The sequence below is a fragment of the Trichosurus vulpecula genome, chromosome 5 (assembly GCF_011100635.1).
Source record: "Trichosurus vulpecula isolate mTriVul1 chromosome 5, mTriVul1.pri, whole genome shotgun sequence".
In the NCBI taxonomy this organism is placed as follows: Eukaryota; Metazoa; Chordata; class Mammalia; order Diprotodontia; family Phalangeridae; genus Trichosurus; species Trichosurus vulpecula.
In genome coordinates this window covers 228,606,161-228,678,249 of record NC_050577.1, presented here as the reverse complement: position 1 = coordinate 228,678,249, position 72,089 = coordinate 228,606,161, and the positions used below count along the sequence as shown (strand labels likewise).

General features: G+C 36.2%; 1 pseudogene; it reads right to left on the bottom strand.

Annotated features, from left to right (window-relative positions):
- Nucleotides 1-64,924: 64,924 nt before the first annotated feature.
- Nucleotides 64,925-65,368, bottom strand: LOC118851716 (annotated as a pseudogene).
- Nucleotides 65,369-72,089: the final 6,721 nt, after the last annotated feature.

Below are 72,089 nucleotides of genomic sequence, written 5' to 3'. Positions count from 1 at the left end.
GTGTTTTGTATATATCTATATAGGTACATATTGTCTCCTTTCTTTGATCACAAGGAATTGTACTTTTGTCTTTATGTTAGCAAGTCACATGATACATACACAGAGCTAGACCGTCTGCTTCTAGCCTATGCTAAAATAGAACAATACTTTTATTGACCACTGAGCTGGGAAGACTAAGGACTTGGTGTTTGGGGTTTTTTTTTGTTTGTTTTTGGGTTTTTTAAGGACTGATTCATCCTTGTTTGCTCTATTTTCATCCCAGAAGACTGTGTCAAAACTATTTGAGATCTTCTTAGAAGGGATGGGAAAAGTAGATGCTATACCACAGCAAAGGAAGCTGCACGATGACTGCTTCCATAGTATAGCTAGGACAGGTACTCAGTTAAGGGATCTGAACCCAGACTTTGGGCCTCTTAGTGTCCTCCCTCTCCTCTCCTCTCGCTCTAGCTCTCTCTTTCTCTCTCTCTCTCTCTCTCTCTCTCTCTCTCTCTCTCTCTCTCTCTCTCTCCTTTCCTTGGTATAAGTGACTAAATTGGTTTTCTTTCAGTATTAGAGCAAAATTTGTGAGTTCAAGCACTTAAAGAATCTGGGTCTTTTTCCCTCCACTGATTAATGGCAGTGAAGGTGCTCCATAAGAAAAAAATTCCACAGGTGGATGTGGTGGTCATGAAGATCAATCCCATGGCCTAGCTTGCTAGAAGACATGAACACAGAGGGATTTATTTGGACAGTACACAGTCAAGGAGAAATGTGAACTGCTTAGTCAGAAATCCCACAAACTCTTTTAGTATCTAATTGTCTCACCCTCACTGTAATAGCAGGGTATACAAGTTGCAATTTTTTTTTTTGTTAGTGCCCACTTAGCAGTCTTGTGTTTCTTTTTTTTTTCTTCCAAAGGAAATAGCTATCCTGTGATCTGCATTAGATATTGAGTGGCATTTCATCCTCCCCTACCTTTTCAATGAGATACTTTAAGTAGGTTGTCCTCAGATTGGTAAGGGAGGGCTGTAATGACCAAAAGAACACAAAAAAGAAGCCTGATACTTCTTTTATATGGTCAGGCAGCTCCCCTAAGACTGCTTCTTATGACTATATTCCTGCATATAGTGTAAAGCCAATGTAAATGAAAAGATTTTTCCTGCCCATTGAATAGGCTTCAGGTGGCGCCAACAAAGGGAGGTCTGACTAAAGACAGGCCCACACCCTTTCACTAATTAAGTGTGAGGCCCCAGGCTACTTAGCAAACTAGTTTGCTAGTTTGAGAGATGCGTGAAGCCCTCAGGGCTCTAAGGGGAGTTGCAAGACCAGAGCCAATGGTATGTGCCTGAGTTCTAGACAATCAGATGATGTCTAAGGACTATATAAAAAGAGAGAACAGAACTTGGAAACAGCAGAAACTGAGAAACTGGTGACTAGGGGGAGGAGAAACTGAGGACTGAGAACTGAGAGCACAGCTGGACACAATGAAGCTGGAAGAAGCGGAGTGGAGAGCAGCAGGATTCAGAAGCTGAGGGCCAGAGTGTACAGAGCTGAAAGTGATGAACAAAAGAGGGAATTACAGAACTTGGTGTCAATGGAGCTGCAGGAGAGAGAGTGCTGAGCAGGGAGTTAGGATTTGTGAATTATCTTCTTGTAGGAGGGCCCCAGCATTGAGGGGAAACACAAGTATGGTTTGGTTTGCTGCTATAATAATTTGTTATAATCTCCTTGTTACTATAGTGAGGTTGGCTTATTGGTTTGGGAATGTTATTGCTACAATATTGAATTGGGGGCATTGGTCCTTGAGTCTGATCCTTTTGAGTCTAAATAAATGTAATACTTCCTCTGCCTTCTACCTAGAGAATTCATTATATTTTGTGATTCCAAACCAGTCAGGCATCCTCACAGTCTTCTCAGAGGACTTATGAGTTTCCTTAATATACTATTTTTTCAGTCCATATTAAAAAAAATGAAGGTTCTCCAATAGTTGTATCCTACTAACATCATAAGCTACAACTTTTACCTATGTAATTTCATTTTCTCATTGACATCATTGTCTTCATGGTCTTTTATTCTGGTTCTTCTTCAATTCTTATACATTCATTAAACTCACTCACTCATTCATTCATTCATCATTCAAAATGCCTGAATCTATAAAACAAGAATAAGTATAATTGTACTACTTAGCTCCACAGTTGTTTGGGGGTTAAATCATTTAAATAAGTGATCATAGCCCTAGATGTGGAAAGTACAGCAGGGGTCACCTAATGCAGTCTTTTTATTCTACAAATGGGGAAACTAAGGAACAGAGGTTAAGTGACTTTGCCAAGGTCACATGGCTAGTAAATGGCAGAACTAGGGTTTGAACTTAGGTTCTCTTACTCCAAATCCAGCAATTGCCCCAATGCAAATTCTTTTGCAAACTTTAACAAGTGACAAAAGTATATTAGGGGTTATCAATCTTACAAAACTTCCCCAAAGCAATTAAATGAAATCACAGAAAAGCAATTGACTTTTTGTCTCTTTCCACTCTACCACCTATTATCAAAAAGGAAAGATAGGAACACTATTATTTTTTAAGTTTGGTACCCATATCAGAAATTACATTTTGATCTGAGTTCCATGGTGGTTCAGTGTTGTTCTCATTTTTATTTCCTATCTAGATTCAAATAGAAACTCTTCTAAGCAGATTTTTAAAAGATTTTTTTCTTTGGGTCTGGCAGAAAAATAGTAGATATTTAATAAATGCTTGTAGATTGATCAATGGTTACAATGGTTGGCTGATTATATGTTCAGTTATTCCTCAGTCACTGGTCCTATGGCTTGTTTCCTGCTTTTTATAATTACAGATAGCACGATTATGAATGTTTTTTCATAAATAAGTGTTTTCCCCCTAGAACCAAATAAATCCATTCTGCGTAAATATCTACATGCATATTTAATCACAGGGACCAGCCCTGGGTTCTCTCTTCTAAATATAGCCAATCATGAAGACTGGGAATAAGATCACTAAAAGAAAGAAGAAAGAGGTAAAGGAAGATGGTTTATATCTTTTGTATAGGTCATAATACAACATCTGCATGATGCTTTCAAATGCTATCTCTGTTATCCTCCTGGTTTTCTGCCAAGACACAGTTTCTTTTAATCCCACTATCTATCTATCTATCTATCTATCTATCTATCTATCTATCTATCTGCATGTATACATGTATATATGTATATATAACATATACAGAGAGAGAGAGAGAGAGAGAGAGAGAGAGAGAGAGAGAGAGAGAGAAAGCTGGTTGTTTAGTGGATAGTGCAATAGACTTGGAGTTAGGAGAACCTGATTTCTAATCCAGTCTCAGAAGTTTCCTAGCTGCGTGACTTTGCACAAGTCACTTAACCTCTATTTGCCACTGGAGAAGGAAATGGCAAATAACTCCACTATCTTTGCTGAGAAAATCCCATGGACAGTATGGTCCATGGGGTCATGAAGAATTAGACATGACTGAGATGATTAAACAAAAGAAAATACACACACACATACACACATATACATATATACACATACACATAAATATAGATAAATGTGTGTATATAGATGTGTGTTTATGTGTATATATGTATGTATATATGTATATACATACATGAATACATATAAATGTAAATATATGTATACATGCATGTACCTAAGTATGGATGGGAACTCTAACAAGTGGGGTGGTTTTCTCCAAAATCAACTCTTGATTTGAATTTACATTTTCTTTGGCAGTCAGAGTTTCTATTTATGCGTTTCTTAATTTATTTATGCCCTGGCTACTACCCAAAGGATGTACTAATACTTCACAAAATTAGGAAATTGTGTGAACTGGTCTAGTTAAGGATGAAAACAAAAGAGAAATCTTCCAAGAGGTGCATAGGGAGTAGAAATTGCCAAGCTCTTGAGGTGAGTTAATTACTCGTTGTAGGCATTCCACTTTCCTCTAAAGCAATACAGAGAGGAGAACATACATACACAACTACATACATAAACACGTACACATATGCATTTGCATACACATACACATGGTACTCTAAATGTAAGACCTTTAGTACAGTGACATATGGGCAGACATACTACTGTCAGGATTAAATTTTGATGTTGTTATGATAAAATTTGAAGAGAAAAATAATTTGTATCTAAATTAAGAGGTGATCTTAGCAGAAAGGTAATGAACTAAAGTTACAGAATTTATACACACACACAAAATTTAAAATGAAAAATAAATGGAAGGTGGCACACTAGTTCTCTTAGGAGAGACAAAGGAATCGGTAGAGTATGCATTCAAAGGCAACAAGAAACATCTGGAGAAATAGTTCATCTTTATTGCAGTGTTCATGAAAAGCTTTTGCAAAAAGACCACCACGAAAATAAGTATAGTTTCTTGGGCAATATGTTATGAAGGAGATGAAGAGGCATAAAAATGTGTAACAAATTTCATAAAATTTTAGAAATTAACATAAAATTTGATATGCTATGATTTCAATGCAAAATTTGCCTTAGGTGGGAAAGGTAAAAAAAAAATATTTCAGAAAAATTAAAAAAAATATTTAGAAAAATGAGTCATAAAAGAAGCCAAATACAAGTGAACTACATAGAAACTGAAAGCCTAAACAATGAATATTTTATTTGAAAGTGTTTTCAGAAGTTGCTAGATGTGGAAAATTTATGAAACCTGGAATTGGCTTTATTTAGTCTGGGAATGACTAATTACTAAAGTGAGAGTCCTTTATGGATCAGCTGTTTCATCATACCATCCATTATCAGCAGAAACAATTAAAATACTTTAAAGTTTGAAAAACAAAAATAAAAAGTGATGCCTACTGTGAAAATTATTCTAATTTATTAAATGAGTTTTATTAAATTAGCTGCAAAGTGCTCAGCATTGTTTCTGGCACATAGTAGGAACTTAATAAGTGCTTCCTCCATTATACCCAAACTAATGAATTATAATATAAATAAGTTATTTTTCCCACGAAAATATGATATCGAGGAAAGAAAGGACATTTCTATTAATTACAAAAATTGTCAAAAATGTAACCTATCTAAATCACTTGACAAAACACAGAGACAAAATGTCTAATGATTGCATTAATCAACAAACATTTGGCTTTACTTGCCAAGTGGCACATAGTGTTTAATAAATGTTTTATCTCTTGTATCTCATATGTCATCTAAGACACACGAAAGCAAAAAACAATATTAATTTAGCCTATAAATTAATTGTAATAATTTGATATTGTAAAATAATGAGCATTATTATCTAAAAAGAGTAGGCAATAGAATGGAGGAAAATAGTTTAAAGAATATTTGGTCAGAAGTTGAACAATGCTAAGTTATTGAGAAATCATGTAAGAAGGAAAGTGGAAGGTGGACAAGAGGCAAAGATAGAAAAAAATATCTATAGAGATTTTTATAACAAATCCTTTTTACCAATGAACAGTGGAGCCACCATATTTGGATTTTTATATCACAGTTTGAGATGGGCTCATTGTAGAACTGAAAATGTCACTGAAGAGTGTAAAGATGAGACAAGAAGCTAGACTTCAATGGGGATACAGAGAAAAGACCCATATAAGAAGCAGCAAAATTGAGGGAGAATGACAGGTTGAATTCTCAGGGTACCTGAAAGAGGAGCAAACATGAAAAGATTGGAAGAAAAATCTCTGCAATAGCCCAAAGAACATCAATTGCTTCCAACCTATGTGTCAATGAGGATATTAGGAAAAAAAAACCATTTCCCAAAGCAATATTCCACAATAGTTAATGCATTTATCACTATTCAATTGATTGAAAAGTAAAATACTAAGCTTTACTCATTATTTGTTGACTATATTCATAATAATGATTCCATAGAACTAAATACTATTTCCAGGTTTTTCAGCCAACATGCTGTTTCTGAGGCATGTGTTAGAATATCAAATTCCTTGAAGAATAACAAGAGAGATAAGTTTGTTTGATCACCTTTGGATCCTTAATTTCAAATGATGAATAAAAGAGAGAAAAGTACATTCACCAAAGATGTGCATAAGTATCTAAAAGGAAACCCAGCACATAGTCTGAATCAAGGGAACTTCTCTGGGTCTCCCTTTCCTTGTCTATAAAATGAAGTGTATGGACATGATGATCTCTAATGTTTCAGGTGTAAATCTGTGATACTACGATCCTATTTGGCAAATGTGGATAATTAAGGCTCAGAAAGATGAAATGACTTCTCTGAGATTACATAGATAGAAAGTAACAGAGTTGGAATGCAAACCCTCATCTTTTCATCTGATTTGATGGTACTTGCTCCACTTGGCTATTGAAGACACAATGCCCCCCTAAACTACTGTGTGTGTCTTGAACAAAGAGAAAGTAAATACAAGCAGAATAAAAAGACACTGAATAGGAGAATCTATGCTTGAGTGACACTTCAACATGTTTTACTTGTTATTTAGTGATGATTCTTTTTCCCCATCATTACTCACAAGAACTGGGAAGCTGAGGATGGCAGCAGGAGGTGGCACTCTACCAACTCTGCACAATATGAGGATAGCAGGGAGTGAACTGAAAACAGAGATAAGTCAAGTAATGACTGCAGGCAAAATTGGTCCCTATGTGGACAACTCTCCCTCTATTAAGGGGGAGGTTGACCTGAGCCTGAAAATATCTCATCAAGCAGGCATCCTCTGATAATAACAATTGCCTTCTGAAAACAATTAAATTTCTTGAGATATAAATTTTTTTAAATTGATATTTTGATAAAAATTCACAGCAAAAAAAGAATAATAGCTGTACAAAGGCATTTTCCTTGATGTATCTCATTTCCCCAAAATTTACACACACATACACACATATGTGTATATATGTGTGTGCATATATATGTGTATATATGTATGCATGTATATGTATGTATATATATATATATATTTGTGTGTGTGCATGTGTGTGACAGAGAGAGAATAAAAGATAATATTGAATGGAATGTACATAACCTCTGGATTCAATGGTCATAGCTGATTCCTCTTATCCTTACTCTGATCAGTCTGGCCTTTAGACAAGTAATACTTTCCCTAGATTTCAGTTTCCCGCTTTGTATAAAGAATCTATTTAAATAGATGTCCTCTGAGATCTCATCTACATTTAATTGCATATTCTTTTTAATGCATATGATTTTGTTTCCTTCTAAGTCAGGAAATTTAGGATCTAGGCACAATCCCTGAAAATCACCTAAAATTTGGATTTAAAGAGATCATTATCACCCCATTGCAAGGGGGAATAGCAGCATATCCTGGTTTCCAAATTGCCTCATTCCACCTGGTTTATAATGATACTAATACATCAAGGATTTTGGGGTATCTCTAATCTACATTTTCAGATCCTAAATTGATGAAACATGGCATGAGAGATAATATAGCTTATTGAATTGAATTCTGTATTGTGGGTCTAGTAATAGGTTGGAATTGCAATTCCAGTTTTGTGACCCTGAGAAAGTCATTTATCCTTTTTAAGTCTCAGTTTATTTATAAATCACATAATGTATATATAATATGTTGGACATTGCAAATCTCTGTGTAAAAGTAAGATCATAACATGTTGGGAGCATCAGAATAAAGTTAGAGTTGGCACTAAACTAAGATCATTCTTTTAAAAAAAATATTTGTTTACTTTTAGTTTACAACATTCAGTTCCACAAACTTTTGAGTTTTAAATTTTCTCCCCCTTCCTCCCCTCCCTTTCCCCAAGACAGTGTGCCGTCTGATATAGGGTCTACATATGCAGTCATATTAAACATATTTTCACACTGGTCATGTTGTAAAGAAGAATTATAACCAATGGAATGAACCACGAGAAAGAAGAAACAAAACAAAAGAGAGAGAGAGAGAGAGAAAATAGTATGCTTCGATCTGCATTCAGACTCCATAATTCTTTCTCTGGATGTGGACAGCATTTTCCAGCATCTGTGATCATTCTTAGAGTAGAGCTATACAACAGAGGAGCTTAGACAACTGGTGTAGGCATCTTCTTATCTGATAGCATCTTTAGTTCTGGACTTCTGCAGGGAGTTAATCAGTGATGTTTTACTTGCAGTCAGAATGCCAGGTAACCAATTATTTCTGGCATATGTTTTATACTGTTCATCAGAACTGTGGGATTAAATGGTTTTAGGGTCCTAGATCCTAAATATTTTAGCATCAACTGCGCATTTCCCCCATGTTTAAACATCTCCTCATGTGTTATTTCTCCTAAACCTATTTTTAATCTCAACAAGGTCTTCATTACCTCCACCCTTCACTATTCCAAGACCTATAGCTCTGGTGTGGCTATATCCATCTCCCTCCCCAATCTCTACCCTTTACTGAATAGTTTCAATTCTAATCTATCCTCTGCTGTCTTCAAACACATGGTATCATGTCTCATCAGCACTCTTGCTTTGCCATAATGTAACTCTGAATTGTTCCTACAATCTGCCTTCTGCTTGTATACATACATGCTGCTGTTAGTAGGTCATGCAACTGTGATGCCTGGGTGCATTACAAAATCGTATTCTCTGTTCTTAATTGGGCTCTCACTATAGCAAGGACATTTCATTACTACTCCTTAAATGAATCTTTACCACACTTACAATAGCAGCTCTTCTAAGCCTTCTTTTATTTCCTCAAGCCCTGCCCCTCCATTTCAACCTGGATAACCATAAACTTCTCATACTCAACATATACAAAACAGAATTTTTACCACCATTCCCCATTCAGATTCCTATAGAAGATACCACTATCCTTCCAGTCACCCAAGTTCACATACTCAGTGCTATACCAAAGTCCTCTCTCACTCCACATATCCAATCACTAACCAAACGTTTTCATGTGTAAAGCCATAATATCTTTCACACACATCTCTTTGTCTCAAATCACATAGCCACCACCCACATTCAGAAACTTATCATCTTAGTCCTGAACAATTATAATAGTCTTCTAATTGGTTTACTCGTCTCAAATCTACTACTACTCTATCCTGCTAATAGCTGATAATGTGATATTCCTATAGTGAATGTCACCCTCCCCTACTGATTAAAATTCCATGGTGCCCTATTATCTCTACAATGAAATATAAACACATTTTAGGGAAATTTAAAGATAGTCACATGTCAATGACTTGGAAATGAAGTGGATTCCCATTGACTGGGCAATGGCTAAGCAAATTATGGTAGGCAAATATTATATTACTGTGATATAAGAAACAAAGAATATTACAAGTACAGAAAATAAAGAAAATACTATATGAACTGATCTAGAATGAAGTAACAATAGCCAAGAAAACAACATACATGCACAATTACTGTAACAGTGTAAATGGAAAAGCAATCATGAAACAATTAAATGAGAATGGTGAAATATTATGAAGAATGAGCATGGTCACAAAGAAATATGGATACATAGATGGATATATAAAATGCATGTATATTTATTTATATTTCTTTATAGAATAGCTATAGAAATTAATGACACTCAAATCCACTTATTTTTTAAACATTTGCATATGAATAAATTCAAGTATATGTCCATATATACAAATACATATATAATTAATTATAGAAATACAAAAGAGGAATATAATCAGTGACTAGTGTGCTAGAGTTAATAATAGGAATTTGCTTCTCGCATATGCCACCTCTTATTTGATGGTTGTTGCAAATTCTATAGGTTTTACCTATGAAGTTTTCCTTAGGTTGTGACCTGTGTTCATAGAGAAATTGAATGAGCTATGTTTTATATGACATGTATATATTTTTTCATAATATTCAACAGGGCTCCTGTAGCTGGAATGAAGTTTCATTCATTTCCATGATGACTATAACAAGAAAGACATAATATGTATTTTGGCTCATCTGCTATTTTTTTTTCCTATTTAGATATACTTAGAATATGCTTTTGGCCACTGAAAACTTACAGATGAATAAAACATCATTTGACATATAGCACCAGAGATTAATGGATTAAAACTAATGACCTAGAAGCCAAATCATCCATAAGTCATTAGCAAACCTCAAGTCAGTACTAGCCAATCAAATGTGTTCAATTTAAATGCAGGGATTGCAGTTTTGAGAGCACATTTGAAGAACAAATTCTCATGGGTATTTTTGTTGTACTGATCTCCTTCACATCCCTATCCCCAATGAAACATAAGCAAAAAGCCATAGAAAACCTAGATTGTTAATATTACATAGACATTCCCCACATTGTTGGTCCTTTGAGCAAGAAGTAAGGTTATTCCTTTACTTGAAATCACAAATCTCTCACATCCACAACTCATAGTTGATAACTATAGGGGGATTACATTTGATATCAGAATGTAAGTGGTTGCCAAGACCCACTCTCCCATTTCTCATGGGTTTTTCTTGCAGTGATCACAGAAAACTTGGTCTTAGTACCCAACTGCAAGCTCGTTTACACAAATATTTTCAAAAATTAAAAATTTAAAAAGATTGTAGTCACAAAGGCAAAATAATTAATTTTAATTGTAAAAGCATACTAGATAATCTCCCTTTATTACAAGTAGATGCTTGAATCAAAAAATTTAAAGGGTTATATTTGAGAGCACTAGGATATTCCCAAAGTGAATCTTTACCCTGATTAAAATTCTATGACTCTATGTAATAGCCCACTTTCCTTAATACATATTTGAAAGAAAAAAATTGGTGAAAAACATTTTTTAAATGCCACTATGTCAGATATCAAGGATACTAATCCAAAGAAAAGATAGTTTCTGCCATCAAGGTGCATACATTTCAAAGAGAGAGAACACACAAAATATACAGGAGATTGGTGGATGTTTGATCAGGGAAGGGAGTTTTGTTTTTCAAAGCTGCAAAGATTCTCTCTCTCTCTCTCTCTCTCTCTCTCTCTCTCTCTCTCTCTCTCTCTCTCTCTCTCCATATATACATATATGTATATTTATTTATTTTATGCATACATATACATATATGCATATACATGCACACACACATATTCAGCTAATATCTCAACACATGAAAAGTTGACAAACTTCCGAAGTATGGTAGGACTTACCCATCGAAGATGAATGAAATAGCAGCTAAAAACCTATGGAGGGGGGAGAAGAGGGAGACAGAAGCATTAATAAATGAAGTTGTTACAAAATAACAAGCAAAAACACAGAGTCTGAATTTATGTAAAAACAAGTTTGAATCTCTGGCAGTCGAGCATGCAGATTTTCCTGAAAAGCAGGCATGATTTTAAATTTCTTTTTGGCTAGACACTGGTAAGTGACTGGCACATAATTTACTCTAATTCATTATGGATCCATTATTTCAACAGTATAAGGACATCCTCAATCTCTGCAATTCATAAAGTTAGAATACTATGGTGCTATAAGAAATGATAAGCTCAATGATGTAATGGCAAGCAGGGTGGGACTTTTTGCTGTTTTTTTTTCTTTTGGAGTGCTTCTCAGCACTAAGGTAATCATGTGCCTTTGATTGAGTCTTACCTTTGTTTCAATCAAAAGTCTTTGATTGAATCAAGAGTCTTTGATGACCTGCTTGAGTCACAAGAAAGCCTAAGTGACATGAGTTTGAGTCACATGGTTGTGACACTCTCTGACCCTGAAGAAGTGTATGCATACTCTGAGATTAGTGTTTTGATTCGGGGGCTCACTCATTGGAAGAGCATTCCTGAGATTTCACCAGATGAGACTCTGAGTAGCTGTTAAGGAAGCTCCCCGGCTTTGAAAACCCAGATGTTGGTGCGTCTCTCTCTCTGGCAATTGTGTATTTATTTTCTTGGTCACATAGCTAGGAACCTATCTGTTGATTTGTGTTATTTGCTCTGTTTGTATAATTTCTACTTATAATTTCTGTTTGTATTTTTTCTGAAGCTCAGGGTACTGACATTTTCCCCTGAACTAAGTGAATGATATATGTATGCTTAATAAAAGTAAGATTGTAAATTCCTTCAAGTTGCTTTCCCTAGAAAAGAAGATCAAAGAACCTGTGCTAGCAGCCCTACTATGTGCTGGTGTTATTGGCTTTATACCTCCACAGCACCTGCAAGCAGATTGTTGTTACAGATGATCTTAGAAAAACATGGGTAGAAACGTGGGGAATAATGAAAGGCAAAATGAAAAGAACCAAGAGAATGTTATATAGAGTAAAAGAAATATTGTTTTAAGAACAACTTTGAGCAACCGAGTCATTTTGACTATTTAAGTACCCAAAGGACCTATTAAGAAAGATTTTATGTGCATCCGGAGGAAGAAATGATGAACAGAAATATGTATAGAATGGTTTTACACACAAACACACACACGAGTGCAAACACACACACAGGGAGAGGGAGAGAAAAAAGAAACTTACATGAGAGCTTTATTATATATTTAAATATAATAGCAATTTGTACATAATAGATTTGCAATTTCTTGTGCAACCATCTTTTTTCCCCCTGTTCTACTATGTTATGGAAATATTTTATTTCTTAAGTTCAGAAAAAAATATACATATACACATACACATACATATATGTATATGTATGTACATGTATGTATATATACATATAAATTTGTGCTTGTCTGTGTATGTGTGTGTGTGTGTGTGTGTATCCTGTATGCTCTGGTTAAGGCCTCTTGACCTGCTGTGGATGAAAATGTTTACTTCTAGAGGCCAATGGTCTAGTGATGTTTTAGATATTTAAGCATTTTATAAATAAGAAACTGATTAACTAGGATTCAGGAAATGTCCTGCGTCTTACATTTTGATCTGTGAACTATTTGAATATGCTTAAAACAATTTAATATTCACAGAGAAGTACAAAGGTAGTAAATGAAATAAGGAAACAGGCATAGGAATTGAATGATTAGGAAATGACAGAAATATACATTCAAGAGGAAATTACAAAGTCCTTAGTAAACAAGACATTATTTCAGACTCTCATATCAAAGAACAAAAAGACTAAACTTTTGATCTCATTGATATAGAGAATTCCCAGGTGAGGAAAGCCCTTATACCAAAGCAAGTTAGCACCTTGTCTTCAGCTGATAGTCTTAGAAAGTTGCCTAAAGCATCGAGAGATTAAATGATTAACACTGATGTCCCTAGCTTCAAAGCTGATTTTCTTTCCACTATGCATACCTGCTTCTCCAGGAACAAAGGCAAAAATAAATTTTACCCACCATAAAGGAACTTACAGTCTGTTGGATAGAATGTCCTTTTTGAAGGACAGGGAGTGATTACTTCGTATCTTTATTTCTCGAGTTCCTAGTAGTACTTGGCATATAGTAGGTATTTAATAAATGCTTATTGATCAATTTTCTGATGAATTAACATGTGACTAGTGATACAATAATTTCATAACATAATGTAAAATCCAAATATTTGATTCTTTTTCATAGAACTATACATTCTTCAGGGAATTAACATGATTTAGAGGATAGAGAGTAAAATTCAGGATCAGGAAGACCTGGGTTCAAGTCCTGCCATGCTGACTGTGTGACCCTCGATAAGTCACTTGACCTTTTAATGTCACAATCAATTCTTTAAGACTATAAGTTGTTTTCTGGTCTGAAATGTTACAAAAGTATTCTCTTTTAGTGTTCTCTATAATTCAGAGATGTCAAATTCTCCATCTACAAGGCCCAAGAGGCATACAAATTTCCCTGGTAATTGAATAAAAATGTAACTGGAAAATATTTAACAAAACAAAGAACAATAGGAAATAAGTGATGTTAATCTGTGATAAGTCTTATCTGGTTCTATTTGATTTTGGCACCATTGCCTTACATCTAAGAATTGTGATGTCTAAACAAAAACAAAACAAAGCAAAGAGAAAAAAACCCTCTCCCTTGCACATAGATCATCCTATTTTTTTATTGAGTCTAAATCCCTGGGACTTTTTCTTTCTTTTCCCTTTATTTTATGGATGATGATCTAAACACTGAAAACTATATGTGCATTTTTAAAAAGATCATTTTGAGCTTTAATGCAATGAAATTTTAGACTAACAGGGTGGTCAAAATAATCTGATTATATTTCATACTATCCAGTGTTTCTGATCATTTGACATGACAACAGCATATACAAAAAAGAATGCATGTGACATGGAAGACAAAAAATAAATCAATAGAGGGATTGCCATATATGGGTATAAAGGGGCGTGGAGATCAGTGACAAGGTGTTACCTGGTCCACAGCACTCTACCCAGGTCAGAACACATCTGCACTATTTTGTTCATTTCTGAGAGTCACATTTTTGGGAGGGCATTAACAGGTCAGAGTACCCGCCTGAGGACGGCATATGTAATGATGAATAAGATTACAGATTTAAAGACAGAAGGGACCTTAATAGTCAGCAAATCTAAGATCTCAGACCATTGCCCCAACCACCCACTTGCTTTACTGTGCTCTGTGCTGTTGTGGAGACGGCATCATATGAAGATGGAATGTGTGAACAGAGGATGCTTGTCTTGAAGAAGACTTTGGTAGGAAAAGGTCCTTGAAATAACTGAAGAAAGTCATCAGGGAAAATTAAGTCAAATCAATAACATTTATTATTTGACAGGCACTAGGATAAGAACTAGGGATATAACGTACAGGTTATATGCATGTGGGGAAAATTATGTGCAAACAACTACATATAAACAAGAAGACATATACAGGGTAAACTGGAAATTATCCCATAGAGAAGGTATAAACTTTGAGAGGAATCATTAAAAGCTCCTTGAGGGAGGTAGGATTTCACATGCAACTTCAGGGAAGCCAAGGTCAGAGGTAAGGAATACTAGCATGGGGGAAGACCAGTGAAAAAGCACAGAGTCAAGATTGGGTTTGTAGGAATACTAAGGAGGCCATATCATGTGATTGTTTAGTAAGTAGAGGGTATTTGTTGTTGCTTAGTCATTTTTCTATCAGGTCCAACTCTTCATGACTTATTTTGGGGTTTTCTTGTCAAAGATGCTAGAATGGTTTGCCATTTCCTTCCCCAGATCATTTTACAAATGAGGAAAACATGGTTAAGTGACTTGCCCAGGGTGACATAACTAGTATCTGAGAACATATTTACATATTTAAACTCAATCTATCCACTGTGCCACCTAGTTGTCCAGGTACAGGGAGGGGGTGAGAGACAGAGAGAGAGAGAGAGAGAGAGAGAGAGAGAGAGAGAGAGAGAGAGAGAGAGAGAAAGGAAGGGAGGCAGGGAGGGAGGGAGAAAGGGAGGAAAGAAAGGGAGGAAGGAAGGAAGGAAGGAAGGAAGGAAGGAAGGAAGGAAGGAAGGAAGGAAGGAAGGAAAGAAGGAAAAACTGAAAATACAGGAAGGAACCAGTTAAGTTATAATGGATTTTAAATGCCAGATAGAGGATTTATATTTGATCCTATTCGGACTTATTCTGTTTGATCTCACAGATCACAACTTGGAGAAGCAGCTGGATACTGCGAAGAGGCAGATTTGGGCTTGGTATAGGGAAAAACATTCCTGACAGCATCAGAGTAGCATTTTTCAAGTGGACGTGGTTACCTCCTCACTGGCAGTGTCAAATGGAGGCTAAGCAAGCATTCACTGGGGATAATGTGGACAGCATTCTTGTCCATGGACCTGTTAAATTTGGCAGACTCTAATGTGTCTTCCAACTCTTAGATTGTCTGATACTCTGTTCAATGGGGAAGTCCACACATACAGTCACAAAAAAGAAAGGATCATAAAGCTTGAACTTTTTGAAGTGCCACTACTAAATGATATTTGCATTTGAAGGGTTTATATTTATTTTTAAAAATAAATAAAAAAAACATCCATTTACCCTAGGAGTAGTAAACTAACTCTAACCAATAGTAGCAGCAGCAACAACAACAAAAACAAACAAAAAAATAATAATAATTAAAAAAAAACCTTTGCTATCTAACTTACAGTAGGAAATTTGGGGATTTTGTTTGCGCATAAAAAAGTAAATGTTAAAAGGACACTGTGCCAGAGCATGTGGTCTTTTGAGAGAAGACATAATATACTTTAACATGTGATTTTTGCTTGAGTGCACTTGTCTTCATTTGTGCAGTTCATAATGAAAGCATTCAATTGATTCATTTTCAGCTCCACTCCCTACACAGGAATAATTCTCCCACCTAACGACAAGTACCAATTTTTAGGTTGCTTCCTGTAGTTTAAGCATCTCAGGGTTAAAATGAGTTTTACAAGGAAAACAAAGGACGGGACTTTAAGGAGAATTTATGTCAGCTGCAATTTACAATGATCGATGTTAGTATTAACCAAATAAAATGTGGGAGTAAAGAAGTCTAGCACTTACTCAGCAGAAGGCATATCTAAGATGTTTGGTCTTCAGAAAACTGTTTAGCTGAAAATATAATGCTGGATAATTCCTACTAAAATAACTTTTCCTCTGATGGTATTTTCTATATTAAAGAGTATGTGAAATTTTAAGGGAAAAAGAGTGATGGGTCAGTACATTTGAAAAATAGTAGTGAGTGGATAATTCCCACTTCCTGCTTATTTTCTCATCATATTGTTTGCTGAGCTCTACTAAACTTCTCTAGAATATTTGTCCTGAAGTCATACTGTGCAGCATTGAAATAGCAGAGCTTTGAAAGACAGACTTGTCATTTCCCAAACACACATAATTTAAATACATGTACCATGCTCTTTAGAATATTCATCAATTCAAATATTAACCTAAAATCCCAGAGAACAGAAAGGCCTTATTTTTACTATCTAGATGCAGTCAATTTTCTTTGTGTTTTTTAACATTTATTTAAAATGATATTTAAATGGTTTTTATGTTTGTTTTTTAATGAAATCTTTAGAGATTGTGTGCTTTACACTATTTATAAGATACTAGTTCTCAATTCATTTGGAGAATAATCATAATAAGGTTTCTTTGTCAGATCAGAGGCAATTGAAGAAGTAAATGGTATGGTAAATACCCTTTGAACGGTGAACATTGCAAATTGACATTACGGTGTTGATTTTTCATTTTGACAGTTTATGATTGGAGTCAAATCACCCAAGCTTTTCTACAAGGAGGAACAGGATAAATCTATGTACATATCAAGCATAAAACAAAATACTTATTTACTAGTATGGTAATGTAACAAGGCAAGGGACCAGACTGCAGATCAGATTTCACATGAGATTAATTCTTGTTGTCAAAGAAATCTTAAAAAGTGACCACAATAATTAGCAAAAATTTCAATTTTTTCTCACATTTAAAAACCAAGGAAGTTGCTCATAAATCATTGTTCCTTGGGAGAGTAGATGTATTAGGAAAAGGAGGAACAAAACTTTGGCAGTAAAGAATACAAAATAATACTGAGTATAAGAAAATCACATTCAAAACTCCTGAAATAACAAAGAAACTTGACACATATATGTTTGTTTCTGTAACAACAAATTTCTACATACTATGGTATTTTATTTGCAAATAATTTACTCTATTAAAGGAGTTTCACTAGATAAGTAACTGGGATTTAAAAAGACAGACGCCATTGGACGTAGGTCATATGATCTCTCTCACAAGCCAAAAGAAAAAAAAAATCAGTGATCACTTGTTAGGTTCCTATGTGCCAGGGAGGCAGTGAAGAGTCAGTCAAGTATCAATATGCAAAGAAACTAAGTTTCTAAACCCCAAACAGGTGTTTCTTGATCTACCACATAAATGCATTTTGTGAAGTTAGTTGCAAATCTCTACTCCATATACTGAAACCCACGCCCCCATCAATACTCATCTAACATAAATAAAAGGTTCAAAGAACAGCATTGAATGATGAATTCTCTTCCAGTTCTGAAATTCTGAGATGGCAGTGAAAAACACTTCTACTAAAATAGTAGTTAGGTCAGGAAATGAGAACATCAGGCTTAGGGAAGGTGTATGAGAAAGAGGAGGTAGACACTTAACCAGGCATTATTACTGATGTTATCAACATCGTGCCACTGTCACTGTTTTCATCAACATCAACAATGTATCACCAGTTACAAGAAAACAAGTTGAAGGAACTAAGGCTGTTTTATTTTAGAGAGGAGAAGGGTCATTGAGGATATGATAGCAGTCCTCAAATACTTGTAAGTTTTTTTTCTTGGGATGTAGATTTGTTCTTTCAGTCCCAGAATATATAACTAGGGAAAATCAGTGAAAGATCCAAAAAGGCAAATTTAGGCACAAAGTAAAGTTGGCAAAGAACAAAAATGTAAAAAAAAATAATAAGGGGGAGGAAAGAAAAAGAGAGAAAGAAGGAAGCAAGGAGATTGGGGTGGGGAGGGAGGGAGGGAGAGGGAGAGGGAGACAGAGAAACGAAGATAGAGAGACAGACAGAAGGAGAGGGAGAAAAGAGTTCTAGTCATGTTGTCTTTCACACTTAATTTCTTTGTATAATGATGCTTGACTGACTCTTCATATTCTTCCTGGCACATAGGAACTTAGCAAGTGATTATTTTGGCTTGAGAAAGAGATCATATAACCTATCACCAATACCCTCTATCTTTTTAAATCTTAGTTACTTATCTAGTGAAATATTAGAGTAAATTATTTGCAAATAAAATATTACAGTATATAGGCATTTGTTGTTACCAAAACATACATATATGTTTCAAGACATGTTGGCTTCTTCAGTCTCACAAAAAATTAAATTTTCAGTGTGAGCATTTACACCTCAGGAATTAGCAACCACTACCAGTTAGGACTTTATTTATTCTTTTGTTGATTGACTAGATTTAAGAGAGTAATGGAGAAAATGTTAATAATACAGATTAAATTCTAGATTGTGTCAGAGAATCAATTTTTCAATATTTACCAACACACCACTTGGAGATGTCCAAAAGGAGAATGTGCTACCTAAAGAAGTAAGGAGTATCTCCTCACTGGAAGTCTTCAAGTAAAAGTTGAATGAGGAGATATTGGGGCTGGTGATTCTTCACTATGAGTTAGAGGAGATGACTGCTGAATTCTCTTCCAGTTCTGAAATTCTAAGATGGTGCTGAAACAGACTTCTACTTAAATTAGTAATTTTTATACTTCTTTTTAACATTTTCTGGAAAGTTTTGCATCCATTATCTCGATTCACTATGACAATGATTCTTTTATAGCCCAAGGTCTGAAGAAACCACTTCAAGCTTACTTCAAGACTACATATGTTGTCATTCCTTTGGAGTAGATAAGAAAATATTATCATATCCATTTTATAGATCAGGAAACTGAGGCATAAAAAGTCATATTTTGCCAGGCAAATAGAATGATATGACAGTCCAAAAATATCTTGATTCAGTAACCAAATAGAACTTAGAGGTGAACAAGACTAAAGGGATCATTGGCAAAAAGTGTCCTTACCATGGACATGCTCCCTCTATCCCTCTCTTTTTCTGGAGCTCTCCTGTTTACATTCCCATATTGATTCATTGTTAACATCAGCATGTTCTTACCTGAGATGTCATGAATGGGAAATGAATCAGACACTTTGAGGGAAAATGTACCTCCTTTCTTATAAATCACATTCCCTTTGCTGCCTCAATGAAATTCCCTGGGGTGGAAGATGGACTTAAGAGCCGGAAAGGATATCAAGACAGAATCCAACTCTCTCAATTTAGAGTTGAGGAAACTAAAGCATAGAGAGATTGTGAATTGCTTGGAGTTACACACTTAATAATTATCTGAAATGATAACTGAACCCAGATCTTCCTAACTCCAAGTCCAACGCTTCATAAATCATAGTACAGCACTAGGTCAATCTGGGAAATAAATCACCCAAATATTTAATGTGAATGTATGTGTAGAGCCTATATTAGATTGGATGCCATCTTGGGGAGAGCAGAGGGGAGAGAGGGGGAGAAAATTTGGAACCAAAAAGCTCATGGAATGCTGTAAATTAAAAATAAAAATAAAAAAAAAATTAAAAAAAAATAAAAATAAAAATAAAAATAAAAAAATAAAAATAAAAAAAAATAAAATAAAAATAAAAAAAAATAAAAAAAATAAAAATTTAAAAAAATAAAGAAAATAAACAAATAACCCAAATGGTTTGTATAAAAAGTAGGAAGAAAGAAAAAATGGCTATGACATTTCCAAGGATAGCTTCCCTGAAGTATTCTTCACTGGCTGGATTCACTAACAACAAAATATAATACTGAAATACATATTCTTCAATAACACAGTATCACAGTTTCAAATGACAATTATTTTATAGTTAGGCTATTATTACTAATACCAACCTGCCCAACATTGTATTTGGCTGCGTAGTAAAGATAGATGGATCTACAACGAATCTAGTCTTACCCACAATTAGTGTTACTCGTTCTGATGTTCTTATACTCCGAGCTCCCTCCTTTGCATTCTCATACACAAATATCGTTTCCCCAGAAGTCTTACAACCACCATCTGAACTTGTCTGACTACTGTTTCTGCTGTTGTTCCCAACGCTGCTACTGGAACCATTGGGAGATGCTTTTTGAGGACGAGGACTGCTTGGGCGCAAAGAGCTATGATCTTTTTCTTGGTCAATGTGAAGCCGTCGAGTGGGAGAAGTAGCATTTCTAATGCATGGAGTGAGTTGTGACTCTGCTCTTTCATGGGATGAGACACGGGATCTGTCGCTTGACCTTCGTCTATCTCTGGATCTCTCATGTCCACCACTAGCACCATGTAAGCTCATTTTGTTGTGGTCTGCTCCTCCTTTAGCAATAGGAGACGGAGTACTTGAGTGTTTATATGGTTTACGAGGTCTATTATGCAATTTCCAATCCCAATTCTCTGGATCACTGGAGTTGCTGTCATAAGGATGAAGGCGTCCTGCCATGCCACTTTAAGCTTCCTCACACTACAGCTCTGAAAGCACACATGTAGCACTCACAACTAAGTATGTGTCAGATGTGGTGCTTGAATCCAGCTCTTAGTGAATCCAGATTCTGGCTGTCTCCAAGTCTGTAGCCTTCATTTTATTTTTCTGTCTCCTTATGCTCAAAGCTTAGATGTCTTATAGCTCAAGTCTTGTCAGTTGGACCAAATAACCTCCAAGATCTCTTCATTCAATTTTAAGCTTCTATTTCCAAAAATAATTTATCTGACCACCCAATCAATTGAATTCGTCTTAATAATCTGAGATTATTTTAATATTATTTATTGCAAAGTTGACTTGAGATCATCTTCTTTGTCATTTGGCTCATTCATTGCTGCTTGTCTTAGACAAAAGTTTCCCTAGGCATCAAAAAGATTAATTCCACCTCTAAGATCAGGAACTATATTCTGTTTTCATCTTCACATCCAATGTACCTCACACCATTCCTTTCACATAGCAGAGCTTAATGATTTTTTCTTGAATGTAGTTGAAGAAAATTGTAGATCTGCTATAAGCAAGTAAAACCTGATTGGAAAGGTCTTTTGTTTTCATTATTGCCGTCAGTTTTTAAAGTGCCATAAGAACTTTGTTCCCTTGAGTGAAAATCAAAATTTATAGAAGTCTGGGGTTATTTCTCAAATCCAAAGACAAGTGTCATTTGCCAACTTGTAACCATGGTGATAGAAAGCTATAGAAATATAGATATATCTAGATAGCTACAGCTATATCTATAGATTTACCCATCGATATATACAGATATACAAATAAATTTATTGAGAGGAAACAAATTTGCACTTGCCTCATATGTAAAGTGAAGTGAAAGGTTAACATAAATATTTTATGAATTCCTTTCCAGTTTTGGAATTCTATGAGAAGTAATGCTTTAAAAATAATTCATGATTTGTTAATTTCCTGAGTCAATTGCAAACTCAACCTTAAGTCTGTAGCTAGAACAGCAAGTTAGTGAGAATTAGGTAGTTCTACAACTATGGAGATACTTTATCTTACATATCTTATCCAGCATTTCTCAAGGCAAAAAAGGGGAAGGATTGATGTGTTGACATTTACTTAATCAGTTGCAATGATTAAAAAAAGTTTTACTGATATTTCTACATTCTACTATTTTCCTATTCTATATAGTAGTATGTAAGTTCCATGAGTGGGAATCTTTTCTTTTTGGTTCAGTCTTCATATAGCAATGTAGTACAATTAATCCATTTATTCATTCACTCGGCTATTCATCTAACAAAATAATCATTTATTTATTAATACATCAAACAAACATTTATAAAGTACATTCATTGTCTCAGGAACTTTGCTAGGTATTTGCTAGGATTTTTTCCCTGCCTTCAAGGTAACTACATTTTAATGGGAGAGACAAAATGTTGCATGTATATGAGTATTTTCTCCCACATTTATTTATGTAAGTACTATATGTATATGTGTGTATATCAACAGCATATAAATATTATAGAATATGCAGTATAAAAATAAATACCTAGAAACTTTGATAGACAAGTCATCCAATACCTGAGGGAATGAGTGAATTCTTCATGTAGAGGGTGACACATGAGCATAGTTTTGAAAGATATCAGTGATTCAAAGAGGTTTAAGTGTAGAAGGATAACATTTCAGGCAAGATGGGGGGCAACCAGTACAAAAACTCTGAAATGACAAATAGGATGTTGTTTGGGAGGAAAGAAGGACTGTATGGCTCAAACCTATGGTGAGTAAATGGAAATAATATTCAAGAAGAATGAAAAGGCAGGAATGGATAAATTATGAAGAGCATCAGTTGCAGAAAGAGGCATTTATGTGTGAATCTAGATGTAATAAGGAGTCACTGAAGTTTATTAAGGGCAGAAAGAGTAACATTCATGTTCAAATTCATGCTTCCTGAAATATCTGTCGGTCTGTCTATCAATCTATCATCCTCTCTCTCTCTCTCTTTCTCTCTCTCTCTCTCTCTCTCTCTCTCTCTCTCTCTCTCTCTCTCTCTCTCTCATCTATCTATCTGTTTGTCTGTATGTTTTAGCTCTGGATCTGTGCTTTTTCTTGTGAATATATTCCCCAGTACGGACACTCTTTCCATTGATTCAGATGATCAGTTTTTCCATGGCTGGGGCATTAAAAAGTCTGATGACTTCATAGCAAAATCAACTCTTGTCTTCTTTAACAAAAGGCTAGAGAATTTCTCCCATTATGCAACACTGGGGCCTAACACACTGCAGGCATTTAATACATTTTTTTTCCTGGAATTGAAATGAATTGTGTTGGGTGTACTAATTTTATATAATGTTCAGAACAAAGCATTCCTTAGGAAGGTCTGTGCATAAGTGGGTGATCTAAGCAAAATCTGACATCTAATTTTGTCTTGTTCTTTTGCTCATTCACTATTACTATTTAAAAAAAAATCTCTATAGTTTAATCCAAAGGTACATTTCCATTCATAGCATGTACCTATTATTATTTCAATACCTTTTCAAGTTCTTTGAGATTCTGGCTAAAGAGCTGTCCTATTTTATAGGGACAATAGGATTGATTTTTTTCCCCAGATTATTACCAGAAAGCACTCACTTTTCATTTCCCTTGCAACAAGGAAGAGATGACTTTTGTGCTACATCAGAAGTTGCAAAGTAATCATGACACTGAGAATAGGATTCATTATATAATTGTAATGCTTTGTGTCTCCTATTGTATTTTTCTTCCACTCTAAACTTTTGTAATAGGAGAATGGGAGAAGCTGATATTGTGCAAAGGGAGACCTCACATCAGAAGTTCTATGGAAAGAACTAAGAATTCACTCAAACCAAACAAGCTCAAGTTTATTAGCAGGACAGAATATTTTAAGATGTCATTCTCATTATAAGGACATTAACTTGAAATAATTAAAATATAGTAGTTCATATTTCATAATTAAAATTATTCCCATAGAACCTTTAGTGTCTCTATATGAAGTCAGGTTTAGACTTATAGCTCCCCTGTATCTGTTAATGCCTCCTTTGCAGCATTCTGCTCATATAAAACAATGCAAATATAGGGATCATTTTTCTCTGAGATTTACATATGATGTTTCCTGGCTTTTAAAAGATTTTGGAAAGACTAACAACATGATCTTCCGAAAACCAAATATATCTAAAAAAGCTATATGATAAGAATTATCCTGAGACATATATATGTATGTATGTGTGTATGTATATATAGGTACACAAATATATTCATGCATACATGCATGCATGCATGTATATATGTATGTGCCTTTCCCTGAAATTATGGTTTAAAAATGCTATTTGCATCCAGTTGATGATTATTAAATGACTATTGAGTTGAAATTCACTGTCAACAATTACTTGAAACTTCTATATGTAGACAGGCTCAAGTAACTAAATTAAAGTGAAATGGAATAATTGGCACTTTCATATTTACTATTCTTATTTCAAAAGCATCATGGTGCTGTGGATAGAGATACCCTACCAGAGAGTTGGATTCAAGTCCTGCTACTATTTGACTTTCTGATCCTGGGGAAGTCACTTAACCTTCAAATCTATAGGCAACTCTTTAAAACTCTAAACTGAAAAGCCAATAACTTAAAATGCTAGAGGGAACCTCCTCATGTGGAAGTAACTAATGTCAATTAAATTACGGATCCATCATCATTCTGATATCATAATAGCTATAATATATGATGTGTTAATAACTCAACATGACATGACATGATATAATATGATCTATACAACACAATAATATATGTAACATAATGCGATATATGACATAACATAACAAAAAATATAAACTTTTCAATTAATTTCCTTTATTTCTTATTTTAGGATTTCTGTAGCATGTTAATTATAATTTAGTAGAGAGATAATTGGTCATGTTTACTTTCTTTAGAAGTTATTTTGCTTAGAAACATTTTTCCCCACCATGATATATTTAAGCATACTAAAAAAAGCAACTTGGCTTGGTGGATTGATTGTTGAGTTTGAAATCAAGAAAACAGGGACTGGAATCCTATCTAAGGACTTAGTGGCCATGAGATCATCAGTCAGTCACTTAAATGCTATGTGGTTCTAACAGCTTCCCAGGAGCCCTACTGTGTTGCACTGAAAAGAAGACTGGCTCTGGAATTAGAGGACCTTGGTTTGAATCCTATCTCTGATGTTTTCTTCATAGGTAACTCTAGACAAATCACTTTACTTCCTTGGGGCTTTGTTTTCTCATCTGTAAAATGTGACAGCTGAACTTCCAGCTCTAACCCTATGACTGATTTCCTATATCATAGACTTTTTAGATAAAAAATTCTAAGCTCCTTCATATGTTCAAATAATACTATAAAATTTTCGCGGCTATAGTGACTAGTGAAAAAATAGGGAAATACCTAAATCTTTTGTAATTGGTTCACATTAATGGCAACTATCACTTCCCAATGTTCAGCAATATATTGAATGATGTAATAATGAATTATTTTAATTATTATCCACTAAATAATAATATTGTCAATATTATTCAGATAAAAAGTAATAGCATGTACAGTATTTTACAATTTACAAAACACATTGACAAATGTTACATTTGCAACTCCTAGCTTAGTGCTGAAAAAAATAGGAAATGTATAATAATTGCTTGTTGATTGGTTCCCTGTTATACCCCTGACAAGAGTAACCTTCCTTCCTCTTTCCTCTTTAGCCTGCATTTCTGACTCTGTAAGAGTCTAAGTCATTCTCCACTCTGCCACAAGAACCTCCTCAACCGGGCAGTTGACTCTGCTGCTTCAGACCCTTCCATTGAATGGTTGGTTCCTCTCAGAACCTCCATTTTAATATAAGTGCTTGAGCCAGTCACATATGTCTTCATTCCTCCATGGTCTTAACTATTTGCTTTCCAGGCTTTCTCCACCTTGGCCCCATTCAGCCCTCCCCTGTCTCATCCACCATATAGCTAAACTTTCAGTTTCATTTTATGTATCATTTCCCCTTTCTAAATGTAAGCTCCTTGAAGTTAGCGAATTTTTGTTTGCTTGCTTGCTTACTCATTGTTGTTGTTGTTTGTTTATTTGTTTTTTACTTTTTTCTGCTTGTATTTGTATTATTGGCACTTAGTATACTTCCTGACACCTATTAAGTGCTAAATAAATGACTATTGACTTGACTGGATCCAAAGTAAGATACTTAACTTTTCTAAGACTCACCTGTACATCAGAATTTGTACTTTCTAAGGTCCATTTTAGTTTTTATTATCTATGATTTGACAGATAGGACTATCTTGCCACTGGTTTTAATGATGCCTCTAATGAAAATGTTTAATTCCCTAATGTTAGATTGTAAAGTTCTTGAGAATAGGGAACATGACTCCTAATTTTTATATAAAGACATTTAGAATAATAGGAATAGCGATTGCAGCAGCAACTACAATAATTCCTTCACATGTGTGGGAGTCTGTATGGAGTCTTCATTTACATTTTAATGTTTAATTTTCCTAAAACTCAATATATAGGGAAAGTCTTACATCCATTTTTACAAAGGATAATATTAAATGCTAGATGTCAAGTGATTTTCCCAAGGTAAAACATCTCAAAAGAATTCAAGTTGAGCCTTGAACTCAAATTGGTCACTATTAGAAAAGATTCCGAATCATAAAGCTATGGGTTCAAATCTTATCTAAGGAATTTAATAACTCAACAAGTCACTTAAATTCTCTGAGCCTCAGTTTGATCATCTGCAAAATGGGGGAAATTATACCACCTATCTTAATGCTTTTAAGGTTCAAATGAAATTACACATACATACTATATGTCTATCGATAGATATAGATATACAGATATTGTGCGTATATAAAATTTTGAAAACCTCAAAAACTCTCTATAAATAACCAAAATTATTAGATGTCATTTTTTTACCTTATAAAGTTGAAAAACAATGTTTAAGCATAGAAAAGATTTTCCCAAATATACATTTAGATTCATTTTTTTTATGTATTTGGCAAGCTGCAACACACCTTTGTATCCAAATGATGGTGTGAAATCCTCCAAGAAATATTCATGAATATTCCTCCAGCAAATATCAGTGAAACTAACAAGGAGGTTGTGAATTCCATCTGTAGTTTGTCTGAATAAAAGACTACCTCTTATTTTCCTCCCTGTGACTCTTATTGCACAATTGAATAGATATCCCATGAGGTTTATACATCTAAATGAGGTCTAGTAACATGAGCATTCAGCTATAACAGTGACTTACCATCTTGCCTGGGCCTTTTGATAATTCAGATAAAAATGACTCTCAAAAAATGAAAATAACTATCCTCTTCATACATAATCCAGATTCTCTTCCCTTTAGCAGGTCTTTGTAAACCTTTATTTATTAGTTATGTGGTCTATGCCATCTATTTCCCAATTCCTTCTCTGCATTTATTTGTTTATGTGGAATCCAAATAGATCTTTTGTCATCATATCTACACTAAACCATCAATGCCTTGAGGCCTCAGAATGTCCTTCAACTATAAGTTCAATAGGTGAAAGATAGTAGAGTTATCATCTTTTTCCTCCTTTCCTTTCCCCCCACCCTGTTCTTTTTGTAAGGGATAGAATGAAAGAAGGGAAAGAAATAAGCATTTATACAATACTTACTATACATGGAGCACTGTGCTAAATATTTTTCCAAATGCTATTTCATTTGATCATTACAATAAGCCTACAAGGTAGGCACTGTTAATACCTTTGTTAGGTAATAATGTAATAATAATCCCAGGATTGTACAACTAGTAAATGTTTGTAGCTGGATTTAAACTCAGCTTCTCTTGTCTCTAGGCCCAGGACCAAAATGATATAACTATGTGGCTGTCAGGGTACAGTGTGTTTGACTGGCTGATCCGACCAATACAAGCTCAGAAGGCTTTACTACAGGTCAGGCACAGATAGTCCACATGGAGGGAGTTGTTTCTAATTCGTGCATCTCACATTTCTTTTGAGATACTATAATTCTGCTTTGCTTATAGAGTACATAGCCTTCTTTGACTTGGGCACACCAACCTGGGTGGTCCTATGCCAATGTTTCCCATGTCAATCAATTGAAACATTCTTCAGAGAGACCTTGAAAGTATCCTTGTATCACTTCTCCTGCCCTCATGTCAGTGCTTACCTTGTGTGAGTTCTCCATAAAAGAGGCTTTTAGGCAAATAAATATTTGGCATTTGAATGATGTGGCCAGCCCATCTGAGTTGCATGCTCTTCAGTAGAGTTTGAATGCTTGGCAGTTTAGCTTGAAAAAAGACCTTGGTGTCTGGTATCTTATCTTGCCACATAAACTTTAGAATCTTCGGTTTCCTAGCTGATACAATATTCACGTTTAATAAACATACAACAATGAGGTCAGCACAGTGGCTCTGTAGCTGTTCTAACTGGTATGCAGTCTAATATCTCTTTCTCTACTGTGATTTCCTTTGGAGCCTCTCAAACATTGAACTAGCTCTGGCAAGGTGTACATCAACTTCATCATCTATGTGTATATCCCTGGAAATTATACTGCCAAGTGAATTTATCCACAACATTCAATATTTCTCCATTTGCCATAACTGATGGTTCCATATATGTATACTATGGTGCTGGCTGGTGGAGAGGCACTGTCTTCTTGGTGCTGATTGATAGGCCAAAATTAGCACAAAAAGCTGAGAATCAATCCATACTTTGTTGTATCTCAGCTTCAGAGGCTTCATAGAGTGCACAAACATCTGTGGACAAAAAGTCACACACCAACTCTCCCTCCTCTTTAGTCTTGACTTGTACCCTTGTCAAGTTAAACAATTTACCATCATTGAGGCAGATGATCTAGATGCTGTTTTTGTCCTCGCTGAAGGCATCCAACAACATCACTGAAAACTTCCTGCTAAAAAGCATGGGAGCAAGCACATGGCTCTACTTCGTCACTTACTTGCCTAAGGAAGGAGGAATCAAGGAGAGGCAAAGGAAAGATCACAGACTCGGCAGTCAGAGGACGTGAGTTTAAAATCTACCTCTATCATTTAGTACCTTTATGACAGTAAGCAAGTCACTTCCTCTTTTAGGGATTCTGTTTTTAAACCTATGATCTAAATCTATCATCTTACGAATGTGCCATGGTAGATAGGACCCCAGTTGGAGAGATCACATTTCCCAGAATAATTGAACCATAGGCACGTGTACAAAAGGTATCAAGCAGGAGCCACTAAGGTTGAAGAAGGAATTGAATGAACAAAAATGGAATGGAATGAACAAAAAATGAAGAGAATAGCATCAACTGCCTTTACATGGTTGATAGGTGTTACTAAGCCAAGTTAGGGGACTGCCGAAGTCACCAAGCTCTATTGGTACTTCGAAAAAGCCTGGGAAAGATGTTATAGAGGTGGCAATTTGTAATAATTTTGATGTTTCAGATACTACTTACATCTTGTTTTCTCACCCAATAAAATGACTGAATTGAACTGAATCAGTTTCCTTATACAATTAGTCCCTGCCCAAGAACCACATAATGGTTATTTTGGGGCTCTCCTGACTCAGAGTGAATGCAAATAGTATTTTTTTCTCTTTTGGCCAGCAACCCTGAGTGTCTTCCCCTCCCAGTGTGATTTTATTATTATCATTATTAAAGGGGCCATCCCTTAACTCACTTCTTAAAGAGGCCTATTCACTGAATGGGTGTTGCCTCACTCAAAGTAAGAACTTGAAAAGATCTTAGCTTAAAAGAGACAAGGTCTCCCATTGCATCCTGGGCCATCTCCATTCATCCTGACTGATATCTGCCCACTGGACTCAGGTGGCTCTGGAGAAAAAAGTGAGGCTGCTGACTTTGCACAGCCTTTCCTCACTCAGATCAAAGTCAATTACAAGCCATGTCAACATATCCCTGATATCATGGTTCTCTTTGAGAAGGAAGGACACCCACACAACTCATATTCTTCACAGACAGTTCAGAAAGGGAAAAAGAAAAAGTCCACATCCATCAATAAACTCAGGACCAACTTCCGAAATTTCAGACTTGACCAAACTAGTGTTAAAAAGTGATGAATGATTCTGAAAATTAAGGCTATAAAAACTTAAAGATTTATCAATAATATCCAAAGAATTGAGGGGTATAATATTTCATCTGCTGATAGTTAAATACCTAAGGGACAAGCTATAATTGTATTGTGAAAAAAACTCATATCAAATGTATTTGTCATTCTAAAAATCATCCGGGAGCATTCACGTAGAAAATATGAGTTCATGGGAGATAATACACGCATTTCTTTGCAAAGAACTAGGGACAGTATTCATATTACTTAACATCTTTACACATTATAGATACTCTCTGACCAAAGATAAAAGATGATCAATTACATATTGACTAGAAAAAGTAACTCCATCACAATGATGTAATAACAAATGCTCATGTAAGAACAGTATCTGAAGGGATAATATTCCCCAGGGAAGGAGAGTCTTTGCATTAAAGATATTTCTTTTAATTCAGTGTGAATGGTGGGAAGAAGTACTGCAAATGAAAGGTGACATTTTAGCTTTCCATTTCAATTCCCAGGTAGTGATAAGTCTTTCTTAGACCTAGCTCTTCTGATTTTGGGATGTAAGCCTTTTGTACTATATTTAATTCCAAACCATCAACCAGTGAGTATTTTTAAAGTGTCTACCCCATTCCAAGTGTCATTGTAGATAAAACCAAATGCTTAATTGATCAGTGACTTAGAAGTTAACAGTAAATTAATACAAATTATTCAGAATGCTTAATAATCAATAACAAAATGCAACATAAAAAGAGAAGAGAGGCTGCTTGGTGTAGTAGAAAATAAAGAACTGGCTTTGAAGCCAGGAATATCTGGATTCAAGTCTTGCCTCATACACACTATCTCTGTACTTCTGGGCATGTCACTTATCTACTCAAAGCTTTAAGCAACTCTTTAAGACTCTACATCACAGAGTAAATGCTCCTCTGCATTGTTACAAGTGGTTTCCTTAACTAGGAGTTTCCTATATTAATGAAATTACAAGTGTGGATCCTATCACTGTAAAAAAGAAAAATATATGGAAATTTCCAACATTGTTCAATATATGTGAGTTTGTGTATTTGAGTGTGAGTGTGTGTGTGTGTGTGTGTGAAATCCTAAAATGCAATTTGCATTTTTTGTTTCTTTAGATCTTTATCGTTACTTAAAAAATCTCCCAAATATAGCTATCCAAAGATATTTTAGAAAATCATTTAGATGAATAAGACCAAATATCCCAATTACTTTTATGTTTCTCTGTTTACTTTTGCTTGCTTGGAAGAGAGTGGCAGCATAGTGAAAGTGAATAGAAAGCCTGATTTGAAGCCAGTAAGCCCTGGGTTCATGCCCAGGCACAAACTGGCTGTTTGACCCTGGCAAAAATCACTAACTCCCTCACTACTCTTGGCAATTTTCTAAGACTTTTGTTTTCAGAGAAGGTGCCAACATATTGGTAGATGAAGTTTTCACACTCAGAACTTGCATACACCAATTAAATCACAGGTCCAGTCTCAATGCTTTCTTTGCTTAAAATACTGGCATAAGTGAGAAATCTATTATTACAAACACAAAAAATGATTTTAAAACATAGGAAGTGCAAGTTCTTTTGATAACAATTTTTCAAGGGTATGTGTCTCTCTACTGGTATGAATAGTCCCTCTTCAGAACAGGTTATATCATATCAAAAAATGGAGCATTCTATTTCTGAGTGTTGTAGGTAAAGTGAAAATCACAGATTTAGAGTTGGAAGGGACTTCAGTGGCTATCTAACCCAACCTCCTTGTTTTTCTGGTAAAGAAACTGAGGCCCAAAGAGGTTATGTGACTAAACCAGGATCACATACCTGGTAAAGGACAAGCAAGCACTTGGTGCCAGGTAATCCTGACTCCAAGTCCAGTTCTCTCTTCACTAAAACATGGTGAGTACCACTACACCATGCTTCTTCTTACCTTGAGGGCCTCTTGATGATGGGTTCATTTAAACAGAATGTACTTAGGTTAATGAACCAAGAACAGGATAGGAATCCATTTTGAGTCCATATTGAAAATCTTTTCAGCTTATTTACACATGCCAGGCTTCGTAGTTTACTAGCAAATACAATCTCCATGACATGATTAAGCATGAGAAGATAATAATTTGATAGTATATTTGGATTTAGCTATGATGGATACAAATATCCTGTGCAAAACATAATTGTTAGATACAATAGGAAAAAAAATCCAAATATCCATAGTTCACATTTTTTGTAGTGTTATTAGTGTTTATAAAACACTTTGCTTAGTGAACTTGTGGGTGCGTGTAATGCAAGAGTCATAACCACAATTTTTCAGCTGAGGTTCAGACAAGTTAGGTGACTTGTCCATTTTCACTTATGTATAGTAAGTGTCAAAATCTGGATATGAATCCAAGTGTGCTGATGCTAAATCTAGTGTTTATTCAACTGTACTGCAAGTTTACATTTAGGTACATTAAAGTCACACCAGGAAACCACATGGTGGAGGGTAGGCAAATTTCTTGGAAGTTACAAAGATCTAGGGTTGGTTCAAATCTTACCTATGGCTCATACTGGGCAAATCTGACCCTGAGAAAGATATTTAAACTTTTAGTGGCCCAGGTAAGTTTCTAAGTTCCAGAGGAAGTGCTGATCTGCATTCTGCTCTAAGCATTCATCAATTATATTTCAAAAGGAATTACAAATAAGATGAAAGGAATTACTTAAAAGAGAAAGTGCAGCTTAAGAATAGCTGTGTGCTAACAAAGATTTACAGTAAGACATTTTCCCCCTCCTCAGAACAAATTTTGCCACAATTTTCTCTTAATTAATGTAATTGATAACAGTTATAAAGATATCTGGCATTTTAATCATGCAGCTATGTCTCTTGCTGTCAAAATGGGAAAATTAAAAACAGCCAGGAGTCTTTTATTTGCAGTTGTAGTTGGGGAGGAAATTAAAACAGAGATGGTAATAAATGGCTGATGTGTTGAATTTGAAAGATCACAGATATGGGGCATGGAAGTAAGGGAGGGAATATAGGGACTTATTATGACAAATGAAAAGTAAAGTCCATAATCTAGTTATGATGTGTTGACTATCATGGAAAACAACAACAACAAACCTCTGAATTAACCCATTAAAATTAAGGCCAAGATAATTAATATATTTATTGATAATTAATGATTGTATAATATATCATTAATATAATAATTAATGCTTCCAAAATCAACAGGAACTAAGCTCTAGTTGATACATAATGATTTTTGCATATCAATTTTACATTAAATATCTGAGTGGCAGATACTCAATGTAAAGAGGATGTTTTCATCCCCAGAAGTTGATGTTCATGGAAGCCCATTAAACATGAGTCTCTTTAAATATAGATCATCTTACACAGCAGCCACACTGACTTAATATCAATTGAATACATTTTACTGCATCAGGCTCCAGTACTGTAACTACAATTCAATTTATGGAAACACAAAAATTTCCAAATATCTCTCCCTCTTCCCACCTTGGACCTGACCTTTGATTTTATAGGGAACCCCCGAAGAGAAATCTCTCCTACTTACAGAGCTAAATAAATATTTTGCAACTTATATTGTCTTAGACAGTTGGCTTGGGAAACTGAGAGGTTAAATGAGTTGCCCATGGATACATACCTCTCAGAAGTAGGGGATGAAGTCTGTTGTTGCTATCTCCAAAATTGACTTTCTATATACTATGATTCTCTCTCTCTCTCTCTCTCTCTCTCTCTCTCTCTCTCTCTCTCTCTCTCTCTCTCCTGTTTATATAGGTGTGTGTGCACACATGTACATATGCAAATATGTACATATAAATTCTAATTATACCATTATCTGTAAATGGGAAGACCTGGATTTGAATCTTGCCTCATGTAATTATTAGCTTTGAGACTCTGGGCAACTTATCTAATTATATTCAGCCTCAATTTCCTCATTTATAAAAGTAGGATAACTGAAGTTTTCTACATCAATGATATCGAACTCAAATAAAAATGTGTCTTTTAAATTGTATATAAGGATCCTCATAGAACACATATTGACTTACAAAACATGTACATACATGCATAAATACATATGCATACATGACTATCTGGGTCTAATGGTAACCATCTCTAAGGCAGGGGGAGGGACGAAAAAAGGGAAAAATAAATTTACAACATAACTTTGTTGTACATTTGGAGGGAATAGCAAGTTGTACATAGTAGTTTTGCAGTTTTGTGTGCAATCACTGCTTTTATTGTACTGTATTATGGAAATACTTGTTTTGTTCCATGAATTGAAAATAAAATAAATTTTAAAAAAGAAAGCCACAAATTAACATTATCTATGTTCTATTGTATTTTTATTTATTTTGTTTTATATTCCCCAATCACATTTCAACCTGATCTTCAGTACATGACAGATTATTGAGGGCCTCATGTGGGTTGTGTGTTTTTGAGACCTCTGCTCTATAGTGATGAAATTAGAGATAGCGGATATATATATATCTATATCTATATCTACATATAGATATAGATATAGATATACACACACATATATGCACACACAAATATATATACACATATATTTATATACATATACACACATATATACATATGTACCTATACATATATACATACATATACGTATGTCCACAGTATCTAGCACAGAATCTTGCACTAAGAGAAAGCAGGGACTTGCTTAAGCTCTCCCCCAAACCCCTCCAAATACCTGTAAAAATGGCTCTGAACAAATTCTAGAGCTGTAGAACCCACGAAATACCAGAGGGAAACAGGTCTCCAGCCCAAGAGAGCCCAGATGGTCTCTGGGAAGGGTCTATCACAAGGTGCTGGGAGCAGAGCACAGCCCAGCATGGGCCTCCCAGGACAGACCAGACCTGGAGACAGACAGCTGGAACGGGCCTTAGGACCGTGAATCATTGAACTGTGGCAGTTGCCAGGCTTCTCAAGCCACAAACGCCAAAGAGCAGGTTAGTGGGAAACTGCCAGATTGAGTTTAGATCAGTCCAGCCCCATCCCTGGGGGTTGCGGAGATGGTGCATTGGTGGCAGTGGCAGCAGCAGGAAGGTCTTGAGGCTGCTTCCAGACCTCCAGCATCAGCTGCTTCCCATGTCCCTCATTCACATGGTGGGAGGAATCTAGCAGCAGATCAGAGTGGGAGTGCAAGGAGTGCTTTGTGGGAACAGAGGCAGTTTCTCTTGCTGTGCCCTGTTTGGATCTGGATTGTGGTCCTGGGTGGCGGTTCTTGGGAGTGGTGGAGCACTGCTGTGACAGATCCTGCAGTGATGGTGGAGTAGACGTAGCTCTGAAAACAGCAGTGCTTGGACCCTAAAGCTTGGGATAAAGTACTCTCTACTCTACAAGCAGTCATACCCTTACAAAAAGTTCAAGGGTCAAGCAGTTGGCTGGGAACATGACCAGGCTGCGAAAAAGGACTCAGACTCAAATTCAGACTCAAACTCAAACTCTAGATTCCTTTTTGGTGACAAAGAAGATCAAAACATACAGACAGAAGAAGTCAACAAAGTCAAAGGGTCTACATCAAAAGCCTCCAAGAAAAATATGAATTGGTCTCAGGCCATGGAAGAACTCAAAAAGGATTAGAAAAAGCAAGTAAAAGAAGTGGAGGAAAAATTGGGAGGAGAAATGAGAATGATAAAGGAAAATCATGAAAAACAAGTCAATGACTTGCTAAAGGAGACCCCCAAAATACTGAAGAAAATAACACCATAATGAATAGACTAACCCAAATGTCAAAAGAGCTCCAAAAAGTCAATGAGGAGAAGAATGCCTTGAAGGACAGAATTAGCCAAATGGAAAAGGAGGTCCAAAAGACCACTGAGGAAAATACCACCATAAAAGTTAGATGGGAGCAAGTGGAAGCTAGTGACTTCATGAGAAATCAAGATATAAAACAGAACCAAAGGAATGAAAAAATGGAATACAATGTGAAATATCTCATTGCAAAAACCACTGACCTGGAGAATATATCCAGGAGACATAATTTAAAAATTATTAGACTACCTGAAAGCCATGATCAAAAAAGAGCATCATCTTTCAAGAAATTATCAAGGAGAACTGCTCTGATATTCTAGAACCAGAGGGTAAAAAAGAAATTGAAAGAATCCGCCAATTGCCTCTTGAAAAAGATCCCCAAAAGAAAACTCCTGGGAATATTGTTGCCAAATTCCAGAGTTTCCAGGTCAAGGAGAAAATACTGCAAGTAGCCAGAAAGAAACAATTTGAATATTGTGGAAACACAATCAGGATAACACAAGTTCTAGCAGCTTATAAATTAAGGGATCAATGGGCTTGGAATATGATATTCTGCAGGTTAAAGGAACTAGAATTAAAATCAAGAATCACCCACCCAACAAAACTGAGTATAATGCTCCAAGGCAAAATATGGATTTTCTTTTTTTTGTGTTTTTTTTTTTGAGGGGAGAAAGCAGGGCAATTGGGGTTAAGTGACTTTCCCAAGGTCACACAGCTAGTAAGTGTGTCAAGTGTCTGAGGACAGATTTGAACTCAGGTACTCTTGACTCCAGGGCAAGGGCTCTATTCACTGTGCCACCTAGCTGCCCCCAAAATATGGATTTTCAACAAAATAAAGGACTTTCAACTTTCTCAATGAAAAGACCAGAGCTGAATAGAAAATTTGACTTTCAAATACAAGAATCAAGAGAAGCATGAAAAGGTAAACAAGAAAGAGAATTCATAACAGACTTACTAAATTTGAACTGTTTTGTTTACATTCCTACATGGAAAGATGATGTGTGTAATTCATGGGAGCTTTCTCAGTATTACGGTGGTTGAAGGGAATATACATATATATAGACAGAGGTCACAGGGTGAATTGAATATGAAGGAATGATATCTAAAAGACAAAATAAAATTAATGGGTGAGAGAGGAATATATTGAGAGAGGGATGAAGGGGAGGGATAGAATGGGGTAAATTATCTCACATAAAAGTGGCAAGAAAAAGTATTTCTGTTGTAAGGGAAAAGGGGGTAGGTGAGGGGGAATGAGTGAATCTTGCTCTCATTGGATTTGACTTGAGGAAGGAATAACATACACACTCAATTGGGTATCTTACTCCCCAGGAAATAAGGGGAAGGGGATAAAAAAGGGGATATGATAGAAAGGAAGGTAGATAGGCAGAGGAGGTAATCAAAAGCAAACACTTTTGAAAAGGGACAGTGTCAAGAGAGAAAACTGAATAAAGGGAGACAGAATAGGATGGAAGGAAATATTTGCATAATGATCCATGTGTGACCAATGTTGAATTGCTTGCCTTTCTAGGGAGGGTGGGTGGGAAGGGAAGAGGGAAGAGAATTTGGAACTCAATGTTTTAAAAGCAGATGCTCAAAAAAGTTGTTTTTGCATGCAGCTGGGAAACAAGATATACATGGAATTGGGCATAGAAATCTATGCTGCCCTACAAGAACATAAGGGGAAAGAGGATGGGGGGAGGGTGGGGTGATGGAAGGGAGGGCTGACTGGAGAATGAGGCAATCAGAATATATGCCATCTTGGAATGGGGGAGAGGGTAGAAATGGGGAGAAAATTTTTTACTCAAAATCTTGTGGAAATCAGTGTCGAAAACTAAAATACTAAATAAAAATTATAGAATTCAAAAAAAGAAGTAAAAAGAATATATATATATATATATATATATACATATATATATATATATATACATAAATTAAGGTGCCTGATAAGTGTTTGTTGAAATCCAATGTTGAATTTGATTATTATTACTATTATTGTTATTGTTGCTCATCAGTACAATTAAACTGTTATAATTATCTAATATTAATTTTCTGAAATCTTTTATCTTTAGGGTTTGCAGAATGTTTAGATATATTATTTTGTTGGAGCCTCATAATCATGCTATAAATTACATGCCACTCTTATCCAATTTTACAATGAGGGAAAAAGGGGACAAACCCCATGCTACTTGCCTGGGGACACTCAACTAGGAAATATTTGTGGCAGGATTAGTATTCAAGTCTTCCATGACTCCAAGAGCAGAATGCTGAAAGATATTCTGCCGTCAGTAGCCTGTAAGCCCTGATAATGCCTACCATGTTGAAAAGTGTTTGACAACAGGCTTGCTGTTGGACTGTTATCTGAAGGCCTGACTAAATAACTATAGAAAGCCTCATTACCAGAAAGTTGGCATCCCGTTAATGAATATTTTGGCCACAGTTACTATACTCAGGGGTGGAGAAGGGGTTGAAGTTTACATTAATAAAAACAATACCAAGAGTTTTAGGTCTCCAGATATTTTGAGACTTAGACATCCCAGCAGATACATTATTTTTTTTTAGCAATGGTTCAGCTGCTCTTTGTGATATTAAAATCTAAATTGAATCAAGTTTTTCCTTGGAAAATCCACCAAATAGCTTTGAGGATATTTTATTGAACATCCTATGAAGGATTTGCCGTCATTTCTTCACTCTTAAAAGGGAATAGAATAATTCATACTGAATAATACTCGGAAGACAAAAAATTAAGCTATTCGAAAGATGGCAGCTATTATTCCGCCTTCCCCAGCCCTTAGGATTTTCACTCTAACGTCTACCTTCTATGCCAGCCTCATTCAACAATCTGCCAGCAGACAATATTACTCACTTTTTGTCTTCTGAGAATCATACATTATATGGTTTTCTATCCAAATGTTTTAGTGAAGAGGTAATGGTATATACCCCTTAAGCCATAAGTCAAGCCTCTGGCCTGTCCCCCAAGTCCACGAATTTCTACAGTCAATAGAGAACCTGAGGCCCATTCAACAATGTTTCATGAGGATAACTGTTTTTGCAGGAATAATGAATAAAATGCTATAAACCAGGCTCCTGCAGGACATTTCCTAGAGAAAAGTGCTGCTATTGTTGTTCAGAAATGCACTAAATGGATGAATATAGATAACATGGAATTGCTAAATGTATTTTGAAACATAAATTGAATGGAATATTACTGTGTTATATGAAAAAATGATTGTGAAGAATCCAGAAAAGTATGCCAAGAGTTCTATGTTCTAATGAAAATACAGAACAAGGGAAACAATATAAATAGTAACTTCATTTATTTTTATTATTGTTGGGTTTTTTTGGTCATATCCAACTCTTTGTGACCCCATTTGGGTTTGTTTTGGCAGGGATACTGGAGTGGTTTCCGATTTCCTTCTCCAGCTCATTTTACAGATAAGGAAACTGAGGCAAAAAGGATTAAGTGACTTGCCCAGGTTCACATAGTTACTAAGTGTCTGAGGTCAGATTTGAACTCAGGCTCCAGGCTTGACACTCTAACCATTGCATCACCTAGCTGTCCTTCATTTAAATAATTTGGAAGGAAAATAAATAGAAACAAACAATTAAAATCCTGGAAATACTATGCAATTAATATATCCAAGCTTATCCCAGAAGAAATGAAAAAAAAAGTTATTTTACTTTGTCAGGGAAGTGGGACACTGTAAGTATGGGCCATAATAAACAGAGGTATATTTAGAAATGGCATTAATGTAAAATTAAAAATAATAATAATATTGATAGTAAAAATAAATAAAGAAAAATGGCACTAGAATTATGCCCTACCAAGAAGGGTAAAAACAGCTCTCTCTTCCACCAATCCTAGACAGGTTTAACATTATATATATCTATCTGACAACATGTTGACTGTTTTTTAATCCAGCCTATTTTCTATCTGTGTTATATGTTAGTTTCCTTTAGTGCTCAGCATGCTATATTGTCCCCCATTCTCACTATTTTTATATTTATATGTGTTATATGTTAGTTTCCTTTAGTGCTCAGCATGCTACATTGTCCCCCATTCTCACTATTTTTATAAATATCTATAATGGCGTTATCTTTATCCATTTTCAAACTTCACTATGATGGCTTTATTTAGCTACAACCTACGATCATGTGGTTTTTCCTCAAGGGGAAAAAAATAAATAAAATTACATTCTCTTGCCCATGTAAAATGAAATAGACCAAGTATTAAATGAAAACTATTTTCTTTAGAAAACATAACCCTGATTCCTTTTTGAGATTTTTCATTTTAAATCCATAACTTCATTTATCATATCAAGACATGTTTAATAACTGCATTGGGTGCAAAGCATGGGTTCCTTCTGCAAGAGGATTCTGTGCATTTTAAAAAATTCATTGCCCTTAAAACTCCTGACTTCAATTAGTAAAAAAGGAGAAAAGAGAAGAAAAACACAAGCTATGGTACTAGATTTTAACTCATTTATCACACTTAGGAAATGCAGTTTCACAGGATTCTCATTAGATTAATTAAGGAATCACAAATGAGACCTAACTTTTCCTGGCTATAAATCAGTTCCTGCATGGAGACCAGGTGTGGGGCAAGGAGAAAGTCTTCACTGAAAATTACACTTTAGTATAGTCTCCTGTAGGTAGATATATAATGTCATTATTCTGGTTTCTGAAGAAACAATCAAATAGCCTATAGTAAATGTTTAAAACAGAATTTAACCTGAAAAGTTGGTAACAGCTTATTGGGTGAGGCCTTGAATGGAAGAATTAAAAAGCATTTATAAGCACATACCTTTGTCAGATATAGAGACAAGGCCTGGGGATACAAATAAAAATAAACAGGGATAGTTCCTACCCTTAAAGAGCTCATATTGTAATGGAGAAAGAAAATAATTTGGCACTCGTATCTTGAACATGGCCAGGGTCTCTCAGTCTGGCTACAAAGTGTGAATAGTCAGAAGCCCAAGGTCCTGGGATCCTAATGTAGGAAGTCAGAGATGAGGAGTGTGGTGGCTTGAAGAGAAGTTTTCTCATATATTATCCCAAAATATTTTTGTATTCACTTATGAAGTTAGCCTATGTTTTCTTAGGTATCTGGGTGGGGACTTAAGCAAAGAGAATGTGATATTCCCATAAATAACTTGGGAAATCCTTTCCTTTGTGCAATAGATATCTCTGACACAAAGATTCTAAATGTGAAGGAGGCTTCAGATCATAGGATGAAAATAGACAGGAAGAAAAGGAAGCTAATAGTTGTAACATCACGGAATGGAGAGTTGGAATGATCCTTCCATAGAGCTTGTGCAATCTAACCTCTTCATTTTACATGAGGATACTGAGATTCCAAGAGATTAAGAGGTATTTTAAAAACAGGAAATGGGTATCTGATTCTGAATTTGAACTTGTCTTCCAACTCCAGATTCTATGCTTTTTCCAGTATTCTAAAAATTAGGTAATATTGATTTTTGCATTTTAGAATCCCCACCTTCCTTAAATGTCAAGCTCAAGTGAAATATCCAGCAAGAGGACCAGTCTCATTTCTCCACCTCTGATAACCTACCGCTTGTAATTACTTTGTATATATTTTGAGCGTTTGTGTGCATATGTATGTAGGCATGCATGTATGTACATGCACAAACATATGTAACAGGGAATTATTAAATGGTCATTGATAGTGAATGAAAACTTCTCAGCTACATGACCATAAGGGCCAACATACTTAGAGAGTAATTTTAGGTGTTGTTGCACCTTCATAGTACATGGTAGGATAAAGATTGACTCCAAAATCTAAATACCACCTTTCATGCTTTGATATATATTTTTAAATGTACATCCACTTATTCTTACAACAATGGTGTGAGATGGGTGCAGAGATTTTAATTTGAGGAAACCAAGGCACAAAGCAATTCCATTATTTGCTAACATTTACGGTGATAATTAGTGGCTTAGCTGAGGAAAGAACTTGTCTCTTGATTCTATTGTCTACAGTCTCACTGTTCCACTTAGACTTTAAATATTGGTGATACCCCACCAATCACTATAACTAACATTTGTTGAGACTCACCACTCACTATAACTCACATTTGTAGAAGAATGTCATCCTAGTGGTCAATATTGCTGGGGTTTTGGTATTGGTGAAGTTGCATTAACTCTACTGATTGAAATGCCTAGAATTTATGGCCAAACATTCAGAATGTTTTTGTTTTTCCTTCTGATGTGCATGTAGGCACAACCTAAAACTGGTCTCAACAGTGAGACTCTAGGTGGAGTGTCATGGTTGACTCATTTCAGAAAGTATAGCCTATTTATATAGGACAACGGGGGATGATAGAGCAAAGCATAACTCTTTTTTTTGTAAGAAACCAACATTTATTTTCCATCAGCATTTTTCCAATACTATTAGAGCATCTGGGGTAAAACTTACAACCACCCTGTGGTAGTTCCTACTCACTCAGTGGCCTGAGCAGTAGGAGCCCTAGACAAGTCCTCAATAGCTGGCTGAGAACTCCAATCTTTGGTGGGGAACTGCTGAATGGGCACAGGTGGCACCTGTACTCCCTTGGACCGATCAGCCACCTCTTTTTGAGGAGCAATGAATTCTGGGGTGGGTGCAATCCATTAACCCTGAAACTCCTCATTTGTCACTGCCTTATCAGCTGCATCCTTCTCTTCCTTTTCAACCTCCTCTGGATCCCTGTAGAAGTAAAGATGAGGCATAACCTCCCATGGGTGTTCACAAGAGAGGGTACCACACATACACAGGAATTCACAGGCCAGCATCCACCACATCAGACCCACTGAGTGAGCTCTCTTGTTGTTACATGAGATGGCAACATCCACATAGAGAAGTGGGGAGTCTATATTGCACAGTGCAATGGTTGGGAGGTTAACATATGATGCTTCAGTCAGAGACTGATGATCTGCCTGAGGATCAGTGACCACTAAAAGGCGAGGCTCCCTGAAAGCTGCCTGGATCTGGTTAGTGAAGGTGCCTGGTGTGAAACATCCAGCACCAGGTGTGGTGCCAGTGGCAGCAGAAAATTTCAGAACAGCTCACTGGCCAGTGTTCCTGGATGAGATGATACTAGCACAGGCTGGGTTTTCAATGGCAACGGTGGCACAAGCTGCCAGGAGCTTTTCCCAAATTCTCTTCATCATTCTCATCATTCAAGTCAATGATGTAGATGCCATCACTCTCTCTTTTGCAGACATACTGTTCCATTTGCAAGTCCAAATTGGTGCCATCCAAATGGGTTCCTGCAGTGAGAAATTTGAGGACATCCTGCTCCTTCATCTGTAAGACATCTAAGGCTCCAGACACTGTGAAGTTTCCCTTTAAAGTTATGATGGAAAAAGCCAAAGCATCACTCTTGATAGAGAACTCAGCCTTTTCCTTCCTCTTTCTCCTCCCTCTCTTTTATTTTCTTCGGGCACCCAGTAGTTCAGTAGTTAGAGTACTGGGCCTGGAGTCAGGAAGCCCTGAGTTCAAAATGAGACTCAGAAACCTACTAGCTCTGGGACCTTGACCAGAAAAGTTAACCTCTCCCAGACACAGTTTCCACAATTATAAAAACTGGATAATAATAGCATCCATTTTCCAGGGGTTTTGTGAGGATCAAATGTGATATTTCTAAAGGGCTTAGCACAGTGCACATAGTAGGTACTATATAAATGTTTCTTTCTTTCTTTCCCTCCTTCTCCTCCTTCTCAACATTTTCTGAGGCAACAAATTACTTTTCCAGGTAGGTCCTTTATTTTAAAAACCGTGAAGAATAAAAGGGGTTTTATCTGTCTCCTTAAAGATTAATTTTAAACAGTATTAAAAGCATCAGATATTGTCAGTAAAGTGAGGGATTCCTGGACATAATTTTTTTCTATTTCAGCAAATAATGTGACAATCCCATCATGTTTTGGCAAACTTTCTGCTACTTAGGACAAATGTCATTCCTTTAATTAAGCAGTCATTTTCAGTACTCCTATACCTGCTGAATTGATACAATTATCATACATTTCAATCTGGAAAGAACTTCACAGAGACTATCCGTTCTAACTTTCTTATTTTGTCGATGAGGAAACTGAGATCCAAGAGTTAAGTAACTTGCCAAAGGTCACACAGGAAGCAAGCATCAGAGTTAGAATTTGCATCCAGATCCTTTGGCTCCAGAGCTAGTGCTCTTTATGCTACAGCAAACTATATTATAATAATTTTTAAGATATGTTCCTTTTGTAATTTTGTCTAAAGAGTAAGGCTTTTGCTACTGCAAAAAAAGTAAGAACAACTCCATTGGAAGATAGATGTGAGGAGCTCTGCATTTTAGTATCTGGGAGTTCGTGGTCTTCTTGGAAAAGATATTTATGCTAGTGAAATTTCAAAAATTGTCACAAATAGGCCTGTACACCTATTACAATAGAAGTAGTGAGAGTATAAACTACTAGGCGCTTGCATTCCCACTGACTTTAACCTCCAGACACTGAAAGATAACTGTTCTCTCTAAGAGTAAGTAGCAATTCAGTTTTCAATCCAGGCAAAGCTTGAATCTCACCTCTATTTTAACAGCTAAAATTCGCCTGTCCTTTATGGGTCATATCTGGGCACATTTAAAACCACTTAAATTCAGTTACTATGGAACCTGTGGCTATCACACATACAATTCCCAGGGCGAACTGAGGAAGGGAGCCAGCAGGTGTCTTCTTCTAACAGATTCCCTTCAAAATTGTAAAAGGGATATTTGACATTGAGCATACTTTATCAGACACTTCGTGTGTGTGTATTTTTTTCCCATAAGAACTGCAGAATGGCATCGTTCATCATGAAAGTACCTGAAATCAGCAAACTACCTTTCAATTGCCCAAGTTATCCAAAACTGTTAGAGAAACATTTCAAAAGGTAAAAGTCAAGAAATTTTACGAATAATACATCCCATAGAATTTTTGTCATACTGAAGGGTTTGTTGTCAAAAGGGGGAATGTTTTAGGAATGGGAAGGAAACAAAAAAAATGTAATTGTCTTTACAGTGAGATCTGTCTTGTTTTTGTAGTGTTATACAAGGTTCCTAATAGGGTGTTTGGTTTATAGTAGGTGATTAAAACATGATAATTAAGTATGAACTTGATAAAGGTAATACATCATTTTGTATCTTTCACAACAATATGATCATTGATACACAGTACATATTTAACAAATTACTTATTACTGATCACTATAAAACATTCATTGTTCGCGTTATTATGGATATGAGAATTTGTACCATAGGATCATAGATTTAAAACTGCAAAGGACCTGACAAGCCATTGAGTCCAGTCACTTCATTTTATAGATGGGAAAATTGAGACAGAGTGTTTAAGTGACTTTCTTATGTTATGTAGCTTGTAACTATCCAATCTATGAGTTGCTTCCAGGATATCCAGATCCCATCCACTATGCCATGCTGCCTCTCATAGGCCCTGATTTCAGGGGATTACAGCTTACCTAATTTTTGTAGTAGGCTATTGCCCATACCTTGAAGACATTTCTTCTCCAGTCATTCGTCTTTGAATCTGCAGCTTACTTTAAGATCATGTGTCACCTTCTTTAAGAAGCTTTAGACTTAGAGAACAAAAGAGACCTTTGTTTTAAACCAATCTCCAAAAGTAAGCAGTTGTATAACCCTGGAGCTTGTCTTTTCAGCAATTTGACTCAGTTTCCTCATCTATAGATGAGAGATAATAATACCTAAATTCCTCCTAGTCATTGTGAAGATCATATGAGACAACCCCTATAAAGAGCTTTGTAAATCTTTAAGCAAGATTCAAAAAAAGACCATCATGATCATAGCCATATTCATTAAAGTAATCATTTCCTCGTCCTATTCATCTTGTTTTATTCAGTTCAGCTGGAAATGGTACAAGGACAAGCCACTAGCTTGCCATTATTCTTTTATAGTTAATGTTCTGTGGATGACTGTGCAAGTAGATAAAATTATTCCTTTTTATAGTTTAATAAAAGTTTGGTGATGTAAGCTCATATTCTATAAAAGCATCTTCAAGACAATTCTAGTAGCACATGGGAAGAAAGTATTGCTGTTATGCAAGGTTCTAAGACAGCTCCAAAAGAATCTTGATGAAAAAAGCTATCCACATCCAGAGAAAGAATTACAGTGTCTGAATGCAGATTGAAGCAAACTATTTGCTCTCTTTTTTCTTTTTTCTTTTGGTTTTCTTTCTTCTTTCACATGGTTCATCCCATTGGTTATATTTTTTCTTTACAACTTGAGCATTGTATAAATAAGTTTAATGTGAAGGTATATATAGAACCTATATTGGATAACATGCCATCTTGGGAGGAGGAAGGAGGAGAAGAGGGAGGGAGAGAAAATGTGGAACTAAAAACTTATGGAACTGTGTGTTGTAAACTAAAAATAAAAAAATAATAATAATAAATTAAAAAAAGAAAGTATTGTTGTTTAATTCATCCCAATGTCATATGTCTTGGATGACTTCTACTCTCTATAGAGTGTGTCCCAAAGTCTTCATATAATTTTAAGTTTTCATAGCTTGAGCTTTAAGTTTTAATAAGTAAAGCTGCCTTAAGGCATTGAAATACCCTGCATTTTAATACCTTTTCATTTTATGTAATTTGAAATTAATGAGCATTTGTTATGGTGACAATTGTTTGATATGCTATTCTTAAATCGTTAAGGGTCAATATGCCCAGGCAACTAGACATAACATTTCTATTAGTATAATGCATCTGCTCCAGTATAATTTCTTTACTGATTCCCAAGTATGCTGGGGGAGTGAAGGGGGTTGGTTATATGTATAGTATAGAGATATAGTATAGAGATTTGATGCTTTTCTAATTCATGAAGGGTAACAAGCTTCACTTGTTGATGTCATTGCTGTCATAATGAAGGACCACTGGGTCTTTCTGTCTAACTTGTCTCTCAAATCTTCCATTTGTGTTGTTTCCCCTAATAAAATATGAGCTACTTGGGAGTAGGGGTTGTCTTACTTTTGATATTTGTATCCCAAGTCCTTGGCACATGACTTTATACATAGTCAGTACTTAATAAATGTATTTTCATTCATTCCTTTCTTCATCCATTGATTCACTTCCTTTTAACTAGTTCTTTTCACACTCATTGTTTCTCTGCAATATTTCTTGAGCCATTGCAGGTACGTAGTTTCAAGGGAGGAGATCGTTCATCTTTCTTCTGCTTGTTTGCTATTCATCTTTGTTTTCTTGCCCATCGTTAGAAAAGTTTTGTGTATATTAATCTTAAAAACATAAACCAATTAATGTCTCTAAAATGTGTCACTGAAAAACAGCACCAACGTATAAAGTTAAAAAATAAGTAGAAGAAATGAGACACAACGGTACCCAGTACTCTGTTTTGTGCCATTCCAAAGAAAAACAAACAAATCTCCAGTCTGCGAGTGCATGACATAAATCAGATTCGGAGTTAGGAGACATGTTTTCCTTCCCTATGGAATTTATGCGCCTGCAAGACTTTTGTTGCAAAAATGTACCTTATTGAATTTCCTCCAACATTGTCAGAATAAAGGAGAATGTAACGAAATAAGCACAAAGGAGGAGCTCTGTCATTGGTTCAAGAAGCAAATAATGGGAACGCAGTCTCATGCTCATGTTTTATTTGTCATCAAGCCATAGAGACAAATTACCAAGAGGCCAATTCAGGAATACAATATACAGTATAAATTTGATTTATATATATACAAAAATGAAAGAGAAAAACAAAAATGAGGACTCTCTAAATCTCTGAGGTTTTTGAAAAGATTTACAAATCCATTCTACCATGGTTAACCTACCCTTAAGGAATTTTGCCAGTATAAAGATATATTAGCCACATGTCCATGTAATTCACTAGAGGAGTATGTATACAATTGTACCAAATCTAAAAGCATAATTTGGGAATGACTTTCTATTTGTAACTTGAATTAGCTCAGAGGTCAGTCATGGGATAAATACACAATTTCTGGTTATGTAAACCACTTGTTCGACACTTACATGCTGTATTGTATTATTACTTATACTTTTGTACCTACATCATATCAAATCAATAACTTTCTAAAATCCTTAAGGCCAGGAAACATATCACATATTTCTTTACATCTATGGTACCATTCATAAAGTAGATATTCAATTAACCTTTCTTGAGGATATTTATATTTTAAATTAATCCATTTTTGACCTGTTGTGATATCTTCAAAATATCCAACTTGAAATTCTCAATAAGATATCGGTGATGTGAGAACAGAATTTAGGAGAGAAAGTGGGTCTTGATATATAGATCTAGGAGTAATCTTCAGAGGTTTGGCAATTAAACTCATGAGAGCTGAGGGGATTACCAAATAAGAGATTATAAAGAATTCAACAGATGAATCCAGAACAGAACATTGGTGCATACTCAAATTCAGAGGATACTATGAAGTAGAGGTAAGGGAGGAAATGCAATCTAGCCATGGGGAAGAGCAAGGAGGAAGTTGGGCAGATGGGAGATGGATGACAAAGAGAAGGCCAATTTGGATGCATTGAAAAATGTAGGAAGGTTATGACCAATGAGTCAGAGAAGGCAGGTAGGTGAATACAGAGAAGGGTTTTTAAAAAGTCAAATAGAGAAACATTTTATCTTAGTGTCAATAAGGAGCTACTAAAACTTATTGAGTTGGGGATTGATGTGGTCAGATATTTATTTAAAGGAAAGAACTTTGTCAGCAGTGTGAGTGATAGACTAGAGTGAGGGAGACATGAGGTAAGGAGACCAATGGGAAGATAGTTATAATAATCTAGGTGAGATGTTACATGCACCTAAATTGAGACAGTGTTTGAATGAGTGGAGAAAAGGAGTTACTTGGAGAAGACATGATTTGACAATTGATTGGCCATAGGGAATAATGGAGTTTAAGAAATTGAGGATAATGGTAAGGTTGGATGGTGGTGGCTTCAAAGAAATAGGAAAGTTTTGATGAGGAGGGATTTTGGAAGGAAACTTTGAGAATTCAATTTCTGTCTCTATAACAACCAGGTTGAAATGTCTGATAGGCAAGTGGAGACAGGGGACTGAAGCTCAGAGGAGGGACTCAGGCATATATAGATCTCTTAGCCTTTTGCTAAGAGGTCATAGCTAAGCTAATCAGAACTGATGAGGCTATCAAGAGAGATAGTGTAGAGTGGGTGTTATTAACCTATGACTCATGAAAAAACATATAGAGATAGATACGATGGACATATAGATAGGAATTATAATATAATTGGCTTCCCTTATAGCTCTATATATTTTACTTACGAGATTAAAACTATTGGACTAAGAAGTCCATAGGTTTCACCTGACAGATAACGTAGTCTATGACATAAAATTATTAAGAACTCCTGGTGTAGAGAAAGAACAAAAGAGGACCTATGGCAGAATTTTGGGGAAAACCCATAGTTAGCGGGTGACAAAAATATACAAGCCTAGGATGAAGCCTTTCAAACGGATGACATGAGCCAATGGGGTATTAGAAAGTGTATTGAACTTCAAAAAATAGATTTATCATTAATTCTGTAAAGAATATAATTGGATGGGGCAGCTAGGTGGTACAGTGAGTAGAGCACCGGCTCTGGAGTCAGGAGGACCTGAGTTCAAATCCAGCCTCAGACATGTGACACGCTAGCCGTGTTACCTTGGACAAGTCACTTAAACCCAGTTTCCCTGCCTTGCCCCCTCTAAAAATAATAAAAAAAGAATATAGTCTGATGTATTCTATATATGGAGAAACTAAAGCTCTTAGAAGGGAAATAACTTCCCATATATCAAACAGGTAGTACATAGTGAGTTTTATGTATGTATTCAAGAGTGCACAATGTTGTCTTGCTTCATAGAATCTAGGTTCTTTTGAGGCATAGGGATTTTTTAGTTTTAGCCACATGTCTATACTGCCTAACACAGCACCTGGATGCTTAATAAATAATTCTTGAATGATTGATTGACCTGGGATTCAAACCCATGTTCTCTGACTCTAAATCGAGACCTTTTCCCTCACATTGCACCATGCTAACTCCTTGTCATGAACTTCAGTTTAATCACAAATGCCAAATACATAATGGGAGGTCTTTGGTCAAGTCACTTGACATCTTGGGACCTGTTTCCTCATTTTATAATTTGGATGATTCTTATACTTTCTGAATCATACACCTCACCAAAGGCTGGGTAGAAAGTTCTTTCAGAATATGTGCCATCTTGGAGTGGGAGGAGGGTAGAAATGGTGAGAAAATTTGTAATTCAAAATCTTGTGGAAATCAATGCTAAAAACTAAAAATATTAAATAATAAAAGAAAAAAATAATAAAATTCTCCTAATTTACAGACATGGAAACTGAGGCACACAGAGGGTAAAAGACTTGCCAAAAGTCAAACAAGTAGCAAATTAAATAGTTAGGGCCTAAATTCTGAGCCCACGATTCTATGTTATGCTATAAACAGTTTTCTTTGAGAATTCTCCCATCAATACCGGTTGGAAAAAAAAAACACAACTGTGAGATCATGGTCCTATTTGTTATTCTGGAGGTAATTATATGTGGTTCTTATTGTTCAGTCATTTTTCATTCATGTCCAATTCTTTGTGACTCCATTTAGGGTTTTCTTGGCAAAGATAATGGAGCAGTTTGCCATTTCATTTTCTAGCTCATTTTACAGATGAGGAAACTGAAGCAAACAGGGTTAAGTGACTTGATGAGGATCACACATCTAATAAGTGTCTGAACCTAGATTTGAACTCAGGAAGGTGAGTCTTCCTGAGTCCAGACCTGGCACTCTATCCACTGTGCCACCTAGCCTCCCATGTGCAGGAGTGCCAATTGGCAATGAAATTTGTTCTCTGGAAATATGTAGTTTCAGGATAGACATTCACAAACATAATCCTAAACAAAGGTGAGGAAATGAACTTGATGAACCATGCACTAAAAAGAAGAAAAATTGGAGGAAAAGGCTATTAATGCAGCCACATTGAGTCTAATTATTTAATTATCCTGAAATTCTGTCAGAGTAGCAATATGCAAACCATGACTTAAGGGGAAACCTTGGAGTCAGAAATACTTGAATTTGAAAAATGTAAGCAGGGGCAGTTATGTGATACATTGGATAGAACAGTGACCCTGGAGTCAAGAAGACCTGAGTTCAAACTTGACCTTAGCCTTAGCCACTTACTAGCTGTGTGACTCTGGGCAAGTCACTTAACCTTGATTGCCATACACACACACACACACACACACACACACACACACACACACACGGAACGAAAGAACGAGAAAAGTAAAGTGTAAGCATCAGATACAACTACAGAGGGTAAAATCTGGCTGAGAAGTGCTTCCCCTCCCCCAAAAGAAAGGGAGAAATAAAACCATAGCTAGCATTTATATATTGACTTAAGGTTTACACAGTAACCTAGATGTAATACATCATTTGATCCCCAGAACCACCCTGTGAGATAGGTGCCATTATTAACCCTTATTTTATGGATAAGGAAACTGAAACTGACCAAATTTAAGTTCCCTGTTCAAAATCATGTACCTGAACTATCTATGCCCAGATACACAGGAAATGTTTGAGGCAAGATTTGAACTAAAATCTTTCAGACCCCAAATACAGAACTCTATCCATTGCACCACACCCCCACCACATATTTTTGTTTTTCCCAAAGGAAAAACACATTAGGTGTGACCCTCATTTTGGTCTCTGCCCCTTTAACATGCCAGAGACTTATCAGAGGACCCAGCATCTGAGTAGCAGCAATTTGTAGCCACAATTAGTTCAATTTAGAGTAGAGGCAAAATAGTGGCCTTTAGTTCCATGTGGGTTCCTTTCTCTGCTTTTTTGGGAGAGTTTAAGAAAAGACAGATTTTTAATACAACGATCAAATCACCCATGCCCCAGATCAGTATATGTCTGATCATTAGGACAGATTTAGCTTTTGAACTTTTAAAAATCCTTCTATATGAAAACTAAACTCTTTGGTTATTATCATTTGTATTCCCTGAATTCATTTAAATGATTATAAATATATAAATTATAAACAATAAAAATGATTAATCTTATCATTATCATGAGAAAACCAGTTTTAAAGAACTGATAATAGTAAAGGATCGACTTAAAATAACAAGAGATTTGTGATTTAAACATCCAGCCTCTTAGGTCTAATGTAAGAGAAAAAAGGAAAGAGGCATTTCACCTACTACTTGGTTCTCAGTGGATTATATCACCTCTCATCCAGATTTTCAGTGAGCAAATTTGAAATCAAGGGGATACTTCAGCTGCTCCACAATCCCTCTGTTCTCATTCAAAGTATCCCCAGTTGCTACAGTTAACACTCTCAGGTGTGTCTCAGGCTCCTTGTTGATGCTTCCTCTGTGGCCATTTGTCCCTCTGTCTCTTAGACAATGAGTTGAAATCTCCTGCCAGTTGTGAAACCCTGCAATCCAGTACAAAGTCAGCTCAGTCTCTTCATGTGGGAGAAGACAATAGATCCCAGAATTGCTCAATGAGCACCTGGCCCCTCACCCTCCGCTCAGAGCAGCTAGTGTGAGACTTTTTGGAAAGAATGCTACACACATATGATCAGTGTGACCATGCACAATCATTTAACCTCTAGCTATCTTAAGACCATAAGGCAGAGACAAGTTAACTGGCTGCATTAATAGAAGAAATTTACAAAAAAGAAGTTCATGATACAGATGAAATCACAAGTTCAAGCCAAAATTATAATAAACATAATGACCATCAACATCAAAATTTTTCTTTGGATTACTGATTCCTATATGAGAAATCTTTGTTAATATAAAGATAAATACTACTGCAATCCATCCTCAAGAATTCATCCTCGAGGAGGTACTTTGTCTTTTTTGAAAAATGTTTTGAAATATATTTTCCATGTTATCTTTATTTCCAAGCATATCCTTCCATTCCTTGAAAATCCAGAGGGCCATTTTATGTAACAATATATATGCGTATATACATATATACATGTACATACATATACACACATACACATATATGTGTGTATGGGTATGTATAGTTCATTTTTGGTTTAGGGCAAACTTGGTCATTATACATTTTCAGTTTTATTAATTATAGTTGTTGCTATCCCCCTGCCACCCCATGGATATTGTCACAGTTATTGTATATATTATTTTATTGGTTTGATTACTCCACTTTGAACCAGTGCATTGTCTTTGCATGCTTCTCAATATTCTGCATAGCTGTCATTTCTTATAAAACAGTAGTATTCTATTACATTAATATACCACAATTATTTAGCTTGTCTTGGTAGACATCTCATTTGTTTCTATTTCTTTGTTACTACAAGAAGTGCTACTAGAAATATATAGATGTATATGTTGCCTTTATTTCTCTTTTTGGGCTTCTCCCCTCCCCCAAATATAGACCAAAGGGCAAAGGGTATGGATATTTTAGTCACATTCTTATCATAATTCCAAACTGTCTTCCAGAATAATTGATTAATTCACTGTTCCCCCATCAAAGTCATAATGCACCTGTCTTTCCCAAGCCTTCATTGAATATGTTTTACTTTGTTTTTCTACTCCAGTGTCCTTGAAATAGTATCTTATTCATTGAAGGCTCTCAGTGAATGTGGTTGAATGAGAGAATGTGTCACTAAAACAATTCATGGATAAATAAATGAAGGAATGACATCTTAATTAAGTTTGCCTTGCATACTATCAAATGAGTTAACTTTTGGTAAAACTGTCCTTCCACAATAATTAGAAATACTTTGCCACTAGTCCATGAATGAATTTTCCTTGAATGATATACTTGACAATTGTACACATATCACAGAGAGTAAGCTAATGAGAAAGAATTTGAAGCATCTTCAAAAAGTGATTTGTTTCACAGTGCCACTTGGTCAGACTGCTTAGAGGATCATAATAATATTCATCTTGTATTTTATCTCTGTGTAGTAAGAAATATTGGGTACCAATGCAATTTGCATATTAAAGAACTGTATATTTATGTACATATATAATGTATGTGCATGTGTATATGCATGCGCAGACATATGTATATATGTATGTTTGTGTTGGTGTGTATAAATTTAAATATGCTTAGCTTTTAAAGTAAGAAACTATCCTTTATCACTAAAACAAATTTTCATTTGCTCTTCTGAAGGAGTTTAAATATTTCAAGGAGCATTTTCAACTAAGTGACAGTTCAAGCAATCTAATACTTTGTCTTAATAAGAAAACTAATTTAGTGATTGGAAATGCTGTTGGTGCCTGTAACAAGGTCTCATGAGGTACTTCATTATGGCACAAAACAATATCTCTAAGACAATTGGCTTCTGGAAACTGATGAAAGAAATATTGACTATAGAAATCAATCTCATAGATTACCTGAAGGTCAAGACTTCTCAAGCAGGATAATTGTTTCAGGGATAATTTTGAAAAATATTTCTTTTTCCTGGGCTTTTTTAGCATCCATTTTTATTACAGTAAGAATTTAGAGTTGTGATAATTGAAAGTTTCTCTTCTTTGTTTGTTTTATTTGTGGATTTGTGGGTTTGTTTGTTTGCTTTTAGCAAAGAAGATTGGAAATGGAGCCAGACTTGGCACTGGAAAAAACAGTTTTGCAATATTCAGCTAATCACTAGATTGCTCTTTTTTGTTTCTTCAAGTTAAAATGGCAGGAGGCAACCTTTTATGACTATATCATGTCAGAAACCTCAACAAGCACTAAAAATAAAGCATTAACATTAATAGTCCAGAATATTTGGTCAGGGGAGTAACGTTGTTTTTTCACATTGAGGGGGGAAAAGCTAGTTGATGGCAGAATGGGTAGTAGAAAGAACAGAGAGAGCATTTCCATTCTTCCCTAAACATCAAGACCCACATGCCCATAAAACCCCCTTGGAAGCCCAGGGAGGCAGAGGATCATAAGGTAGAAGGCACAAGGATGGCAGTCCATATTTCCTTGTAGCAGTCGCCCACAAGGGAAAAAATACACTTCCACTCAGTATTTAAGCATATGGGTAAGAACTTTAGTCAGCTCACCCTAGTTATATCTATGCATATTGTAGAATGATACTAGGGCTATAGGCCATGTTGGGATCAAAGCAGGAAATGGGACACAGCCCTCATCACTTTGAAATCTTTGCATCTGCCAACAATCTGGTTTACTGATATCAAAGCTATCTTTTTTGGGGGACCCAGAAACAACTAGGGAACTGGTAGAAGTTCTCTCAATCTCTGCTGTTGACCCTAGTGGTTAAATTTAACATTTTTGTATGGAGTTCAAAATTCATGAGATTTACACAGGAAACAGATACGTAGGAGCCCACCTTGATTAAGAAGAACTGAAAATCTGAACTTGGCTCAAAAGAAGAGATATGAAAATGTATTCACCTCCTTTCTTCATTAAGGTGGTAGACTATGTTAAGGATGTGATGTTTATGCAGTATTACATATAAGGGTGGGTGATGTATTGGTTAGTTTTATTGAGCTGTATTGTCTCCTCTGTTGTACTCTTCATTATAAGAGATTGTGGCTTTTAAAAAGGTCAGAGAAACATAATTTCTAGGTAATTTAATCATTTTAAATCTGACCATGGCTTCCATATTAGCTCTGCCAGATCTGCCCTTAAATGGTAGTTTGCTCTCAAAGATGCATAGAATCAAAGTGATCAAAGAGCAGAAAAAGTAAGAGCAAGGCTAAAAGAGAAAGGCAAAGGCCAGTAGATAAATTACATCTTGATTGCAAGGGGACAAACACACACATATCTCTTTAAAAATATGTGAACTTAAATACTGAATAAATTGGTATTTTCATGTATGGGCGTAGATACACACACACACATATTCACATACGAAAGAGGATCGTACATGAATCCACATTTGTATTATATAAAGGTTACTTTTCTTTTCAAATAAATAATAAATTCAGTACATAGTTTTCACAGCTACCTGGGAATCTTTTAAATGCATACACACCTTGATCTTTTAAAGAATGTATGTTGGCATCTTTGTGGGCCCTCCTTTTCCCAAAGCAGTTCACAATGAGAACCATAACTAAGACAGGAGACTGGGGGTCTTTCACAAGGTTCTGCCTCTTTGTGTCTGAGTTTGTCTGGGAGAGGTCTTAATACATTCATTGGTCATTGTACTTGTCTGAGGATTTTTCCTACAGCTCACCTCATCATCATCACCCTCTATCTCTTTAACTGGAGGGTGGAGTCATGAACCACAAAAAGTCTTCAAAGGAGAGTGTTCAGCTCAGATGTCTCCTTTCTCAACTGGCCACACTACTTTGACATTTCTTTTTCTTTTTCTTTTTTGCATGAGTTACATTCTGGTCCTCACTTTTCAGCTTCCTTTTGTGGCTTGACTTTCCCCATTAGACTGTAAACTCCTTGAGGGAAGAAATTGTCTTTCAATTTTTATTTTTGTGTTCCCAGAGCTTACCACAGTGCTTGACACATTATAGGCTATTTAGGAATGTTTGCTGATTGATTGACTGAGCTTATTGTATCAAATGATCTTTTTCTTTTTTAAACAGGCTGCAGCTATAAGCCTAAGTGAATTGTGTCTTATCCATATTAGGAATCTCTTTCTTGCCTTTGTGGCATGGCCAATCCACCCTTTTTTCACTAGTCATATGTGTCCTTGAAGATACTGTTATATCAAATCCCACATACTGCTCATTATTGGTAACACATTGTTCCTGCTTAAGCCCACTGTTCATCTTTCTGTTACTCTTTTGGTCACCTTCAATTTTAATTCATATTGAAGTTAGAGGACGTTACGTGATCCATATCTTTGGAAAGTCTTTGGAAGAACCTTACCATTAACAGAACACTTTAGCAGCCCGTAATAGCTTGTGACTATTCAAGGTAAGGTGTAATTTCCCAAATGGAATACAGTTCAGTATTGTCTGAGCTCAGCTCATCTGCAGTGACTTTCCATGATGTATTTATTCACTAATGTATTGTCAATGGACTGCCCTTCTACCTATGATAATCTGGATGATAAATAAGCACCTTCCATCCTTTTTTCTTGCTATTTCCCTCCTGAGTATTCATAGATCTCATTAGAAAGTCTCTGTGGTGTTCCAGAACTTAAAACTGTCAGTATATTCTCATGCTTAAATGAAAATATTTAGAAAACCTCACAATCTATGGAGAATTCCATTTACCACAATTTCTGGCACATAGTAGACATTTAATAGATAGTTTATTGATCATACTAAAATTATATATTTAGAGCTGAAAGACACCTTAGTGACCATTAAATACAATTCCATCCCTCCACTTTTCTGATGAGGAAGATGAGACACAGAGGGGTTAAGTGACTTGCTCATAGTCACATATATGTATCTAAAGAAGGATTTGAGCTATTTCTTTTTCATGCATTGCTCAATATTTAACTCAGCAGAAAAATGGCAAAAGTGGATCTCTGCTATTCAATCTATCAAGATATATGATCTTAACATATGCAAAGGAAATATCCAAAGAGAGGAGAGCTTTTAAGGTGGGATTTTGTTTTGTTAAATCAAACTTTATTTTACATTTGATCAAAAATAAGCAAATTGGAAGTTTCATATATTTATCAATCAATTGGATGACTGAGGATTTAACCAATTAGAGACAATTATCTGGCAAAGAGCAAGTCCTTCATGATACTTTCAAAGTAATTATCATCTACTCAGTCGTGTTTGTGGTTCAAACATTTTAGTTATTTCTGACTCTTCATGACCCCATTTGGGGTTTTCTTGGCAGAGATATTGGAATGGTTCGCCATTTCCTCCTCCACCTCGTTTTACAGATGAGGAAACTGAAGCAAACTGGGTAAAGTGATTTGCCCACAGTGACACAGCTAATAAGTATCTGAGGCCAGATTTCCAAGACAAGTGCTCTATACACTGTGCCACCTACTGCCCCTCCATTCATTCATAGAACATAACATTATACTATAACCTGAGAATATTGAGAGGCCAAATATTGCTCTTAATTTCTGCCTGTATGTTTGTTTGCATGAGCTGCCTTGCAAGGAGCCTAGAATGCATTCCCATCTTATTGAATATTGAGTTCTAATTCTCATCAAATACGTAACACTCGGTAAGTCACTTAGTGTCTCTAATCCTTACTCTCTTCACATGTAAAAATTGAGTTAATAATGCCAATGACACAAAATTTGTAGAGTCATTGTGAGGATCAAACTAGAGTGGGTGTGTAATAAAACACTTTTAAAAACCTAAAATGCTACATAAGTTGTATGCTTCATGATGCCTGATACACAGCAGGCCCTTAGTAAACATTTGGTGATTATCACCATAAAGATCAACATGGTGACATGGAACTATTTCCACTGCACCTCAAACTCAACATGTCCCAAAATGAATTTATATTCACTTGAAACAATTTGTTCCCTTTATCTTTTATATTTCTGTTGACAGTACCACTATCATTTTAGTCACTCAGATTTCCAACCTCTCAGTTGTCTGTGATGGCCCTCTCCATCATCCCTCAAATCAAATCAGGTTTCAAGGCTGACCAACATGTCTTCAGTAACATGTCTCTATTTTATCCCTTCCTTTCTTTTTCTCCTACAACCAGCACTTGTCAGGCTTTTACCACCTCTTACCTAACCTATTCTAAGAGCCTCCTAATTGATTTTCCCATCAAACTCCCATCCATTTTTGTACTTCGCACAACAATCCAGAAAACTTCTTAAAGCAAAGGGTTTGATACCATCACTCCTCTCTTTAAAAACCCTCATTGGCTCCCATTGACTACCTGATAAAGTGTTAATTTCTTAGCCTGGACCATCAACTTCTCTTGAATATGACTCCAAACTCTCCTGTACTCTAGAAAGCTATGAAATTGGACAGCTCATCATCCTTTCTTCAGTCTTTTAAATTTTTGCATGCATATCTCCTCTCAGTTTAATATTATTATATTTTAGATTATATTTTACAATTCATTATATTGTATATTGTATATATATATTTATGCATTTTAAAATAATAATATTTTTATTATTTATTTTACATTACTTCACCATGGTAAGTAAGACATTATGTAAATGTTAGGTGTGGTTATTTTTTTCTATTATCTAACAGATTTCTCCTTTTCATCCTTCCAATCCCTTCAAAAGTACTCATTTACTGTCATTGAAGTCATCACTGATCCCTGCTCCCCAGCTAATATGATTCAAAAACTCAGTTCCATAAACACTCATTAGTGGGCAAACAGATAGAAAAAAAATAACAAAGGAATCCCTGCTCTCGAGAAGCTTAGATTCTACTGGGGAAGGGAAAAAGCATATGATATATATATATATATATATATATATATATATATATATATATATATATATATATATATATATGTGTGTGTGTGTGTGTGTGTGTGTGTGTGTGTGTGTGTGTGTGTGTATGTATGTATGTATATAAAGACATATATACTACAAGCTAAACTAAAGGAAAGGACATGGACAATGGGCAAATCAAGTGAGGCGGCATGAAGAACAGAGCACCTCAATTGAGCCTTGAAGGCAGAAAAGTTTTCTGGAAGGTGGACATTATTATTAATTACATCATGTTAATAATAACACGAATATAACATTTGTACAGACCTTTGAAATTGACAAAAAACTTTACAAATATCCCAATTCATCCTCACAATAACCCTGGGAGGTAGGTACTATTATTATTCCCATTTTATACATCATGAAATTGATCAGAGATAAGTTAAGTGATTATAAGACTGTAGATTTACACCTGGATAGTCATTAAGTCTAACCTTAGAAGTCATATAATCCAACTCTCTAATTTACTGATAAGAAAAGTGAAGCCTGTGGAGGAGAAATGATTTCCCCAATGTCAGGTAAGTGATGAACAGCAAAGTCACATTTGAATTCAAGTCTTTAGAGGACATCAAATGTTGGCCTCTTCATCCCCCTTACACACACACACTCTCTCTCTCTCTCTCACACACACACACACACACACTCAAATGCACAATCTCTGTCTCTGTCTTGCTCTTTTTCTCTCTCTGTCTCTGTCTCTGCCTCTCTCTGTGTGTATATATATATATATATATATATATATATAATAGGTATATATATATACACATACATGTATATATATAGGTATATATATATATATATACACATACATGTGTATATATAGGTATATATATACACATACACATGTATGCATGTGTGTATATACATATACATACATACATATACATTTTTTTCACCTTGCTTCCCTAAGACGAAAGATGCACCCCAGGCATAAAAAATGAGTCAGTTGGATAATATAGGCAAGAGCTAGGTTTATGATCCAGTTGGAATATTGGTTTTGTGAAAGGGCATCTCATGAACTAAGATTAGAAAGGTGGCAAGGAGCCCAATGTAAGAAGGCCACAAATGTCATGCTGTGAGAGATTGTGCTTTTTACTATTTAGGCAAGTGGGAGTCAGTACAGGCGTTTGAGCCAAGGCATAATTTCCTCACAATGTTTTACTTTCTATGAACACTTTTGAGAAAGGGCATCATATGCGCAGTATAACTTCTTAGGTATATTATTTTGGCAGCTATATGCAGGATGGATTGGAGTAGGGGAAAAATATAAACATGAAGACCAATTATGAAACTAACACTCTATTAAGGCAGAAGGTGATGAGGACCTGAATTATATTCCTCAATGCATTTTAGACATAAGACATTAACCCCATGTCCTGCATATTTTGTGATCCTGACAAACTTTTCTTCACTCTGTGTTTCACCAATCTGGCTAAGAGCTGCTGTGGGGGTTGTAAAATCAATGACAACCAGCTCATAGAAAGCTGCAAAAGTCCAGGTTCTTTTGATCTGCTTTACTAAGGAAAGCAACGTTAAGGGGTTGGCAAGTTTACTTTAATCCAGCATACAAATATCATTCACTTAGTTTAGGGGAAAATGCCAGCACCCTGAACTTCAGAGCAAATACAAACAAATTACAAACATTGACAGACACGCCAAAATATAATTCATAGTTACCAACATCTGAGTTCGGCCCAGGAGTTCATAACAATGGCTGGCCCAGAGTCACATGTGCCACCACTGCTGTGGGTCAGAGCTCCGAAAAAGAGAAAACCAACCTCTGGTTTTATATCTTTTTCAAGGTCAAGGGTGAGTCACACATGAGACTCACCCATGTGACCTAAAAATCATCACGAAGAGGCGACTTAAACCCACGTGGTCTAAAAGCCTCTGATGTCACAAACATGTCACTCAAACCCACGTAAACTAGGGTCTCCCTTGAGGCAAGGAGGTCATTAAGGACTCCTAATTTAATCAATGAAATAAAGGCCAAACTCTTCAAGGGCACTTGTTTGAACTAAGTGCTAAGAGCCCATTTTGATTGCCAACACACTTTGTTTCCCACATGTGGCAGTCCATTTCATCTCTTGATGTCTTTGTATGGACCATGCCCCACTCCTTGCCTGCGATGTGCTCCTTCTTTCTCTGCCTCATGGAGTTGAAGTGAGCCAGTATATACAAAGATGTCTACCTGCTTCACATAGAAGGATCACAATGAACATCTTAGGCAGATTTGGCAATAAGTATGCACGTATGAAAGAAATATAATTATGTGTAGGTTTACTAGAGAAAGAACAAATTCACAACTTCACAATTCCTTTTTCTCACATACTCTCCAAAAAGAACTGAGAAAGGAGCTACTCTTCTGGCACAAATTTTGCTTTTTAGCCGTGGCTGGAATATTAGCTATTTCTTTAGAAAATGAGATATGCATGACTAGCTCATGGAATATGCCCATTAGAGAATTTTATGCAAAAGACTAGAAAGTCACTTGCCTGAAAATGTTGGAATTAAAATAATTCCAAATCTTCCTGCACAGATAATTAAACAGACTAGATCAATCAACCTAAAGCCCATCCTCAGAGTTAACTGGACTATGACAAGGAAACAAATAGCTGTTCTATTAGAAATAAACAGAGCTGACCATTTTACTTTAAAAACCTGTCACTAATTGTCTTGCCAATGTTAAGCTTGTTAATGACAATACCATGATAAAGGTCAAGTCTTCTGTTCTGCTGTTTTATGTAACAATGAAAGTGAAAATCTAAAACCATTATCTCCAATATCCTTCTGCTGACACGAGGAAGTAGTTGCAGGATTAGCAGCAGACAGCTTTCTAGCACCCACCAATAGGATTATCCATTGCTAAAATTTCATAATTATACTGACCAATTTGCAGTTAATAACATTACTCCTCAAGTAAAATATGATTAATCCTGGATTTGCTTTTATAGGCCAGAAGGATTGGTTCTAAAAGGGATCCAGATAGGGCTGTCATTTTTCAAAGAATGATGAAAATTTTTCATCATCTTTTTATAATTCAGCCAGTGAACTTTAATAGCCCAAAATATATGCTACAGTGGACAGAGAACTGGTCTGAGGACTAGAAAGAACTGAGTTCCAGTTCTGACTTTGACATGTACAGATCATATAAACCTGGCTCATATAACATTTCAGCACTACAGAAAATTCTCTTAAGACTCAGAATTGCAGAGAAGACTGTGACATCCATGGAGAGAGGATATTTCCTCATCTGGGAGTTTCCTATACCAGTGAAACTAGAGGTCTAGTCTCTATCAGCTATCTCAGGGGTAGGGAACCTGTGGCCTTGAATCCACATGAGGCCTTTTAGGTCCTTTGGTATGGCCTTTTGACTGAGTCCAAGTTTTACTGAACAAATACTTTTATTAAGGGGATTGGTGCTGTGAAGTTTGGATTCAATCAAAGGGTTGCACCTGAGGACCTAGAGAGCTACATATGGCTCAAGGCTACAGGTTCCCCATACCTGGCCTGTCCCAAGAGAACAAAATCCAAAGTTTTCAGCATTTTGTTTGAAATTGTAGGGAGATCTAAAGGATTATCAGGGAGCTTGGTAGCAGAGTGAATAGTGTCACGCTTGGAGTTAGGAAAACTCATCTTCCTGAGTTCAAATCTGGGCTTGGACACTTAATAGCTGTGTAATCCTGGGCAACTCACTTAACCCTGTGTTTCTCAGTTTCCTCATCTGTAAAATAAGCTGCAGAAGAAAATGGAGCTGAACAAGAAAATGGCAAACCACTCCAGTATCTTTGCCAAGAAAACACCAAACGGGGTGATGAAGAATCGGACACAATTGAACAACAACATTATTTTAGACTGGGGAAAAAGGTGATGTAGGAAAAAACAAATGTCTTTGAGTACTTAAAGCTTATCATATGGAAGAAGGAACTTAGAGAGGGATAAGCAAAAGTTGAAGACTCAAATTTAATCCTTATTTAAAGGAAAGAGGGAAGGAACAATTTCCTAAGAATCAGAGCTTTCCAAGGGTGAAAAGGAGGTAATGCATATGCCCCAATTTGGGGTCTTTAAGCAAAGTCTGAATGAACACTTGTCAGTTACAATCTATTGGGCATCCTTTTCCAGGTTAGGTTTGGCCAAGTGGTTCAAAGATGCCCTCCAATTCTTAATGTCTATGATTCTGTGATCTGCCTGTATACCTGCTAAAGTGTATAAATATGTCATTTCACTTAACACACACAGACAGTGAAGATGAATCTGGAATCCAAAATTAGGTGTTTATTTATTCATTCAATTTTTATAATGGCAATCTACTGTAGGTTTGGACTCTTTTTTTGGTTTGTTTTGTTTTAACTTAAGTGAGATACATAGTTTCATCAGTTTTCTATTTTTTTTTGCTGACATCAAAATAGCCACAGTGTCAAAAATTATTGTTTTGCCTAGGAAAGTTAATATATGTGTGACCTCTGCACAAGGTAATGAGGACATCATTATCCATGTACATGGTTCAGTCTCTCTACAAACCATAAGAAAGGGAAAGAGCCCAGAATATATTTGTCTTCAGTTTAGTTGTTGTTACAAATATCCCATTACTTCTGCCTCAGTTCCATTCCCAAGGAAAGTGCTGTTGAGGCTATAAGGCATTTAAGACTAGCCAGGACGGAGGATTTAGAAGGTGACTGATTGTTGGCTAGCATGAAAGGCAGCCACAGTGCCCATTTCAGAAAGAAATTAAGATGTTCCATCCAGGGGGCTAGTACTAAATGCCCTGTGTTTCAAATGTCCACTTAAATCTAGACATGGGAAAGTGAGGAACTCAGCCCTAATAGAATGATCACAGAAGAGTAATCTTAGCCCTTTGCTCTTTGCTCTTGGAAACCACTTCCAAATGTGAAGGGTTGCACAACAGGCCATCCCAAATCTGATCATATTTTATCACTTCCTAGGTGTTTTATAGCAATGTTATCACTAGAAATTAGATTCCTGGTCAATGATTCATCATCAAATCATATGTGAGACCAAACATAGAAGCAAAGGTACAGCAATTATAAACCTCCATAAGCACATAAAACAATAAAAATATCATTTCCTAAAGTAGATATAATTGGGTTGCATACCTTGATTAACATATGACCTCCATGTTTTACAACATGCACATACAGTACAAAATAAATCCAACTCTGATGTCATGAATATGAGATTATCACAAATGATATCTTATCTATTACAGAGAGTAAGCAATGAAGGAACATTACATTGCCTTTCTTTTTAGCATTTAGAGGAGCTTTGTGGTGGTGACAGTATCTGTCGCATAACCACAGTAATTTAAATAGCAATCTGTCTCAGAAAGTTTGAACTAATTCTCGTTTTTTGTGGGGGAGGGTTGACAAGTATTCCTATAAACAAAAATCATAATTTGATACCATTTCATGATCTTGTCGTTGTATCCAAAGAAGCTATCATAGTGCCTATACATACATAAGAGGTTCTTGATGAAAGGAATTAATTGAAACTAAGATGTGCTCAAAGTAGGAAATATTCCTGACCAACTTACCACCCCCTCCACAACGAAAAAGAGTCACTGCTATGCTTAAAGATTGATAGGACTCAATCAGGATAGTAACAAATGTGAAAGAGGTCATAAAGTATTTGGGAAAGCCAAGGGAAAGTATATGCTTAGATGAGAAGGTTCACTTTGTGGTCTTGATGGATGAATGAATGAATGAATGAATGAATGAATGAATGAATGAATATAGTATTTGTTAAGTGCTTACTATGTTCAAAGCACTATGCTAAGTGCCGAGGCTACATTAAAAAGTCAGACAGTCCCTGGAGTCAGGAAGACCTGAGTTCAAATCTGCCCTCAGATACTTACTAGCTGTTTGTCCCTAAGCAAGTCACTTTTTTTTTTTTAAGAACAAGGCAATTTATTAATGAATCTGGTCTAGTTTGTCTTAATGTTTCTTGTTGGCAGCTGCCACCTGTCCGGCAATTCTGTCCAGGTCTCTCTGTCCCTGAGGTGTCAGCTTCCGGCCCCCATCCTGGTCCTTTTCCACCATCTTGAGGCCTTCCAAGGCTTGCAGGACCCTCCGGGCCACACTCTTGGAGCCCCTGCTGAAGTGACTGGGCATGACCCCGTTGCGCTGGCGCCCCCCGTAGATCTTGGTCATGGATCCTACGCCGGCCCCGCCTCAGAGGTAAAGGTGCCGAGCCGTGGAGGCAGCCCGGGTGTAGAACCAGTTCTCGTCGTAGGGCGCCAGCTCCTTATGTTTGGCCAACTTGACCGTGTCCACCCATTCGGGGACTTTCAGCTTCTCTGACTTTTTCAGAAAGGCGGCCAGGGCCCGGACGAACTCCTTCTGGTTCACGTCCTTCACCGTGACTCCGGGCATCATGCGGGCTCCGCGCAGCCAGCCAGGGGAAAGCCCTAAGCAAGTCGCTTAATCCTATTTGCCTCAGTTTCCTCATGAGTAATATGAGCTAGAGAAGTAAATGGCAAACTATTTCAACATCTTTGCCAAGAACACCCAAAATGGGGTCAGGAAGAGTCAGACACAACACAACAAAATTGATTTCTGAGGCTGAACCATTTGACTGGCCCAAAGGTTTTGGTGACAAGAATTTTCTTTTATGATTCTTCAATAGATTTGGCTGTAGGGCATATGGAAGCTGTTGCCAGGGTTTATCTCAATAGGAGTTGCTTTCCAGGATGATGGTTGTTGGCCCTGAGATGGAAATACTGCCATCCCAAGGATCTTGGATTTAAGATGTTAACCTGCCTCCATCAGGATCTGAGAGGAGTTGTTGGTCAAGGTAGTGGCAGTGACCTGACCTGTCCAGCACATGCTGTTCTCTTTCTCTCCAATAGCGTGCCTTGCTACTACAGGTAAGTTGGCTTCCTCCCTCTATGGGTAGTAGTTCATCATTTCATGGAGGTGGCTGGCCTCTTCTCCACAGGAGTTATCTTTCTGAATGATGATTATTGGGGACTGGTCTAGAAACAGGACTGGTTTGGGGGTTGGGGTGTTGCTACTCTCAGGGCTACTGTGCTCATCTACCTATGGGTGACAGTTGGTCATAACTGCTCTCTGGTAGTGTTGAGGAAGGTTAGAGTATAAATTACTGATAAGCTTCTAGTCTTCCTTGGTGGGTGGAATTTCTTCATTAGAAATTTACAGTATTCATAAATTCAAAAATCAGGAGGAAATTACGTAGCCATCATCTATCTATCTATCTATCATCTATCTATCTATCTATCTACCTATGTACCCACCCATCAACCTGTCAACTATCAATTGGGATTTTAAAATAAGAATAAAACAAATATCGTACCTATCATGCCATCCACCAAATGAAAAAAAATGTTTTTATTAAAATTAAATATTTAAACGCATGTTATTACAATTGATAGCAACTTAATTTCAGAAAAAATGGAAGGATATGTAGATGATTTATTATTTGTCATATATTTTAAAAATTACATCAATTAAATGTCATGCTTTAAAGATATTCCATCATTAAGAGAAATGTATATATATATATATATATATATATATTTATGCAAATATATATATACATATATTCCATCTGACTCTTTAAAATGTTACTAAACTATAGAGTTTATAGTGAAAAGATTGTGATTTGATATCATTGCCACAAAAATGTTCTGAGGTCTTAACTTTTTTCTCTCTCTTAGGGCTGTGAAATAATAGGGGATTCAATGGAATTTGTTAAAATATTTAATGTAACTTTGAAATGGATAGTAATAAATCAATAATGTAAAGCTCACTGTAGTACCTAGGATGGTGAATGATTTCAACTTCGTCTTTTCCTTTGCCAGAAGACTGAGAATGCTTCATCTGGGATTATGGTTTCCCAACTGGAAGGATACACAGAATGAATGAGCAGATGAGCAAAAAGAAAATGCAAATCCAAAGGCAGCACCATAGTTAGATGGGGTTTGAGTGATAGAAAGGGCAATCCAGATGATACAGGGAGTCAAGAGATGAAGAGGATTCTAGTTGCCTGGTGGGTCATTTTGAGAAATTCAAGGTTTGAACTAGCATTTCTCCCCATATTTGACTTCTTTGGTTAATCTCCTTTTTACTCTTCCTTTGTCCTGCAATGGTTGCCATTTTGGAGAACTCTACATCACTCCTCTGTTTTAAAATATTCAATGGCTCCTTCTCACATACAAAATAAATTCTAACCTTCTTGTCCTGATATTCAAAGGCTTCTTTCAGGCTGTTGCCAATCTCTTTCTAATTTCCTCACATGTGCCACTATGCACTTCATGCTCTAGCAACTGGACCATTTCCTATTCTTCATGTACATCCTTTCCTTCTAATTCTCTGCTCTTGTGCAAGTCCTATCTGTAACTGAAATTTTCCTTCCTTTTCTTGCTTTCACACACATACCTGTTAGGAACCTATATATGATTAAATGCCACCTGATCCATGAAATCACCCTTGATTTCCCCAGTAAGAAGTTATCTTTCTTTCTTTAGACATCTATTTTGTTTTTAGTCATTTATGTATGTGCTATAATTTCCTAGAACAAGGATAATTAATTTGGGTACTGTGAATCTGTTTATATCTAAATAGATACATACATATCTCTACTTACCTATCTATATTATATACTTTGACAAGTCAATGAACCCATCACTAAACATTTATTAAGCAATTATTATGTTGCAGGCACTGTGCTAGGCACTAGGGGAAGCAAAAAAGACAAAAGAAAGTCCCTACTGTGAAAGTGCTTATAATCTAGTGAAATAAATGTAATTCAATATAAGTTGACCTTCTTTGTAATCATATATATCTATGTTGTCCATTAAATTATTATTATTCAAATGAAATAATATTTGTAAAGCACTTAGCAGAGTGCCTGGCCCATAGTAGGCACAATAAAATGTTTATTCCCTTTCTCTTCCACACTTCATTCTGAGAAATAGTCCATAGACTTCATTTGTTTACCAGAAAGGCCCATGAGAAGTACACACAAAAAGCTTAAGAATCCCATTCCTAGACCACTTCTGGGGGTGGAGCTAAGATGGTGGCTGGAAAGCAGGGACTTTCTTAAGCTTTCCCTCAAGTCCCTCCAAACACCTATAAAAATGGCTCTGAACAAATTCTAGAGTTGCTGAACCTACAAAATAGCAGAGGGAAGCATGTCTCCAGCCCAGGATAGCCTGGATGGTGGCTGGGAAGGGTCTATTGCACGTTGCTGGGAACAGAGCACAGTGCAGCATGGGCTGTGCCAGGACCAACCAGACCAGGAGTCAGGCAGAGCAGGCCTGAGGGCCATCAATCATTGAGCTGTAGGAATTACCGGACTTCTCAACCCACAAATGCCATAGACAATGGAACTAGTTAGTGGGAAAACTGCTGGATAGGGGTGAGAGTTGTCTGGCCCCAGCCCTGTGGGTGGTGGGGGTGGTGCTGTGGTGGCAACAGTGGCAGGAAGCTCCTGGGGCTTCTTCCAGAACTCCAATTGTGGCTGTTTCAGGAGTCCCTGGCTCACACAGTGGGAGGACTAAAGCAGTGGATCAGAGCAGGAATGCAAAGAATGCTTTGCTGGCACAGAGGCAGGTTCTCTTGCTGTGCCCTGCTTGGATCTGGGTTGCAGTCCTGGTTGGTGGTTCTTGGGGAAGGAAGAGCACTGCTGTGGCAGAGCTTGCAATGATGGTGGAATAGAGGTAGCTCTGAAAATAGCAGTGCAGCCCCTAAAGCTTGGGACAAAGTATGCTTTACTGTAGAAGCACTTACACTCTGACAAAAAGCTCAAAGGTCAATTAGTTGGCTGGGACCATGAACAGGCAGTGAAAAAGAATATAGACTCAGACTTAGAATATAGAATCTTTTTTTTGGTGACAAAGAACATCAAAACACACAGCCAGAAGAAGTCAGCAAAATCAAAGAGCCTACATCAACAGCCTCCAAGAAAAATATGAATTGGTATCAGGTCATGGAAGAGCTCTGAAAGATTTGGAAAATCAAGTAAGAGAAGTAGAAGAACAATTGGGAAGAGAAATGAGAGTGATGCAAGAAAACCATGAAAAACAAGTCAACAACTTGCTAAAGGAGACCCAAAAATACTGAATAAAATAACAGCTTAAAAAAATAGACTAACACAAATGGTAAAAGAGCTCCAAAAAGCCAATGAGGAGAAGAATGCTTTAAAAGGCAGAATTAGCCAAATGGAAAAGGAGGTCCAAAAGAACACTGAAGAAAATACCACCTTAAAAATTAGATTGGAGCAAATGGAACCTAGTGACTTTATGAAAATCAAGATATTATAAAACAGAAACAAAGGAATTAAAAAGTGAAAGACAATGTGAAATATTTCATTGGAAAAACCACTGACCTGGAGAATAGATGCAGGAGAGAAAATTTAAAAATTATAGTGCTACCTGAAAGCCATCATCAAAAAAAGAGCCTAGACATCATCTGTCAAGGAAAATTGTCCTGATATTCTAGAACCAGAGGGTAAAATAGAAATTGAAAGAATCCACCAAGTGCCTCTTGAAAAAGATTCCAAAAAGGAAACTCCTAGAAATATTGTCACCAAATTCCAGAGTTCGCAGGTTAAGGAGAAAATACTGCAAGCAGCCAGAAAGAAACAATTTGAGTATTGTGGAAACCCCATCAGGATAACACAGTATCTAGCAGCTTCTACATTAAGGGATCGAAGGGCTTGGGATATGTTATTCTGGAGGTAAAAGGAGCTGGGATTACAACCAAGAATCACCTACCCAGCAAAACTGAGTATCATGCTCCAAGGCAAAATATGGATATTCAATAAAATAGAGGATGTCCAAGCTTCCTCAGTGAAAAGACCAGAGCTGAATTGAAAATATGACTTTCACATACAAGAATCAAGAGAATAATGAAGAGATAAACAAGAAAGAGAAGTCACAAGGGACTTACTAAAGTTGAACTGCTTTGTTTACATTCCTACATGGAAAGATAATGTGTTTAATTCATGAGACCTTTGCCAGTATTAGGGTAGTTGAAGGGAATATACATATGTATATGTATATATATGTGTGTGTGTGTATATATGTGTGTGTGTGTATGTGTGTGTATATATATATATGTATATATATACATATAGACAGAGGGCACAGGTTGAGTTGAATATATGGTGCTGATTTCTAATAAAATTAAATTAAGGGGTGAGAGAGAAATATATTGAGAGAGGGAGAAATGGAGAGATAGAATTGGGCAAATTATATCACATAAAAGTGGTAAGAAAGAGTAGTTCTTTTGGAAGGGAGGAGGGGGCAGATGAGGGGGAATGAGTGAATCTTGTTCTCATCAGATTTGACCTCATGAGGGAATAACATACACTCTCAGTTGGGTATCTTACCCCACAGGAAAGTAAGGGGAAGAGAATAAAAAAGGGGGGATGATAAGGGGAGGGGGTAATCAGAAGCAAACACTTTTGAAAAGGGACAGAGTTAAGGGAGAAAATTGAAAAAAGGGGACAGAATAGGATGGAAGGAAATATAGCTAGTGTTTCACAACATTAATATTGTGGAAGTGTTTTACTTAATGATACATGTATGGCCAGTGTTGAATTGCTTGCCTTCTTAAGGAGGGTGGGTGGGAGGAGAAGAGGGGAGAGAATTTGGAACTCAAAGTTTTAAAAGCAGATGCTCAAAAAAAGTTGTTTTTGCCTGCAAATGGGAAATAAGACATTTAGAGAATAGGGCATAGAAATCTACCCTCCCCCACAAGAAAGTAAGGGCAAAGGGGATTGGGGGGGGATGGGGTGACGCAAGGGAGGGTGTCTAGGGAATGGGGCAATCAGAATATATGCCCTCTTGGAGTGGGAGGAGAGAGGAAATGGGGAGAAAATTTGTAACTCAAAATCTTGTGAAAATCAATATTAAAAACTAAAATATTTTAAAAATATATGATAAAAGAATCCCACTGCTATAATATAACAAGAGCTAGCATTGACATAGTAATTTAAAACTCACAAAGTACTTTATATAAATGGATTATCCTTTTGGAACACCTGATCAGTGACTGGATTTTACTTTTAAGTGTCAGAAGTAGTATATGAAAGAATTAGAAATCAAGCCCCATTTAGTCTGAGGATATATAAAATCAGGTGGAGAGCTTTATGTCTGTCACCATAGCAATCCCTCCTTATCCCAACTGTCCTTGCTCTGCACATAGGACTACCACAGAGGTGTAGGGCATTTAGAGCATTGAATGACTCAGTTCTTGCTAGTTAAGTATAGTGTCTCATGCCCTACACTTTGCTCTGTAGAAAAATAACTATCTGACTTACTTCCTCAATGCTATATTCACACTCTAGCCAACATCTCTGTTCTTGCTTCTTTACATGGCATGTCTATTTTTCATTTAAAACAATTGATGCTTGAGAAATAGAACCTTAAAGTTAGCGAAGTTTCATCTAAGACACAATGGATATGATGACCAAAGAGATAGCTCTGGAGTCAGTACCAGAAATACGTCCCTTGAGTCAGTTCCCAGGCCAGTTGTCAGCTGTTTGTTCTCCTCCAATACAATATATGTGTAGGGCCTCTCAACAAACCTAGGATGTAGATACCATATTTCTAAAATATATATAATGAGAATTTCCTAGATGGGGAGATGAGACTGAGATTCAGAAGATTTATGTGATTTACTCATAGCTAGTAAATGCCAGAAGTTAAATTTGAACTCAGGACACTGAACTTAAAATCAGGCTTTCTCATGTATTGGGCTTGTTCTTTATGAGTTCTGTGAGGACAGGGGACATATTTTAGTTATTCTCTTTCCCCAGAATCCATCACAATGCTTTATCCCAAATTAGTGCTTGATAGATTGAAAATACCTGAAAATTTACTAATTGCATTGATTAATTGAATTAATTGAAAATTACTTCAAAAGAAGTACACAACTGCCAATTCTTATTTGTAAAAAAGGTAGATTCTAATATTATTATGAATCTTCCCATCTAGGCTGCCCAGCCAGTAGACCGCTCATCGTACAGTCTGGAAGACCCAAGTTCAAATCTTCTGCCTCAGATATTTCCTACCTCTTCCTGGACGAGTTAATTAATCTTTCTCTGTCTAAATTTCCTCAACAGTAAAATGGC